The following is a 72,089-nucleotide window of genomic DNA, read 5'->3' as shown; positions in this document are numbered from 1 at the left end:
AGGAGAAGATAACTGGACTACAGGATGTTATGGGTGTTTAAAAAATAATTGAATAAGGCCTGGAAATGGACCAGAAACCATGGCAAATGACAAAGCACTGGTGCAATGTGGTAAGTATTTACCATTCGCCATTGGTAAACGAATTGCCCTTCTTTGGACCAACTGAATTTTCCAGGCGATTTACAAATGGGCTCATATGCCAGCTATTTCTGATCATTCACACCACCATCACAATAAATTAAAGTTATTTGTATTGATGTCTTCCTATGCCTTGCATGTCCAAACAATGTGGCTGAAACTGAAATGTGGAAGACCTTTATTTTCAGGTAGGTGTTGGTCTGACGCAGTATAAATATATTTTAAAAAATTGTCCAGTAGGACCTTAGAGATCAACTACGGTAAGTTTGTTTTTGGTATGAACTTTCATGTGCATGCACTCTTCTTCAGACGAAAGCTCATACCAAGAACAAACTTAGTTGGTCTCTAAGGTGCTACTGGACAATTTATTATTATTATTGTTGTTGTTGTTGTTGTTGTTTAGTCATTTAGTCGTGTCCGACTCTTCGTGACCCCATGGACGACAGCACGCCAGGCACTTCTGTCTTGCACTGCCTCCCGCAGTTTGGTCAAACTCATGTTCGTAGCCTCGAGAACACTGTCCAACCATCTTGTCCTCTGACGTCCCCTTCTCCTAGTGCCCTCAATCTTTCCCAACATCAGGGTCTTTTCCAAGGATTCTTCTCTTCTCATGAGGTGGCCAAAGTATTGGAGCCTCAGCTTCACGATCTGTCCTTCCAGGGAGCACTCAGGGCTGATTTCCTTAAGAATGGATAGGTTTGATCTTCTTGCAGTCCATGGGACTCTCAAGAGTCTCCTCCAGCACCACAATTCAAAAGCATCAATTCTTCGGCGATCAGCCTTCTTTATGGTCCAGCTCTCACTTCCATATTATTATTATTATTAGACCTTTATATTGTGAGGGGTTAGTGGTCTACAGCAATAGTTCCTCTCATGTCCAGACTTTTTCTATTTAAGGGGTCTAGGACCCTTTAATTAGCCAATTTCTTATACAGTGGTACCTCGGTTTAAGAACAGTCCAGCTTAAGAATGATTCGGTTTACAAACTCCACAAAACCAGAAATAGTGTCCCGGTTTGAGAACTTTACCTCAGTCTAAGAACAGAATCCGAACGGTGGAAGGGCACCAGCGGCGGGAGGCCTCATTAGGGAGAGCATGCCTTGGTTTAAGAACAGTTTCGGGTTAAGAACGGACTTTCGCAAAAGATTAAGTTCATAAACCGAGGTACCACTGTACAGTATTGTGTTTGGACACCTGCTGATAAAATGGCTAATGTGCTATCTCTTGTGTAGTCACGAGCAGCTCTTGGAAGTGCTTCAAGGTGAGCCACCTGTTAAAGGAGCACTGGTGTCTAATCCAATAGCCTCCAAGAAAGCTTATATTTATTTATTTCACAAAATTTAGACACCACTTGCTTATAAAAAGAACCTCAAAGCAGTTTACAAAAAGATAAAACAATAAAATAAAATAAAAATCCAATGCACAGCCTTAGTTCCTGGAAACTAAAGGGATTTAAGATGTCTGCATTTTGCTTTTGTTTTGCTCCTTGTTTAGCTTTCTCATCCCGTCTTTAAAATAAATTTGTTTTCAAAATATGGAAAGTAGCAGGGTCATCAAGAAGGCTGGTGACATTCCAAAGGCCTGAGTAAGCAAAAGGGGTTTACTTTGCCCCTAAATGAGGCCAAAATCGGTGACAGCAAAATATAATTCAAGAGGGAGTTCTGTATTGCAGCTACTGGCATAGTATCAATGGTTTGGGTTGTTAATGGGGAGCCATAGACAATATTGGGAGCCATAATTGCATAATGGCTAGCATGTTGGACTAGGACCTCGCATACCAGGATTTAAATCCTCTCTCAACCATGAAACTCACTAGGTGACTTTAGGCCAGTCACAACTCCTTCCTAACAGCTGCTAAATTATTGGTATAAATCATCAGGCAACAATGACAGAGTAATTAGGCCAGTTTATCCTGTTTATCTAAAGCAGGAGTGGGGGATCTTTTTCAGCTTGAAGATGTCACATCCCCACCAGTAGTGGGTGGGAGATCAAAGGAAAAGTGGGCAAATAAATGAGTATAATTTCACCTTTCTACAGTCTCTAAGAACACCCACACACCTGTATCCATCATTGTCAGTATTAGCATTCAAGGACCCATTCCAGCCAAGTCAGGATATGAAGCAAGACTAACTAGAGGTATGGCCTGTGCAAAGGGTGTGTGGCCTGTGAGGAGGTGTGTCCTGAGGAAAGACCCTAGCTCCAGAGAAAGAGGCTTGAAGTTCCCTAACAATGGAATATTAATATTTTTCCAGGAAATTTTAAAAGAATTTACACATTGGTTGTGTGTTTCTGTGTCTATTTTGATTCCTAACTTTCACCAGGTTGTTGACAATGCTTGGCCTCTTTACAGTGAGGAACAGTTTGAGAATCAATTTTTAAAAACCCGCTGCTATTTTGGTCTCTTGCAAGAAATGGAACCAAGGTGTATTATGGGATGGAATCCCAGGATTCAATGGGAACCCTTTTTATGGACCCTTTTTATGGTGGACTCTTGAAATATGTGGTGTACCACGGCTGGAATAATTTCCGTGATCCACTCAGTACAGCCCTGTTGCACTTCAAATGGAGACATTCCTTTGGCATTTTGTGCAGTGGCTGCAAGCCGGTCTCATGGCAGAGGAATTATCCCAGCCGTTGTGATCTAATGCCAAAGTCTTTGTAACAGAATTACTCACAGCCATACATTTGGGGTAGGGAGGTTGTAAGTGGGCACATAATAAGCTGGTTTGGATGTTCGCAGGAATTCATAAAATAAACAGCACCCTCGTGTAAGAAATGAGAACTTACACATTTCATCCGGTTGTGGTGACATTTGCCATAAGATAGATTAATTACAGGGTTCCCCCCTTTTCAATTTTGTACTAAGCAACCATTTGATGGAATACATAAGTATGTGCATACAAATATCTGACAGTTTCTTTGAGTCTTTGTTTGCTCAGCATAACAAAATTTATATACAGTAACGATGTGCAATCATGGGCTCATTTTAATGGAAAAGTATTCAGGACAGAAATTGTTGCTTGAATGTAAGGGATAGATCTCATGCACAGCAATGCACTGTGCACCCACGAGGAACTCCCTGCTGAACAGGTGTTTGGCACTGCTCTGCAAATGCTACTGATGTCCTAGATTCAACAAACCCTGAAAATACATCATGTGGACTTACATCAGGGGTAGCAACCTAAGGCCCGTGGGCCGGATGCGGCCCAATCGCCTTCTCAATCTGGCCCGCGGACGGTCCGGGAATCAGTATGTTTTTTACATGAGTAGAATGTGTCCTTTTATTTAAAATGCAGCTCTGGGTTAGGGACCCAGGTGGCGCTGTGGTTAAACCACTGAACCTAGGGCTTGCTGATCAGAAGGTCGGCGGTTCAAATCCCTGTGATGGGGTGAGCTCCCGTTGCTTGGTCCCAGCTCCTGCCAACCTAGCAGTTCGAAAGCACGTCAAAATGCAAGTAGATAAATAGGAACGGGAAGGTAAACGGCGTTTCCATGTGCTGCTCTGGTTTGCCAGAAGTGGCTTTGTCATGCTGGCCACATGACCTGGAGGCTATACGCCGGCTCCCTCAGCCAATAATGCGAGATGAGCATGCAACCCCAGAGTCAGTCATGACTGGACCTAATGGTCAGGGGTCCCTTTACCTTTACCTATCTCTGGGTTATTTGTGGGGCATAGAAATTCGTTCATTTCCCTCCCCCCCCGCCCAAATATAGTCCAGCCCACCACATGATTGTGGTGGAGTGTGGTGGAGTCTCCTTCTTTGGAGGTCTTTAAGCAGAGGCTTGACAGGCATATGTCAAGAATGCTTTGATGGTGTTTGCTGCTTGGCAGGGGGTTGGACTGGATGGCCCTTGTGGTCTCTTCCAACTCTATGATTCTATGATTCTATGATCTGAGGGATGGAGGACCAGCCCACGGCTGAAAAAGTTTGCTGACCGCTGACTTGCATTATCTGAGCTGACTGGGGATATAATCTGTTCAGCAAAGAGGTGAGATTGGAGGCAAATACTCCACCTATTGGTGCCTTCCAACAATGCCATGTAGCCCTTGGAAAGTTGCCTGTGAGCAGTGCTTTTTTTCTTTAAAAAAATATGTTCAGGGTTACTCTCATTTTCCTACTCATATTGAGACAATGCCCCTCAATGAGGCCAAACTTAGATTCACAAAATGTTTAGGGGTATGTGTACCCTTGCTTCCCCCCATAAAAAAGCACTGCCTGTGAGTATCTGTGGCCCTCAGGCCAGGGCCGGCCCAAGACATTTTTGTACCTCAGGAGAACCATATAATGGCACTCCACACACACACCGAGGATGAAGGGGTGAGTGGAAATCTACATCAGGAACATGGGGATGGGGAATCAAATCAACCTTACTTGACAGCTGAAGTGGGAAGCAAATACCGTCACAAGGAGAAAAGGGACCCACTCCATCATGCTGGATGGGTGCAGAGCCCAGGAAACCCCCGAGGGCAGCCCCCGCTATTTCCTCCCTAGGGGTGGAAATATCTTCCTTCCTAGTCACCAAGAAGCCCCTGTGGAGGTTGCATTGGGTGGGAGCTGCCAAGGAGGTAGCAGATCCATTCTCCGAGAAGGGCACAGCAGCAGGGGGTGTGTTGCTTGGAGACCAGATCTGCTGCCCCTGTGGATCCTGCTGCCTCACTTTGCTTCATGGGTGGGCCAGTCCTGACTCAGGTGGAAAAAGGTTCCCCACACCTGACCTAGCAGTTCAATCCAAGATTCTAGTATTATAAGGAAGGGATAAGCTCCTCATGCACACACCATCTAGGTATATGGCAGCAGCACTGTTGTCTAGAGTAAAGGCACAGCATTGCCCCAAACTACTGGCCAGTCCTGAGCACATAAGTGTATCTGGATCTGCTCCCATCACTAAAACTAAGACAAAAGCTGGTCTATATTAGGGTTGTTCACAGCTCTCCCAGATATGCCACATAGCCCCAGTCTGTGGCTCCCAGATCGGGCCGATCCACTCACAGGGGACAACCCACCCTAGACCCCAAAGCAATTTTGGAGCTGAGAAAACCCTCAGTTCAACCTATGGTTGGGTTGGGAAGACAGGAAAGGAATATGTATACTATGTCTTCTTCTCCCTAAACTCTAATCTGAGAGCAAGGCAGGTTCAGTCTTGTGGGATACTGCTCTGGTTTACAGTGCTGGGAAGCTGCTTGTGAAGAATGGAATCCTCTCACTTACCAGCTGGTAAGTGGGAGAATACGATCCATTCCTGTGCTTCACAAGTGGCTTTCCCTACACACAGTGAAGCTGTGATGGATTCCTCCTGCTTACCAGCTGGTAAGGAGGAGAATTCCATCTTGTGTGATACTGTTTCAGGGGGTGGGAAGATTGAAAGGCCTGAGGGGAAGCAGGAGAAAAGCACCCACCCATTCCTACCGTCTGCCATGAATATACCGTCTGCAGCTCCTCTTGATCATTGTTTCTTATTTTTCTTTCCTGCCCACGCCTGCTGCTGCGCTTTCCTATGCCCCACAACCCTGACAGACCCAGATCACTCTGGGTCATCCAACCCAACCTGCAGTGATCCAGGGCTATCTCAACTTGACTCAACCAACACATGGACTCCCTTGAATTAGCCTGATTAAGTTCAGGGCTCAGGACTTGGCTGCAATCCATTGCACATCCCTTCCATGTATACTAGAATGATGTGCCCATCAAAAACACAAGTGAGGACCTGGATCTAACTTGTGCCATTTTAATTAAACAATGTGGATACTGAATGACATGGGAGTCTCCGGACTGAGCCACTGATAAGTGTGTGTGTGTGTGTGTGTGTGTCTTCCCCCCACCCCCCACTCCCCATCACCCCTTTAATTCTTAAAGCTCCACTTCTAATTGTGTAACATTCTGATGAACCATGTCAGGCTGAAATCCAGGATTCAGAGGCATGTTCAATCAGTCCGAAGAATGCTCTGCTGTCTCGTTTATTTCCAAAATAATGATAGATGACAAGTTCGCAAGAAAGGATAGCCAAATCCCGGGGTCTGCAGAACAGATGACTGTTGCACAGGGAAATGCAGGGCTGCCGCAGAGTGATGATTGACGGCCAGGGTCAGAATGTGGAATGCATTTGTAGGACGCTGTCAAATCATAGGGAGCTGCTGACAGCTTATTCTACAGTTCACTTCCTTTGCGCACTGTTGAGATTTATGCTGCAGTTCTGGAGGTGCTAATTAAACTCTGCTTTGCAGATGACTCATTTGAATTGTGTGGCAAATTTATCTACCTGACTGTCTGTCTGTCATCTACCACTTTTACAATCAGTCTTTATTTAATAGCCCTGTAGGATTTAGTGCAGGGCTGTAACTTTTGTTGTTGTTTTTTTAAAAAAAAATATTATAATAGGGATTAAGGAGAAATCCTATTCCATATGCATTTAAAGGTGAATCTGTTAACTTCACACTTTACGAAGCAATCTGTGAACTGAAATACAACTTCTCTTTAAAGTTCTAACTTATCTGAATTTTTTTGGTGCTGTTTCTCTAACCAGTGTTTACAAATATGTATATATTCATAGTAAATTGCTGGTGAAATTTCATGAGGATTTTTTTATTAAAAAAAATCTGTAAATATCTACAAAATGTGGAGAAATGGATTACGACTGGATAAATGAGAAACCAGAAGAACTGAAATATTACAGCATATTATTTTTATAGTGGGCACAGAACCGATGGTAGAAAGAAAAAGGGCAGAAGCAGATACACAGCTAGTTTAAACAGGACTTAACTTTTCTGAGAGCAGTTTAAGGTCTCACCATAGCTGCCAAGTTTTCACTTTTCTCGCGAGGAAGCCTATTCAGCATAAGGGAAAATCCCTGTAAAAAAGGGATAACTTGGCAGCTATGGGTCTCACTGGAAGGACAGATCGTGAAGCTGAGGCTCCAATACTTTGGCCACCTCATGAGAAGAGAAGAATCCTTGGGAAAGACCCTGATGTTGGGAAAGATTGAGGGCACTAGGAGAAGGGGATGACAGAGGACGAGATGGTTGGACAGTGTTCTCGAAGCCACCAACATGAGTCTGACTAAACTGCGGGAGGCAGTGCAAGACAGGAGTGCCTGGTGTGCTACGGTCCATGGGGTCACGAAGAGTCAGACACGACTAAACAACAACAAAAACTTTTCTGAGAGCAGCTTAAGGTATACTTTAGCATCACAAAGGCAGGGGCCCTGGATCTGACAGCCTGACTGCTGACAGGAGCACCCAGCAGCATAAGTACTGGATAAATATTACTTACTTAAAGGTAAAGGTAAAGGGACCCCTGACCATTAGGTCCAGTCGTGACCGACTCTGGGGTTGCGGCGCTCATCTCACATTATTGGCCGAGGGAGCCGGCATATACCCGGTAGCTTCCAGGTCATGTGGCCAGCATGACAAAGCCACTTCTGGCAAACCAGAGCAGCACATGGAAACGCCGTTTACCTTCCCGCTGTAGCGGTTCCTATTTATCTACTTGCACTTTTACGTGCTTTCGAACTGCTAGGTTGGCAGGAGCTGGGACCAAGCAACGGGAGCTCACCCCGTCACAGGGATTCGAACCGCCGACCTTCTGATCAGCAAGCCCTAGGCTCAGTGGTTTAACCACAGCGCCACCTGGGTCTTACTTATCTGTAATTATGTCCTTCTTCCAAAAGTTGCCAGGGTGATAAACACACAAACAATGAAACCATCTAAAAACATCATTTTCCGATTGGGAAGATCTCTACTTAATAGACTTATTGGAAGAGGAAGGACTTCAGTAAGTGTTGAATAGACAACAGAGATGTTGCCTGTTTAACATTTAACAGGATGGAATTCCAGGTGGTAGGGGCCACAGCAGTAAAGGCCCAGTTCTTCTATTGTACAGAACAAGAGACTCTCTCCTGTAGAGCTCAGGACTGAGTGGACATAGAAGTGAGATGATATTGTAGGTACTGTATCATGTGGCTTCATATGATATAGGTTGTCATACACTAGATCCAGCAAATTGAACTTTGTCCAGTAGCTAATTGGCAGCCAGTGCAGACATGTGGGAAAGAAAGCTGAATAAGCAGAGCCAACAGATTATACCTTTCCTACAGCCACCAACCAGGAGGTGCTGAGCTGGCCTGTTAAGCCCTTGCGCCCCATGAAGGCATGCAGGGAGCATCCCTCGCCACTGGTTATGGTACGTACATATAGCCCAATTGCTCTGAAATGTCTAGCTATGGTGGATGCACCTAAACAAAATGTTATGAGCCACCCCAAATCCCTGCCGATTGTGAGATTCTAGGAGTTTTGACACTTAACCAGAATTTGTGTTTCCATTTGAAAAATGGGGCACAGTGGAAACTGTAGTGTCTTTAAGCTATATGGTTATTTCCACACATATGTGGAGTACTGAGGAGTACTCAGGCACTCAAGAGAACCCTCTACTATGGAGAGAGTTCAAAGCATTTACAGTCCATGAAGAGGCAGCTTCTGCCATAATCACAGCGTTAGAAAAAAAGCACTGACGCTAATGATTAGGAAAGAGCATCTCCCAGAGATAACATCATCATCCCTGCTTCGAAATAAATGGTGGTGCTGAATCTCTGACCTGTCCCTGCTCTACTAAAAGGTAAAGGGACCCCTGACCATTAGGTCCAGTCATGAGCGACTCTGGGGTTGCAGCGCTCATCTCGTGTTATTGGCTGAGGGAGCCGGCGTACAGCTTCCAGGTCATGTGGCCAGCATGACAAAGCCGCTTTTGGCGAACCAGAGCAGCACACAGAAACAGCGTTTACCTTCCCACTTGGAACGGTTCCTATTTATCTACTTGCACTTTGACATGCTTTTGAACTGCTAGGTTGGCAGGAGCTGGGCTGAGCAATGGGAGCTCACCCCATCGCAGGGATTCGAACTGCCGACCTTCTGATCAGCAAGCCCTAGGCTCTGTGGTTTAACCCACAGCGCCACCTGCTCTACTAGCTTAGACCAATTGGGTGGCGAAGAGGGTTCTCTCCTATGTCCTGACCTAGCTTACATCAGAAGGTGGTGGAACATACAGGAATATGCTACAAAGGTTAATACAAATCAATTCACAGAGGATAGATAAAGGCTATTCATCCTGATAGCCCATGGATGGAGAACATGTGGCCTTCCAGACTACAACTCCCAACATGGTTGACCTTTGCCCAATGGCCAGCCGCAGTGGGGCCCAACTGGGCATTTCTAATCAGGGCAATGACATAGGAACAGGAGGTGTTTAAAGCCTTGATTGAACATGCAGTCAGGGTGGGGGAGGGAAGGTATCACAGACAGGCTGTTCAACACCAGACTGCCTCCTCACATTTGATAACCCTGGATCATTCTGTGGGAACCTGATCCGACCCAGGACCATCCAGAGCTGCCTCAAACATGCTCTGGTTGAATCCTTGGTTGACCCAAATTTGTCAATTTGGTTCAGGATTTGGAATTTGGTCAAATCAGGTGCACAGCCCCAGGAAATAGCAAATAAAGGAGACCCGATTCTGATTGGAACCACAGGGGGAGCAGAGTCTTCACATTCCCTGATTTGGTTTAGTTCCCCCCACATGCTAGTTATTGGTTAAAATTGGAGGGGGAGCCATGCACTGGCAAGGCCAAATTTCTTGATAAAAAGTCACATTTCATTTGATACTGAAAAGCCAAATGTTCATGAGGAAGTGCATTGACCAAATATGAAAGGGGGGGGAGGAGTTTGATTGCAAAAGCAGTAAGAACAAATTTGCAGAAGACTGCCTCCAACACACACATGCTTTTATCTCCCAGGATGAAGATGAAACCAAGAGCAACAGACATTTTTCAACACTTTGCATCCTTACATGTTGACACTTAAGTGGAAAGAACATGCTGAGTCCCTCAGGAAGAGTCAGTTCAAGCAGGCATGGGACAAAGCTCTTTCCCCCCACAAATAGGCTCTTTTGTTTTTTTGGGTTGCTGTAAGTTGCAATATACACATATCTCATGCCAGATGATTCATAAACTGTGCAGGACCAATGGGAAACATATTGATCTTGGACTTTTGACCGGTTTCCAGTTTGTTAGAGAAAGGAGTCAGTGTTCTTAAGGACCTTTCTCCTCAGTATTGGCTGTTTTACAGGATGTCAGTTGAGTAACTGACTGGGACATCTCTGTTCATCAGCTGCAAATCATAATGAAAGGAAGGGCTGTAGCACAGCACATGTGTTTCATGCAGAAGGTCCTAGGTTCAATCCCCAGCATCTCCGGGTAGAGCTGCGGATGTTCATTGCTCAAAACCCTGGAGAGCTGCTGCCAGTCAGTGCCAACAGTACTGAACTAGATGGGCCAATCGTCTTAGTATAAGCCAGCTTCCTACATTGTTCCATCCTATGTACCATTATGAAAGCTGGCTATGTTTTGCTTTATGCGTTGTTTCAGGAAATACAAATTAGGCAGGTTTGCCTTTAAATACAAACAGAATTGAAATTCTCAACATCCCTGCTCTGCACACACGGATTTTGTTTTTTGTTTTTAGTAGCAGAACTGGGAGAGCACACAGTCCTTTCACATGCATAAGGTTTGTTTCAGCAGCCTAATTAGGAAACACCCCCCCCCAAGTATTTTGTTGCTGCTGTTGTTGTTAAACTGGGGACACCAACATGGCCTCCAGGGTGCCTACCAGTACCCCTGATAGCGACCATGAAAGGTCTCAGTAAATATTCCCTCAAAACTCCACAATGCACAAGAAACTGTTTGCTCTAGCTGCTCAGTCCCTGTTTGCACTGTCCTGGTCCTGCTACATTGAAGATGCCCCCTTAAACATTTCCATATTTAGATGCCAGGAGTGGCTAGCCACCCTCCCTACCATTCTGAACAGAGGAGAGATTCACTCTGTTAGTGTAGCAGTGGCTGATGCAGTTACCTTCTTAAATGAATGCTAATAGGAGGGGGTGGTTTACAAAAGAGAAACACACATGTTTGGTTGCCATTTTGCCTAACTACATTCCTCTACTTCTTAGTAGTCACATCCTCTGCTCATTTCTAAGCCAAGGAGTTGGTTTTGGTATAAATACAGGAGGGGTGGGGAACATTTCCATGTTGTGGCAAAAGCCACCAGGATAATTCACTTTTTGTGTATGGCCAGAGCTGGGCTTGCTTGATGCTAAATCAGGCTGTTGGGTTGTTTCTTTTAAATCTGGAATTGAAATTTGAAGTGATGCTTTTGTTTTCCATGTGTTCCTCTGGGCTTCCCACCTGCCTCCTCTGTCTTTATCCAAATAGTTTGGTTTTCAGGGGTGCCCGTTTGGAGGTCAGTGACCCACACTGAAGAAACACCATTTGTCTGTTTGTTGTTCCAGTAGCAAGAGGTACAGATAATATTTTCCCCCAAAGTAGATTAGAAAGTAAGGTGTCTTCTTTTCAAATGTCTTTTCTTTTTTGAATCTTGAAAAAAATAAGATGTTATTGAAACTCCTGGGGGAGACAAAGTTGGGGATGCCAACTTTTGTACTGGCCCTGCTCCTGTGGCTTAAACTGGTGTTGTCTCTTGAAAGTATTTTCACTAGACAGATTGCAGATTTAACTAGCAAAATAAAGGAGAACAGTTTTAGAAGTCTATCTGCATTGTCCAGCTCCTCATTCTCATTCTGTGATGCTGAGGCTACCAGATGCTGAGCTGTTTTCTTTGGATAACTCAAGCTGATCCCAAAGGCTGCAACCTGATGCTGCTGCCTTAGCCGCCCCTTCATCTGCTTCTTCTCCTCTTCTCCCCAGATTATATGTCACAAGGGCCATCCTCTGGCATGTACCATCCATTGCTTACACATGTTTGCCTTAACCTTTCAGGCTGTTAATTTGTTAGTAGATTTTCAGCAAATCTCACAGGGGCATAATTTGTCTCGATGGACCTCCAGTTTTAATATGTATTTCATTTAGGAGAACCACCCCCTTTATCCAACCCCCCTTTTTTCTTCCTGTAACTGATGAAGCCATTGGAATGTTGTCAGACTTGGTCCTACCTAGGAGGTCTTATCAATGGTTATTGCTTGCTTCACTTCAGAAGGCAGGGGGATTGGAGAATGGTCTTCCACCAGTGCTGCTGAATAATAGTGCTACTAATAGTAGTAGTGGTAGTAACAACAACAACAACAACAACATTTCCAATCCATCCAGGCTCATAGAACCCTATTATCTGGGAGCTCTTCACCCAGATATACAGTATAATGATTGATGCTCTGTAGCTAATCAGTGGTTAAAGAAAAATATTGTGCACCTGCTCAGAGGTCCAGTCCTCTATTTTCCTTCATATGTTTCAGGTTTAAGCCCTGAAATTCAAAACAAGGGCCAAACAAATGCAGGTGAGCTCCCTGGTACAAGTTATGGTACTTCATTTTTCAAATTTGCCACCGTCCTTTTTCTCCATTTGAGAAAGAGAAATTGCAGTAAGCTCACCAAGAGAACGGAAGTTGCTTGTTCAGACCGTTAAACCTCCCCCTTAAATAAATTCACACAATTTTTGGTTTGGTTTTTGGCAGAATTTAGGCCACAACTTTATTGATTACAGCAAGTGAGTGGTTGCATAGGCTCTGGTTTGACTGGCTCCCTGCACTGTGGCAGGTAGTGCTGACCCAGGGCTCTATCATAGGTCAGCCTAAGGTGAACACCTGGAATGGCGGAAAGCCGGGGACATGCTATGTCCACCACCCAAATGTCCCCCTGGACTCAGGCCTCTCAGGGGTGACCAAACCATTGAGTCCCTGGATTCCTTTAATGGAATACCCTTCACATAGGGATGGTGAGACCGTTCCCCCATCCCTATCACCTGAACCAGAGCCTATCTGCAACCTTAGACGTTGTGACAATTTGCTACGCAGCAGGCGAAACCCAAATGGCATCAGCCAAGTGTGGAAAATTCCTCCTGTGCCCCTGTCCCAACGACAGACGGCACACGACGGCATAGCAAGGTCAAGTGCACAAGCCCTAAATATAGGGAGAGGTGGGCAGGTGTTCCAGTGCACTGACCAATAGAGAAAGGTCAGGGTCACAGGCATTGGCATATATAGGTCCCTTGATCCATTTGGCTAGCGTCCCATTGGTCAGATTAAACCCAGCATCGAGGGACCTACCAATCGGCTGTTGTGGCTATCCAATCGTACCCACCCATACAAGGGTTTGGTTGCCAGGTCTCACAGCAACATGTGCTGTCTTTGAGGGAGGATTTTTCATTCAAAATGTATAAGTAGTTAGAGGCGTCGGTGAATTCCAACAAAAACTGGAATGGAAATTGCTGGTGTTCCCTTATTCACCCGATGTCTGGAGCAGGAATCAAACCAATGAATACAATGGACATTCAATGTTGTTGTTTTCAGTCCACAGACAACATGTAATTATTTGTGTCCCTCCCCCTGCCCCCAATTTGCATTGTGTTTCCTTTGTACTGAAATCAATGGTGTTGAATAAAGTAATGCTAATGGAATTCATTATGGAATTCATTATGCCAAATTATCCCACGGCAAGACAAATACTGTACCTTTTTATTTTGGTGGAAGACAAACTGCAGCAGAATGGAAACAGTGCTGCATGCAACAAACATGGGTCAGAAGAGAAATCCATGCTTTCTTACAAGCCAAAGGTAGCCTTGGGGGGGGGGGTTCTGCCATCAGCAGAACCAAATGATAAACTCTTCACATGACTGTACTACCTCAGGCTGTGAGTGATCCATTAACTAATTTGAGTGCTCCTAGAAAAACAACAAAACACCTCTTGCGCAGAAAGCTAGACTGAATTGCCCCCCCCCCCCGCTGACATGCTATTTTTCCATGTGGGACATTTTTTCAGAGGGAAGCATATGCAATCATTACCTGTAGTCTGAAATGGGACTGTTGGGTCCAGGAAAAATTATGCTACTGAACCTGTTGACTGCATAAACTAACCGTGTGGAGCAATAAATGAAGTGATCCAAATACTGTTGTACTTGGTTAGTTGTACAGTGGAACCTCGGTTTATGAACGCCTCGGTTTACGAATTTTTGGTTTACGAATGCTGCGGACCCATCTGGAACGGATTAATTCACTTTCCATTACTTTCAATGGGAAAGTTCGCTTCAGTTTATGAACGCTTCACTTTATGAACAGACTTCCGGAACCAATTACACCCATGCTTCGGGTTAAGTACGCTTCAGGTTGAGTACTCTGCGGACCCGCCTGGAACGGATTAATCCACTTTCCATTACTTTCAATGGGAAAGTTCGCTTCAGTTTATGAACGCTTCAGTTTATAAACAGACTTCCGGAACCAATTGTGTTCATAAACCGGGGTACCACTGTATGTCTTACTCAGTGGAGTAAATCTAAAATTTTGCTGGCTCGAGAATCCAGCAAAAGAAACATAATACTTGTTAGCATTCTTAACTGTTTCTTTAACTTGCAGTGGTTCATAATGTGCTCGTACTTGCTTCTAGCTCCTTAACCCCAATGTCTCTGAGCATTTTTTTTAAAGTCAATATCAATTTTCTTTTGACATGAACCACAGAGATGACCCTTTCCTCCCTTTAGGAACATAAAATACACACCGTGTCATTTCTCTGTGAGAGGGGGACTTAGCTGTGGAAACAGTCAAACAACTCCCCTCTCCCAAATAGGAAATGTGTTTCAGTATGGATTACTCTTTATAAAAATAAAACAGTCCCAAATTGAATCCAATTTTTCCACCTCCTCTTCCCACATGTTCAAAGGTTCCCTTAGCATGCAGCTGTTTCAAGCAGGCCCTCTAGAAGCTCTTTCTGTAAATCTTTCTGTTTATTCGCTAACTCTGTAGGGATTCTTAAGCCACCCAATTTTGCTTTGAGATATCCAGGTGGAACTCCCATCATCCAAAAAGGGGACTTATTTAACATCAGACAAAAGTGATAACAGAAGCATATGGTATGGACATTTAGGATTGGGCTTTGTTTTTTGCCAGCAACTCCTCAGTGTTTTATACTGATTAAAAAGAATAAGAGAAATCACTGACTAAGAACTCAAATCTTATCATTTCCTGTTCTTACTAGGCTGTACAATATATAATGGCAAAATATAGTAACGATTGTGAGCTCATTGCCTCTATGATTTCTGCAGCCATAATTTTTTTTCATCTCTGACAGGACTGGTTCCCCCCCCCCCTTTTACAATCATAACCTGATATATTTACTATTGCTGGTTGCATTGGCTGAATCAAGATGGCAGGTCGGACCTTTCAAAACTGCCATGATTTTAACCAAATGTTCCATGACAGTTCCTGAGTTCAAGGCACAATTATTTTGTCCTTTCTGAATGCCATTTTGAATCATTCTGGTGCACTCAGATTTTCAAAATCACACTGATTTCAACCACTGATTTCAAAACTTTCAAAAGCTAGTTTTTTAATTTATTTCTTAGGCATCCCTAGCAATGCTAGGTACAGGCCTGCCAGTCTGTTAATATACAGCAAAATGACCCTCTTTGGGAAGGGGGAGGGGGCTAAAAAAAGAAATAGAATTTCTTTCAACCACCCCACCAAACAAAAAAGTCTTCTCAGAAACTTCAGCATAATCTCTACAAATATCCCCTACCATAAACACAGTGTCCCTGCAACTCTGGAGAGCTTGAGCGGATGACCCATGTCCTCCTGTAATACTAATTTTACTGTAACTTGCATGAAATCTTTAATGAAGTTTTCAAATTTGCCAGGAAGATCAGGTGCATTTTATGTCCTCCTAACCCTTTCAGACCAACATTCATATGTCACTCTTTCAGTGGGTCCACATACCACCCTGCAGTGAACATACACACACACACACACCCGGAACTGATCCCAGAGACCCTGTAATTTTTTCTCTCTCTCTTTGGGGTTATTGATAGGATTCCTTAAGTTGTTAATGCCCCTTTTATTCTACTCTGTATTTTTTTTATTTTAAAAAATCTACTTTATTTTATTTTATTCCATTATACACATTTGTGTTTTATGTGCTTCTTATCTTGTTTTCTTGATGCTGTCCAATGACTGTAACAATGAAGATTTAAGCACAGTCTCTGCAAAATGCTCAGGATCATAAAAAAATATGGGGTTCCTGCGGACCCAGCCTAAAACAAACACGTTGCATGCGCCATGCCTTCCTCTGAGCAGCGCTTCAAATCAAATGAGCAAACATTCGCTCCTGTCGTCCTTCCCTCCTCCTCCTTTCCCCCTTTTCCTTTTCCATATGGCCTTTTCCTCCCTCAAGGCTTTTAGAACATCTTGAAGAGCAATTTGCGAGCACATGTCAGCAAGTCTTCTCCGTGCCATTGTGGTATTTCCTCACAAAAGTGGATTGATTGGCATGTGTCTGTTGAGGGAGAGGTATCCTGTTTCAAGGAAAATACATGTCAGGTGCACATGTTGGAAAAAGGGCACTCAGACGCTGGAAGAATTAACAACCTTAAATAATTCGATTTAGCTCAATTGATTGACTGGTGCAAACAAGCAAATGGAATGTTGAGTTGAGGTGATTAACTGTGATGGGGCCTGTCCTCCCCCGCCCTCCCCATCCCCAACTCAGTGAAAAAAAATACCAATGGCAAAACCGACGAATTAATATACTGCTTATAAACACACACACACACACACACACACACACAGGGTTGTCGGAGGAAGGAGGATTGTCAAAGAAGAGGAAGCAAATAGTCAACAAAGCAGAATAATCTACGCACGCAACATAGGACTCAATTACATTAAAAGCATTTTAAATGTGTTATAACTCTGTGACACCAGTTGGCACTGTAGAGTTCGATCCTTCAGCAACATGATTTCCCATTAGGAGCTTTACAATACATTTTCCTGAAATGGTTTGTTGTTTTTTAAATGTGTCGAGATCCAGCCATAGTGTGCTGGAATATACAATGCAAATGGAGGAACAGCAATGGGGTGGATGGAACATAGATTTTGTTTCCAAGGCTATCTGGGAATAGGGATGTAGGGGGCACCATTTTGCTCTGTGATTTTTTTTCATGCAGCACTGTTTCTGATCCGCTGCAGTTCTTCTGCCAAAAACCGATGTTACTTTTTCAGCTGTTCTGAAACTCTGTAATTTTGTAATTATGTAAATTACATTACAGCCTGTTATTCAATTATATATCATTCGCAGACTGAAAGCAACAGCAAAAGCTAATTCCGATCATATAGCTGGCTTCGTTTCTTTTCTGGACGTGGGGTGAACATTGGCATTTTCTGGTCCTATTTTTTCTCTCATCTGGATTCCCTAACATCCCTACCTGGGAAGAATGTAGGGTTGGCATTTGCCTTCCATTGCAGTTGTCTTTTTAAATGATTGTCCACTCCCAGCCTGGTTTGCACTTAAAAAAAAACACACCAAGAAAGGAGAGCAGGAGGGACCTTGAAGTTGCACAACCACAGTTGACACCTGGACAGCAGACTGAGGAGGCACAGGTAAGTCACCTGGTCACAGTCGCGTGTTGTCCCCCCGGCAAGCAATGGCTGGATGTATTTCTACTGAAATTATAATGTTTCTAAATTTGCATCTATATCCCTACTGGGTTGTATCCAATGTTATTCATAAAACAGGCCTATTGAAATTGATGGGTGTTACTACCTTAGGTACATTAATTTCAGTGGGTCTACTCTGAGTAGTACTTAGATGCAACCAGTTATTACGAACAGTATTAATTTTCCAGTCTCCAGAGGGGAGAACCCAAACCAATGGATTCAAATTACAAGAAGAGAGATTCCAACTAAGCATTAGGAAGAACTCTCTGATTGCAAGAGCTGTTCAACAGTTAAATTGACTACATTGGAAGGCGGTAGCCTCTCCTTTGTTGGAGGATTTTAAACAGAAGTTGGATGGCTATCTTTCAGAGATTCTTTAGCTGTGATTCCTGAATTGTGCGGGATTGTACTAGATGAACCTTGGGGTCCTTTCTACCTTTACAATTCCATGTTTCAAATTATTTATTACCTGCCCCTTACTATAAGGTCTCAGAACAGGTCATATAACATATAAACATACAGAGATACAAAATTAAAATACATTAAAACAATTGACAGTCAAAAGAATTGGGTGGCTCTCTGTAGCATATTGTGTCCAAGGCTAGGGTAAATTATCATATGCCAATGTTATACAAATCTATGTCCTCTTTCGTCCTTTTCCTTAGAAATGCATAATTGGCTCCCTACGGTAGATGAGCAAGACAGAAAATGGACCCTCCTCTGTTCAGCAAAGAGATATTTGTGTTGTGTATGTGAACAGAGCAACTATTCCGGTAACTGGAAAAAAACTCTGGATTGGGTTACCATAGTTCAGCTCGTTTGGATGGGACACCCTGTGTTTTTAAAGGAAGGCCTTAGCCTTGCATTATCTGTTTAATATGCTGCAAGCCATTTATGGCATAAACATTTCCAGTTCATTTTAACTTCATATCAGAGGAGAATAATAAAGACAGCCCACTTATTGGCTGCAGCTGTGGCTATGTGCGAAATGTAACCTACAGAATTAGACTGTCAAGCATCTGGAGCCAGGGAGTATTGTTTTCCATTCTAATCTTGCCCAAAAGTTGAATATAGGGTTTTATTTATTTTACCCCAAAAAAACCCCTTGAAATTAAATATATCTCACCTATAAAGATCAGCTTCTTAGTTTTATATGATGATGGATATATGTATTATACATTTATACAAAGATGACTGGGCTTTGCAAACTTACTGACTGAGCTCCCTCGATGGAACATTGACATTTGTTGCCATGCTTTCCAATTAGTCATTGCCCTGAAATTTAGTGCACACATAGCCAGAGATACTCAGATCATGAACACAGCTGAACACAGGACATTTGCACACTTCTTCCTGAAAATGGACATAACGGCTGTAGCTCAGTGGCACAACATCTGTCTTGCATTGCAGAAGGTCCCAGGTTCAATCCCCAGCCTCTCCATGTAGGGCTGGTAATTCCCCCTTGCATGGGCATAGCCAGGATTTTTATTGGGGGGGGGCAGGACTTTTGTTAGGGGGGCAGAACCGACGTGATTGGTCAGTTACAGTAGTTAAGCATTTCTATTGTTTTACTAGATCTGGGGGGCAGCTGCCCCCCTGGCTGCGCCCATGCCCCCTTAGGCAGCTTCTGCTGATCATTGTGGGCAAAGAATGGACGATTGTTCTGACTTGGTATAAACTAAAGCATCTTCCTATGTTCCGATACTCCTTTGCTTCTGTCATGCAGCAAGGAATGTCTATGTGTCCTTATTTGCAGCCCAGGTTCTGACGTGTAGTAAAGAACCCCAAGTAGGAAGAGCAAATAATTTATTATTTGTACCCCGCCCATCCAGCTGGGTCTCCCCAGCCACTCTGAGCGGCTTCCAGCAAAGATTAAAATACAATAAAATGTCACAAATTAAAAGCTTCCCTAAACAGGGCTGCCTTCAGATGTTTTCTAAATGTCAGGTAGTTGTTTATCTCTTTGACCTCTAGTGGGAGGGAGTTCCACAGGGCGGGCGCCACTACCGAGAAGGCCCTCTGCCTGGTTCTCTGTAGTTTTGCTTCTCGTAGTGAGGGAACCGCCAGAAGGCCCTTGGCGCTGGACCTCAGTGTCTGGGCTGAACAATGGGGGTGGAGACGCTCCTTCAGGTATACCGGACCGAGGCCATTTAGGGCTTTAAAGGTCAGCACCAACACTTTGAATTGTGCTCGGAAACGTACTGGGAGCCAATGTAGGTCTTCCAGGACTGGTGTTATATGGTCTTGGCGACCGCTCCCAGTCACCTGTCTAGCTGCCGCATTCTGGATTAGTTGTAGTTTCTGGGTCACCTTCAAAGGTAGCCCCATGTAGAGCGCATTGCAGTAGTCCAAGTGGGAGATAACTAGAGCATGCACCACTCTGGCGAGACAGTCCGCGGGCAGGTAGGGTCTCAGCCTGCATACCAGATGGAGCTGGTAGACAGCTGCCCTGGATACAGAACTGACCTGTGCCTCCATGGAGAGCTGTGAGTCTAAAATGACTCCCAGGCTGCGCATCTGGTCCTTCAGGGGCACAGTTACCCCATTCAGGACCAGAGAGTCCTCCACACCAGCCCACCCCCTGTCCCCCACGAACAGTACTTCTGTCTTGTCAGGATTCAGCCTCAATCCAGTAACCACCACCCATCCTCCAACTGCCTCCAGGCACTCACACAGGGCCTTCACCGCCTTCACTGGTTCCGATTTAAAAGAGAGGTAGAGCTGGGTATCATCCGCATATTGATGGACACCCAGCCCAAACCCCCTGATGATCTCTCCCAGCGGCTTCATGTAGATGTTAAAAATTAGACCAATTGCTTCTCAAGTTGCATTTAAATTAGTTTATGCACATTATCAAAACCTGCATCCTCTTTCTGGACAACATGCAGGTGCCAGCTCTAATACTGCAAGGTGGTACTGGGCCAGGCAGACACAATCATGCTCTTCCATATATATGCATTCTGATGGAAATCTGAACAGGGTGCATGTGTAGGCATGCTCCACCTTCTTGTTTCTGTGTATCAGATCTCTGCTAAAGGGAAGGGAGGGTGCCAAGTCATTTTTGCTAATGTGCAACCTTGGAATTAGTGGGTCCCTAGGAATGGCTATAAGGCAGGCATCCCCAAACTTTGGCCCTCCAGATGTTTTGGCCTACAACTCCCATGATCCCTAGCTAACAGGACCAGTGGTCAGGGATGATGGGAATTGTAGTCCAAAACATCTGGAGGGCCAAAGTTTGGGGATGCCTGCTATAGGGAGCTAGCAGAACACCTAATGGTTAAGCATGTCCATTCATTTCAATAGTATGACTAACTCAGCATATGACTAACATTGGATATAACTCAATGTTAGTTGTATCAACACTGAGAATAATATAGTGGTACCTCTGGTTATGAACGCTTCTGGTTACGAACACTTCAGGTTACGAGCTCTGCTAACCTGGAAGTGGCTGCTCCTGGTTGCAAACTTTGCCCCAGGATGTGAACAGAAATTGCGCACTGGAGGCGCGCGCACAGTAGGAGGCCCCATTAGCGAAAGCGCGCCTCAGAATAAGAACGGTTTCAGCTTAAGAACGAACCTCCGGAATGAATTAAGTTCGTAACCAGAGGTACCACTTAAAAAAAATAAAGATGTCCATCCACCTTGAGCAAGTAAGATACTCACTAACCTAAGCCACTGTGTGAAAACTCGCTGCAGTTTTACATAGGTAGTATTTTGTAAGCCTCCTGGGGGGGGGGGAAAGAACAGTACTTCCTCCCTGTAAATCCAGGCAGCAGGCATATGTTTCCCCAGATGTCAGTGAACTCCAGTTTCCATCAGTTCCAGCCATCATGGCCAGTTGTCAAAGATGATGAGAGTTGTCGGCTAGCAACCCCTGGAAAGCTATAGGTTCCCCATGCCTGCTTAAAATGAAATATACCAAAGAAAAGGGAAAAGATTTGCCTCAAATCCTGACTTCTTGGAGACTTGTCCAGGGTTCCTATAAACAACTGCTCCAGTCTACTATATTCTGATCAAAATATTCTGTTCTCGGTATATTGCAGGCAATGCATCATGCCATTGTGCAATCACTGGAGCGAATCATCAAAAATAGAAAGTAGAAGTACTCAAAGCAGCTTAATAAAGCCCAGATTGGCTCTGCCTCTTAGGAAATGTTTTAGAAAAACACATACAGGTGTATTTTGTACAGACAGGAACAGATAACTCAACGGTGAGGACAGGTGTCTATTGTTGGCATATGGCTGTCAAACTGTAAACCATTAGATTAAGCCAACCAGCTACAATTACTGGGAATGAATTAGGAGGAAATGCTTCCCTCTGACTACATGTATGAGGGTCCTTTGGGGGAGGGGGAAGTTAAAGCCAGCAATTATCTTGAAATCATTCTTTCATGCCTTTACCTGCCAAAGACATATCCACTTTCAAACTCTTCAAAAATGACGAGAGCCCCAAATGTATTTCCTGTGATTAGCAAATGAGCCATTATTTGCTAAAAAGTCTTCTGTCCGTCAGAGGAAAAATATTTCAAGGCAGTTTGTCCTTTGGGATGGTGCTAGCTCCCGTGGATTGCTTACAGAATGGATGCTAGCTTCTGTGATGTCAGTTGATCCCTTGTTTACTCAATTCAGGCTCTGTATAGGCATTGCTAACCCGGCAGGTTTATTGAATGGTGGTATATACAGCTCTCCGGCAGTGCTCCTTTCTCTTCTTAGGGTTGTCTTTCAGCCTTTTCAGCACTGTTGTCCCTACTTTGGAATGCCTTGTGGAAGGAGGCATGCCTGATGCTGACATTTAAAATTTGCTGGTGCCAGGTGCAATTCTTCCTGTTTTTCCTTAGAGGATGGACCTGTTGCCTCTATGGATCCTTCTGCCTGAGGCAGTCACCTCACCTTGCCTCATGGGTGGGCCAGCCCTGACTGCTTGGGGGATTCATTCCAGATTGCAGAGTGAACCAAATCATCACCCATCCCTATTATACAGGATGGTTAAGGACAGTCTATCTCTTCTCACTACCTCCAAGTGATCATGCTTACAATCTTGGTTTTTTGTTCTGCTTCTTTTTACTTGCACACAATTTTCCTCTTAGGCCTTTCTTCCTCCTGTCACCCTTCCTTAACTTTCTCTGCTGCTTATAAAGCCCAGGCACACACACGCTGTAGATGTGTGAAATGAGGCAGTGTTTGAGCTTTACATATGTAGTTAAACTAACCAAACACATTTTAGTATCCACTTCTTCTTTTCTTGCATATATTTGATATTACCTCCTACCTGAGGGTTGATTATGGCAGAGATGAAAAAAGGAACCAGAGAGAAAGAGGGAGAGGGAGAGGGAGATGAAAGAAACAATGGAATAAATAAATTATTTGCTCCAGGCTTTTGAGATGTTTATAGTAAAAATGGCAGAAATTGGCCTGAAGTCCTAAAAAATTCTAGATCTTCCAGGGAGGGGAGTCTTGTGTTCACTGCATTTAGCATGGAGAAATATTTTGGATCTCAAGTCTGTTTTATTCGCAAAGTTGACTTAAAGCAGATGGACCTGTCAAAGATCACTCACACAGGTGAGCCAAATTGAGCTGATTGGTTGCTAAGTGTTAACAGCTGTTTGGTTAGGCAGCCAAGGAAATTGTTGCAGAGATCACGGCCTGCTAAAAGATGAGATCTGAATCAAAACATTAGGGATAAAAACAGAACTTATCTGTGAAGTTATTCCATTGAAAAAGGCCTTCAGAGAAGGGAGGTGGGGCAATGTGACCCCCTCCAGATGTTGTGGAATCCAACTTCCATCATCCGCAGCCAGCAGGGCCAATGGTCTGGAATTATGAAACTGAAGTTGAAACATTTGTAGGGCACCCCATTGGCTATTCTTGCTTTTGAACATACATCTCTTGAGCAGGATAAGACGTGGATGCTTCTTCATCCGTTTCATTCTGTCTTCACGCCCTTTATATGTTGGAAGTGCAACTGCAGGGATCATTCAGTTTGTATCTTAGGTGTTAATTGTATTAGTGTTAAAGCCAAGAGGTGGGTGGGTAGAGAGATGTTGCTTTGCAACCAGGCAGGGTGGCATGGTCTCCATTGATGCAGGGCATTCTCTGATTGGCTATATAGTAATATATGACTCTTTCATGCACATTACTTGGCTAGAGGACTGCGTTGTGAAATCTGGAGAAATGTGAATTTCAAGGTTGGCTATGTTTCTGTCCTTGTATTGTTTAAATGCCAGTAAGGTAGGTTTGCTTTGGATGTGAACTGAGTCAAATTTTTCTCGCATTCTTAGTCTATGCTAAGCCTGGATCCAGACCAATGATTTGGAGCAGAGATGCGTGAGACTGGTTGCTATTAGGATCAAAATCACCTCTTCCCCAAGCAAAAAAGAAAGAAAAATGCTCATCAGGCTTTTGCCATGTGCCCATGTGGGTGATGCATAAAAACACTTTCTGCAAAAACAGTGAAATGTATATTGTTATGGGTAGTACCCAGCAAATGACTTCCAGCTGCACAACAAAACTTCCTTTTTTCCTCCTCTATCTGCTGCCTCATGCACCCCTTATATCTGTTCTGGGTTTTCTCCTAACCCTCTGGAGCAGATCTTGGAAGGGTACAGGGGTTTACAGAGAGAGGGGAGGGATTGGAAGTTCCCTTGCACAAATAGAAATTATTGCACTAACTGAACTACTTAATTGGATACCATCCCGTGTATTTGTTACTTTCAAATCAGTTCCCCTGTAATCCTGATTGGATACCTTTCTTCCCTTTCCACCGGTTTTCCCCCCTTCACTCTGTTCATTAACTTTTTAAAAGAAATTAATCATTATCTCCTGGTTAGTTTAAGGCATTTGTAGATTGAGATCCTTATTTAAAAATTAAAGCAAACATTTGCATTTAATTTAACTTGTAAAGTTTGAAAATTGTACTTTTTAAAACACACAAGCATACATATGCAAAATACCCATCACTAAACCTGAAATATTGATTCCCCTACATTTGAAAGGTGGAATTTTCTCCATGGTATTGGAGTCTGTTTTGAAAAAGTGAAAAGAAGAGAAATGGGTTGTGAGGCAGCTATAAAACACGAGATGTTTAGTAGAAAATCAGTTGTGTGATCCATGGTCCAGAAGCCAAGAAACCATGATGTCATTTCCAACATCTGTAAAAACTCTACAAGTCAGTATTGCTCCCCATAATATATGGATGGCTGAAATCCACTGTACCAACAGAACTCTATTTACTATGATCTAAGAAGCTCCATCTGAAACATTTTTGGTACATTTGCTTTTTTATGGATCTTCTCAATATTATTATTATATTATTATTATGTGCCGCCTTGGCTCAGCACCCTTTGTGGGGGACCCACCCTAAATCCAGCGCTGGTATACCTTTGACTTTGGTATGGCTGGCATGTAGCCTACTGCACAAGGGAAGACCTGTTTCTCTGCCCACATTCTGTCTCTGTTCCAGCCCATTTTTGCCTCTGGTCCTGCCTACTACTGGCATGTGGGCCCCAAGAAGGTTGCCCATGGGAGAATGTGGGACCTGGCCAAAAAAGGTTCCCCATGTCTGTATCAGTGGGTCTTAAAAAGTAAAGTAAAGTTTTTAAAAAAGTGCCTTTAAACAAGAAATATTTACATGCAGTGGAACGGATGAATGTAGGAAGGTGAATCTATGAAGCTGCTTTGTCCTCTCAGACCTTCGTTTCACCTTATACAGTATTTTCTAGTCTGCATGGAAATGGCTCCAAGTATCTTAGGCAGAAGTCTTCTACTTCACTTGCTACCTGATCCTATTACCTGGATATGCCAGAGAAGATATGTGGGATCTGCTGTTAGCAAAGTGACATAAATAACACAGATTCCAGAGAGAAAAGTTGTAATAGCATTTTACTAAGCATACCAAACAAAAGCAGTGCATGATTTGAGGAGAGAGTTTTGCCTTTCTTAGGTCAGGCATGCACACAGCAGGATGACATTTAACCAGTGAAAAACTCCCTCAGAACTACCCAGCAAATCAGAGTGTGTGCTACCTTATGTTGTTGTTTAGTCATTTAGTCGTGTCCGACTCTTCGTGACCCCATGGACCAGAGCGCGCCAGGCGCTCCTGTCTTCCACTGCCTCCCGCAGTTTGGTCAGGCTCATGTTGATAGCGTGCCACCTCATACCTACTTGCTAATCAATGCCTCCAACTGCCCCCCTCTTGGCTTTAACAGAATTAACCCTTAAGTTGGACACTGAATGATCCCTGCTGTGGCACTTCCAACAACATCTGCATTCAAATCACTGCTTGTGCTGCTTCTATTGCTATCCCTACCATTAGTCCCAAAATATGGCTTGCAAGCATATGAGGTCACCATTTGCTGTGATAAGCAGGTCTGGGTCTGGTCAATGCTTGGATTGGTGACTGCCTGGGAACCATGTGTAGAACACCTTGGGTCCTATTATGGAATAAAGGTGGGATATAAATGTAAGAAAAGGTTGCGTCTCTGTGTAGAATATCTCATATATCTTTCTATGTGTGTTATTGCTCAACCTGTCTTCATCACTCATTCCCAAAGAAGAGGTATCACCAGGTTCATGGTAACCTCAAGATGTGCAGAAGTATAAAAAAGTTAAGGGGTGGGGAGTACAGTTAATGTTGCTCTGCTTCTGCTATACTATAGCACACAAATAAAGTGGTACCTCTAGTTACGGACTAGATCCATTCCGGGGTGCCATTTGCACCCCAAAAAGTCTGTAACTAGAGTGCCGCTTCTGTGCATGTGGAGGCGCGATAGAGTGCTTCTGCTCATGTGTGAAACATGCAGAACGCTTCTGCGCATGTGCGCGGGGCGAAACATGGAAGCATACACTTCCGGGTTTGCAAGCCGAAAAGACGCAACATGAACCTAACGCAACACGAGGTATGACTGTACTCTCTCCCTTCCACCAGATGGCAATAATGCAATGATGTTGGAGAAGCGTCACAAAATAAATATTAAAGTGGACTGGTGTGTGGACAATCCAATATAAATCCACCACAAATGCACTGTTACTACATCAGCTGCATGTGGCACAATACACAATACAAAAAGAATCAAAACCCTAGGGTTCATCCACACTTAACATTGCTCTGCATTACTACCGGTATGCACAGGCCCACACTTTAAAGCTCCCTGTCCAAGGGCTGTATTATATATATATAATTTCCCCAGTACTTATTCCACATAAAACACTCTTTATAACTGAATTGGAGTCAACAGCAATCCATGGAAAACCTGAATTGCTGTTTGTTCCGATTCAGCAGTAAAGAGTGGGTTTTCGAAGGGGGAAGTGCTGGAACAAAAAGAAAAACCCAGTGCTCTGACAGAGGGCTTTAAAGCTTTAAAGGACCTGTGCCTACAAAGCTTGGGGCAAAAGTAAAATGTGGATGAGCCCCTAGTCTGGAGGGACCCTATGTCTATATGACAATGAAAGGAACAGATTGATATTGTATGTGCATGCATCTGCTTCCAATAATATCTGTTTACATATTAGTGTGCAGTACAAATTTGTAAACATGTACATTTGAAACTTTTGAAGGAAATGATACAAGCTTTTCTCCTTTATTGGAACAGCATGTTTGAAGTGGCTGAACCACACATGTAAATATCTTTAATACTGGACAGGTTTCAAACAGTATGCGTATACCTATCTGCCTGTTTCATATTGTCATCCAATCCAGGTTTGTTTATATAATTCCGATACAAATTATCATCTAATTGCAGACCAAACTCAAGGAATATATATATATATATATGAAGAAACACATATCAAAGCAACAACCCACCACCGTTTTCAAGCTGTGCCTTCAGTTTCTTTTAATTTTTTACCATAAACATGACTAAATTCTGGCAAAACCAGCTGGGGAACTGAACTTGGATACAAATGCGTTCTTTAATTTTGGCTCCTGGAGGATCAAAACGCAATACATTTCAAAGAGGTTGTAAAATCACCGTACTTCAAATACTGTCAAATCCATTCACCCATTTCTGTAAATGTAAGCAGACATAGCTGGGGGGTGGAGGGTGGAGGGTGGGGACTCCTGCATCGACTTCTCTCATGCAAAGATGGAATATTTATAATGGGTTAAGTTTTAAAGCAATTGCAAGTGTGAGGGTTCTGGAAATCTGTTGGAGTTGACCCAGCTGAAGCTGGGAGGGCGTGAGCAGAACACATGTAACCTCCTGAAATTTTATTTCTGCACATGCAACCCTTATGCACATATACTTCTGATGTTGCTGTAATCACAACATGCAAATGCAGAAACTGATTGTGGCCACAGGATTCAGTATCGTGCAAGCATTTTAAATTGGGCCCAGAAACTAACTGGCAGCCAGTGCAGTGGGGCAAGGGCTGGCATCTTCTGCTCAAACCATCTTCCTTTAAAGGGAGTATAACCCCACCAAGAGCAGGCAATTTCCCATCCATCCGGTCTACAGTACCACCCACTAATAGTGCCACAGTCTTATCTGGGTTCAGGGCAGTCTCGAGCAGGTCGCGCGCCCTGGTGCTGAGGGGCGGAGATCGCTCCGGCGCCCCCGCCCTTGCAGGGCATAGCATGGTTTCTGCGCAGCTTCGCCGCACGGCACCCGGCCTACCGGCCCGGCGCCCTGGCACACCGTGCCACCGGGGGTCTACCTTTGACCTATAAAGCCTTAAACGACTCAGGACTACAATACCTCAAGGGCCACCTCTCCCCATACGAACTGACCCTGACTCTGAGATCACCATCTGAGGCCCTTCTTTGTGTACCTCCTACATGAGAGGTCTGAAGGGTGGCAACATGAGAATGGGCCTTTTCTGTTGTGGCTCCCCACTTGCCAATCTGTCTAGGGTGTTGCCCTAGGTGTTGCCTAGGGTGTTGCCACTAGGAAGGTGGACAGGGACAAAGTCAGAAATAGTTGTCTTCTCCTACCATTGGCTTTGGCTCTACTTACTGTGGGCCTCCTTGCCTTTTACGCTGCCTGTGTCAATACCATCACTGGCAATCAGGGTTCTAAGTTAGGGGCAGGTAACCTCACCTGAATGCAGTCCTGCAGACTGGTATCTCTGGCCCTTAGATTTCTCCCTAAGCCACACCCCCTCACCCTAGACTTCTCACTGGTCCTGCTCTGTGTCTTCAGGTGATTATGCCTGGTTGAAATGTGCCCTTGGGCTGTGATAGTGCTTGCCTGGATGGAGTGGTGTAGAAATCTCTGATGGTATAGCCCAGGCACATCCAACTCCCAAGAGACAGCGATCTACTCCAAGTATTAAAAAACTGGCAGTGATCTACCCATTGTCATTGGAGGGAGGAGGAGCATGCGTGGGGTGGGTGTTTTTGGGTAGGATTGCCCAGAGTTGTTTAGCTTTGGGGGGGAGGAGGATTGGCCAGAGTTGTTGAGGTTTTTTTTTTAGGGGAAATGCCATAAAACGCTCACCTAAAAATCCACCGCTAAAGCCAACAGCAGTATCCCCAATCGCCAACAGCAGATGCCAAACGACCACCCACTTTATGCGATGGAGGGACAGAGCAAGGGGGGCAGGGGGTAGAGACATTCATTCCCCCCTTTTTTTAAATCCTGTGATTGATAAGGATCCCGCAATCGACCAGGATCACCAGGGGATTTATCGATCGCTGTTGACCAGTTGAACATGTCTGGTATAACCTATTATACAGGGCTCCACCCACTTCCTGTGCCCCACCCACCTTTAGCACACTCACCCCTGAAGTTGCACATGTGGGAATGTGGCCCTCGGGTAGAAAAAGCTTCCCCATCCCTGTTCTAAATCAAATAGGCAGTTCTAAATCATACTATAGCCCATTGAACTGTCGTCAGACCTAATTTAGCATTAATAGTTAGAATTGCAAACTTTAAAAATCTTAAATATTAGTAATGCACACTCAGAGATAAAATCATTATGGGAAGTGGCTCGCCAGCTTATTTCTGCATGTCAGAAAACCCTCCAAGTGACCCTATTTTCCAGGGACATCCCTAATTTAGAGAAGCCATCCCAGTTTCTGATTTGGTCCCAGACTGCCCCACTTTTCCTTAGGGTGTCCGTATTTTCATTGGAGAAATGTTGGAGGGTATGGAGTTATCCGACCCCCAAGCTGTTTGAAGGCAATCCTGTACAGAGATTTTTTAATAACATGTTTAATGTTTTATTATGTTTTTATATATGTTGGAAGCTGCCCAGAGTGGCTTGGGCAACCCAGTAAGATGTCTGGGGTATAAATAGTAAAATTATCATTGTGGAATGAGACATCCCTATTTCCATCACAGAAATGTTGTAGGGTATGTGTCAGGATGCTGTGAAAAGCTCTACCACCATTTTGACTTCCCACAATGTCCGAGAGCAGGCATCCCCAAACTGCGGCCCTCCAGATGTTTTGGCCTACAACTCCCATGATCCCTAGCTAACAGGACCAGTGGTCAGGGAAGATGGGAATTGTAGTCCAAAACATCTGGAGGGCCGAAGTTTGGGGATGCTTGTCCTAGAGCAACAGCACATCCAAATTTCAGCTTTATTTATTACCTTGATACATTTCCTCCAAAGTGATCAGGGTGGTGTACATGGTTCTCCTGCTCCTCATTTTATCTTCACAACAACCCTGTGGTGTAGGTTGGGTTGAGGGACTGCATGACTGGGGATTTGAACCGTCTGACACACTTAACCACTTTTAATCATGACGCCACGATGACATCAGGTGCTGGAGTCAGTTTGTTAATTCTCTAGTAAACGTTGGAACACCAGAGGTTTGCCCCACAGCACGTGGAAGTGGTGGGAGTTTTCGAAGGCTGTCATATGCTAATGACCTAGTTCAAATTAGGAATGGAAGAGAGATTTGGTTCAGTCTGACTAATTTGTACTTACCAAACCTGACTAATTTGTACTTACCAAAATCAGTATGTGAACCAAAATTCAGCTGTCCTTCAAAATTCAAACTTCTCTGAATATTGTGATGGAGTTCTCTAACTAAAACATGTGTACAAAGATATATCAGGGGATATATCTTCCCATATATATATGGAAATGTGTGTGTAAGAGGATATATATATATATATACATATATATATACACATATACATATACACTATATAATAAAGTGCAATTGTCTCTGCGTCCAGTCCCTGTGTCCGTGCTACTGCTCATGTGCCACACGGACACAGGGACTGGACGAAGAGACTGCACACGCCCGCGCTCTCCCCCCCTGCCTCCTCCAACTGCCGCTCCCGGCCGGACACGGCCTCACTGCAGGGCACGTCGGGGAAGCGAAGGTGGAGGCCGGCGGAGGTGAATGGGGGGAGGAAGGGCACCTTTGAGGAGCCCGGTCCAGCTCCCGAAGCCGCCGCCGTGGCCCCGGAGCCCGATGCCACCATCTTGGTCCTCCTCCGCCTCCTCCTCACAACCCTCCCTGGCCCGTGAGAAGTGCCGCCTCCAGCCAAGCCAGGCCAGGCCAGGGCGGGGAAGGAGCCTCTCCTCCCTGGCGTAGGTCCCGGGGTTCGGAGAAGTGCTGCGCAAGCGCTTCTCCGAACCCCGGGATGTCTCCTTCCTGTCGGCGGCTGGGGGAGAGGAACGAAGCAGGAGAAAGCAGCCCTTTCTCCTCCTTCGTTCCTGTCCCCCTGCCGTCGACAGCAAGGACAGGTCCCAGGGTTCGGAAAAGCGCTGCGCAAGCGTTTCTCCGAACCCCGGGATGTCTCCATCCTTTCGGTGGCTGGGGGAGAGTAACGAAGGAGGAGAAAGCAGCCGTTTCTCCTCCTTCATTCCTGTCCCCCTGCCGCCGACAGCAAGGACAGGTCCCGGGGTTCAGAGAAGCGCTGCACAAGCGCTTCTCCGAACCCCAGGACGTTCTAGTGCCCGTTTATTGAACGGGCTGAATTACACTAGTATATATATAATGCCCTATATTGGCTCTTTGAAAACATATGTATATTGGGCAAGATTGTGCATGTGTATATTATGAGAAATGCATGCTAAAACAACACTTTTATTCTTGGTATATAGCAGCATTTCTCAACCGCTGTTCCGCGGCACACTAGTGTGCCGCGAGATGCTGGCTGGTGTGCCGCGACGTGCGGCGACGAGAAGGGCGATTTTGCAGCTGCAAACTCCACCTCCCTGGGCGTCCCTTCTAGTTTCCACAGACCAATCAGCTTTCATTATTTCCATTTTCCCCATGCCTCACGTGACAGGATCATCCCAGAATCCTTTAGCCAAGATGGCAGCCCCCAGCAGCTAATAGTGCCGCACGTGTGTCTCTTTTTTGGAAAATCGAGCGGACTTCAAGTAGCTACTTTTAAAATATTCAATCTCCATCATTCAAAAGGTAGTTTGTTGCTAATTCACGGAGGCATGAAGACCAAATCGTCCTCTCACAAGTCCGAGAACACGCACAGGGTAAGATACGGGACGGCAGGGTCTGGTGGGGTGGATCAGAAACCCGGATCTTTTAAGAACTCGGCAGCGCTGACCCGCCGGAAAGCAATATTTGGCAAGTGTTTCTTACAGTCATAATTATAATATAGGGCGGCACAGAGTTAATTTTTTTAACTTTTTTTTTTAAAAAAAGTGTGCCTCGTGATTTTTTTCACGGAACAAGTGTGCCGTGGCCCAAAAAAGGTTGAGAAACACTGGTATATAGCTTTGTTCTTTTTTCAGTAGCATTTAGGAACTTTTATCACTGTTGTATGTGAGGGCTGCAATTAAGAGTGTTCACAGTTTGAACAGACTGCTCCTGCTCAAAGCAGTTAGAGCTGCTTGCTGTCACTGTTTAATGTCACATTATGTCTGCAATATCCTCCACCAGCTATGTATTCTGTAGCTGAATGTGCTTTTCTGTGTTAGGGGGTTGCACAGAGGGAGTTGCAAGGCTGTTAGTTTGTCTGACCATTTGCCCCCTTCTAAGCCTCTGAACAGAAACGCAGGTGGCACTGTGGATTAAATCACTGAGCCTAGGGCTTGCTGATCAGAAGGTTGGTGGTTTGAATCCCCGCAATGGGGTGAGCTCCCATTGCTCAGTCTCTGTTTCTGCCAACCTGGCAGTTCGAAAGCATGTCAAAGTGTAAGTAGATAAATAGGTACCGCTCCGACCGGAAGGTAAACAGTGTTTCTGTGCGCTGCTCTGGTTCGCCAGAAGTGGCTTAGTCATGCTGGCCACATGACCTGGAAGCTGTCTGTGGACAAACGCCGGCTCCCTCGGCCTATAGAGCGAGATGAGCGTCACAACCCCAGAGTCGTCCGCGACTGGACCTAACGATCAGGGGTCCCTTTACCTTTAAGTCTCTGAACAGGACATGGGTGGCTTGCTCATCGGAAGGGTGGCGGTTCGAATCCCTGCAATGGGATGAATTCCTGTTGTTCAGTCCCAGCTCCTGCCAACCTAGCATTTCGAAAGCACGTCAAAGTGCAAGTAGATAAATAGGTACCACTACAGTGGGAAGGTAAATGGTGGCCACATACCCCGAAAAAACTGTCTGCGGACAAACGTCTGCTCCCTCGGCCAGTAAAGTGATATGAGCACCAGGGGCGTACCCAGGATCAAAACTAGGGGGGGGACAAGCCATGGTCGTTCAGGGGCGGGGCCAAGGCACGGGAGTGGAGGGGCCACAAAGTGAGAGTGTGGGTGGGGCTACAGGGTCAGCGGGCCTGACGACACTGCGGCAGCGGCAGTCGCTAAATGAACCCTCTAAACTCTCTCACACGAAATTCCCCTGCTCTAAAGACACCGCTCCCATCCATTTACGGCCTAACCACCCCCCTGAAAAACCTTTTTGGGCCCCGCTTTCCCTCCTCCAGGTCCCCCCGAAGCCTTGCCAGTTCCCACCCTATATATCTGGGATGGGGAAGGGGCTCAGAGGTCTGCTAATCCTGGGGGGCCATCCCACCCCATGGCCTGGGAGGATACCGGGGACCCCCCAGCCAAGCTGAGACCCTCAAAGAAGAAGAAGAAGCTGCCACCGCCGCCTCCCCATCGTGAGGGAGCAAAAGATGGGAAAGGTGGGGTGGGGCAGCGCAGGGGAGTGAGCTCCCCCCAGCTGCGACCCTATGGTGGCGGCAGCAGCTCCCCCGCCCTCAACACCCCTCTCTCGGCAGGGGCAGCAAGGGAGAGCGGCTGGGGGGGGGGCGCATTGCAAAGAAGGAAATGCCCGGAGAGGGCAATGCACGCAGGGAGAGCGGAGAGCTGTGCTGCCCCCCAAGGCAGCTCCTTTCCTGTTGCCTGGGGTGGGGGGCGGTGAGGAAGGGTCGCTGCCGCTGGGCTACTCCTGCCACCGGCAATCTGGCGCAAACACCCCCACACAGCTCCTTGCAGCAGCCACGACCACTGCCTTCAGGCGCCGCCCCCTGCTCCTCCTTTGCGGGCTTCTGCTGCTTCTGCCCGCCGAGGCTGAACTGGCTGCTGTCGGTGCACTTCCTCTCCCGGACCAGGAGGAGTCTCAGTAGCAACTCCTAACTCGGGGGGGGGGGAGGTGGGAGGTGCGGGGGGGAAAGGGGGTGATTCCCAGCCTGCGGCGCCGATGATCGCAGTGCAGCCTACCGGGAGGCAGAGCACGGCAGCGGCTGAAACCAATGCAGGGAGCCGTGGCTCCTTCGCTTGCCAGCCCAGCAGAACTCTTAGGTAGGAGAGGTTGCCGTCCGGCAGGGCTTTCCATTGGGAGGCACGAAGACTTTAGTGGGCAGGAATTGGTGCAAATTTAGGCAGGGCGGGCTGAGAGGAGGAGCCGCCGCCGAGGAGCCGCGGCACCAGCAGCGTTTCCTCCCCCCCTCCCCTCCCGTGTCAACAAGCGGGGCACCTGCACCGGGTATTTGCTTCCCTAGTCGGGCCCACGGTTTGGCCTTCTGGGGGGGCAGCTGCCCCCCCCTGCCCCATGCTGCCCCATGATGAGCACTGCAACCCCAGAGTCGTTCGCAACTGGACTTAACTGTCAGGGGTCCTTTACCTTTAAGCCTTTGAACATACTGGTAATTGGTTCTTTGTTGTGATCATCTGAGGGCAATCATTTATTGCTCCGTGAAAGTCTGCTTGATTGCATAACTTACCTGGAGATACTGAATGACTTTTGATTGTCATTTTCTGCATCTGTTCAAGTAGCACCCAAGGTAATCACCCCATCAACCCACACCTTAATCTCCCAGGGCTGGCAATATGGAAAGGGAAGCCAATTCTACAGCTGGAAGAATTTGGGTGGGTGTATATGGCAAAGATTTGGGAGCTGAAGGGGGGGGGAAGCTGGTAGAATAGGTAAATTTCCCACAAATGTATTGATGCCCACCAGCTTGGTGGTGTTAAAAGAGGACTAGACAAATTCATGGAGGACAATGCTATCAATGTCTGCAAGTCATGATGGCTATGTTTTTCATCTACTGCTGAAGGCAGTATGACTCTGAATACGAGTAACAGAATCACAAATGAGGAGAGAACTTTCCACAGGCATCTGATTGGCCACTGTGAGAACTGGACTGGATGGGCAACTGGGTTGACCAAGCAGGGCTCTTCTTGCATTCTCAAATATTAGCTCCATTTGACATGAGAAATTCTGGGAGTGGACTTGAGCCATTGGCTTAAAAGAAAATTCAGCCCTCCGGTTCATTTAGATCACTCCCTTCCAGTCTGTAGTCTGGCACATGGGGAGCTCTGGCTCAGATCCTCCCTCAGTGATGAAGCTCTAGGAGTAACTTAATTCACATGGAACGGTGTTCTGCTCTTCTTATACAAATGGTGAGATATAATGTATGTGGCTTAGTTTACTTCTTTATTCTTTTAGGGAGGGGGGTCCCTTTACTCGTTTCTGTCAGCTCTAATTTTCTGGATTAAAAAACAAAAAACCTACAAGCATTCCCTGCAGAGGCAAGATCTACCTCCTGTCAGCCTCACACTGTTTGCTAGAGACAGATGGAAGGAAGGAAATAAGAAGCTGAAGGAGTCTGGAAAAGTTGCTATAAGGCAGAGATGGAACGTTGAATGTGGCCCTCTGTGCCTCTTTAAGTGATCCTTGGGACTTCTGAAGCCACACCTTTTCCCAAGGCACTCTTTTTATAGGTCCTGTTCCATGCCTGACTGCAATGTGTCCTTGAACTGTGATAATGCCTGGAGAAAGGATGGAAAGAGGTATAGGGGTTGGGTTATATGTAGAAATGTCTGGCTTTTGCATGGCTGAAATGTAGCCTACTGTACAAAACAGTGAGTCGTGCCAGTTGCCCCTCTGGACCCACCCCACTACTGGCACGTGGACCTCTAAAGGTTACCTGTGGGGGAATCTGGCCCTTGGGCTTGAGAATACCTGCAATGGATTAGGACCAACATTAAGAATGTGATTGGCCTTGCATGCCTGCTTTAAAAAATAAAATAAAATAAAAAATAAGCAGTAGCTGTGGGAAGATCCAGACTACAGTGTGGAAGGAAATTGGGTTTAACCATTTGCCCTTGTCACAGTCTTGATCTGGACAGCACACCTACAGCTTCTGTTCGCTCCTGGAGGGAAACTGAGGAACAAGCCAGACCATTGGTCTATGTAGCTCAGTAGTCTATCTGCTCTCCAGAGTTTCAGACAGGAATCTGCCTTAGCCCTGCTTGAAGATGTCAAGCCTTTTAAAATGTGAACAAGGCTGTATTAACACCACTGGAGGCCCTGAGCATTGAAAAGATTATGGTGCCCCACCATTTGTAATCCGAAATGAAAACAATACTAAACTATAAAACAAAACAAAACAGATTTATTGCAACGCACAACAGGATCTGATTTCCTGGCATTATTTCTATCTACATTTGTAAGAATGCCCCCAGGTTCAGGTGGGGATAAGTAATAAAAAGAGAACCAAAATAAAAATGGAGGGGGGGTTAAAATGTTGGAATTTGATGGGTCTGCTTTTTTGTGTGTGCCTCTGCTGTTTTGGTGCCCTGAGCACACGTTGGCAACACAGCACTGAAGGAAAAGCGTGTGTACAACCACTAAGTACTTTCCCTCCACCACCAATGCCCCAGTAAATATCTGCCATGCTCAGAGTGGGAGACTGAGTCCAGAATGGGACTCTGGATACCTGCCCCAAAGTCCTGTCCTGACAGCACCACTGCCACTCCCACAAATACTATTCAGTGAACCAAACTAAAGGCACATAAAAGGACCAATCACATGCTTCATGTCATGTCTAGTTTGTCCCTCTGTTCTCCGGGTGGCCAATTTGTGTTTGGGCTGGAGCAATTCAGACCACAGATGTGAGCCAGCAGGACTGAAACCTCCACCCAGAATATCTCCCTCCATGTATTAGATGGAAGTGTCAAGAGAAGGGTCCCAGGCCCTTCAAGTGTCCCTATTTTCCAGGGACGTCCCTGATTTAGAGAAGCCATCCCAGTTTCTGGTTTGATCCCAGAATGTCCAGCTTTTCCTTAGGACATCCCTATTTCCATCGGAGAAATGTTGGAGGGTATGGGGTTCCTACCTAGATTTTTCCCTAACATGCTAATTTTTTATGTGCAGGGCACTTTTTAGAACATATATAAAGAGAAGCAAATAATGCAACAGCCTCTATCTGCAACCTGAACTGGTACAACCCAGACTCAGATTAACCACCTGGAAATAGGCCTATGACACTGAACATGGAAAAGGTTAATAAACAGTTAATACCAGTAGTGATTGGAGGCAGGGGGGGAGATTGAATGGGACAATAGTCTAAGTGCTTTGCTCAGAGAACTGGAAGAGGGAGTTGGGGACAGGAAGCATTGAGACATCAGTCCTTTAAAAGATCCATGATATCATTTTGAGTATGCCAAGATATTCTCAAAATAACTCTGAGGAATGAGAAAGGCACAGAGTCTGGTGAAAATAACCTTCGGATCACTTTACACTTCAGTAATCTCATGGATGCTAAAATTTTGCTGGAAAGTGCTTTTAAAAAAATAAAAATAAAAGAAAGAAAGTCCAACCTACATTTTACCCAAATTCTTAAAATGACTGAGTAAATTAGCAATCTCAGCTTCCCCCCTATTTCAGTATCTTTCATGTTTTGCGTAGTTATTATGAAGACAGATGGTCCCTTGAGAAAATCAGTGAGGCGGCTTGGGTAGAGCTCGGCCACAATTTCTCAAAATACTTGTTTTCCGAGGGGAGAGCAAAATTCTCAGTGGTTGTTGTTTTTTTTACCCTTGAGCCTTCCCCCACAAAAGGAGGGTCATTTTGTCAAATATTCACCAAATAGTGTCCAACCACCACCACCACCACCCCCGCTGTAGCCGCCACCTTCCCAGAGATACAGCAGAAGCTACTTCCCATCTTCAGCGAATGATCCTGCATCTCTGTTTCTGAGGCACAGCGGAAGACACTATATAGTGTCCAGGCAGCCAGGACTGAAGCTCTGCTATTGATACACTGCCAGTAATAACTGTGAGCCACCCTCCCGCAACCAACAGTTGACGGATTTTGCCCTTCCAGTAAATATTTAGCAAACTCCACTCCCTAAAAAACAACAATCATGCAGAATTTTGCTGCCATAGAGAATCTCAGGATGCCAAAGTTTTGCGCTCAACTCATCCAATTATGGTCCACTCCCTGGTCCACTGCCAACAATCCATCAGCTTTTGCTGATGAGCCAAAGCCGGAAGCTCTGCAGAGTTTGACATGTCACTGCTTCTGCGATGTTAAAGGAGTCCCATTAGAGGCAGTGGTTAATTGCAGAAGGCCAGGGAGAGTGGTTGCACCTGCTCTCTCTGAGAGGGGATGGAACACCGTCGTTCGCTTTGAAATGTCCTGTTGTGTTCATCAGCCTGGATGGCATCGAGAAGTTATAGCCGTAGAAACCATATGGAGGATGTAAGGCACAATTAAGGGCTTCCTGGGTAATGGGACTTGATGGGAAAATGTTTCCAGATGCATGCAAGCCATACAGCATATGCCCGGCAGAACTGGGCCCTTGGGGGCTTGCTCCATTTAAGTCTTCTGCTTTGCCACTTTTGACGTTGGTTATGCTCAGAGAAGACAGTGCAGGCATCTCCACCATGAAGTGAGGCAAAAGGGGTGGGCTGGAAGCATTTCCCAGTTTAGGATGGCTTGGGAATATCAGCGATGGCTGTCTTAAAAGGCTGGTAGGGCAAATCTTGTAGCAGACGGGGAGGCCAAAGTGGTGGAGGTAAGATTCCGGGCATGACATTCTGAGGTTGCTTGCTGACAGGTGGAGTGTAGGAGGAGAGCAAGAGGGGGACAGAAGAGAGCTGAGAGGAGATGGTGTTCCCCCGGGGGGTGTCACAGGGGAAGACCCAGGACTTCCACCTACAGTAAAGCAAGGAAAATTGTGTGATTAAAATATTTCAAAAAGAGAGAGAGATTTCCCTTTCTCTCTCTGGTTCCTCCCAGATTGTTGCTGTTTGGAGGTGGGGTTCGATCACATACTAGAAAATGCATCATGCAATAATAGAGACTTAGGAAGGTTCTGCACAACAATCCTGCATCTCCCAAAAAGTCAGACTTATCCCAAAAACCAAAAGTGATGGGAAATTGTTCTGAGAAGTGCGGGATAACACTTGCTTTGATGCAATGTCATCTAACCTCTCCAGAAACAACTAGAATGAATGTTCTTTAAAAAGGGGGGGGGAAGCAATGGGCATAATTTATTCTCCATGCAAACAAATCAGAATGAATGCTCAATAAACAAGCCATCTTGCAGCGTGCTCTGTCTTTTTCTGTGTCTCTTTCTCAAATGCTCAGGATATCCAGTGGCAGCAACTTCTGGGGCTACTACTAGGAATGTCCAGTTCTATACTCTATGCCCCAAAATATAGCCCTGGTGCTTTACAGGTGCTTCATGTCTTAAACCACCAGGGCTATAGTTTGGGGCATTTCCGTAGACCAGCCTTGGGAAACCTCAGACCTGAAGGCTGAAGGTGGCCCTCTGTATCTGTCCCTCAGGACTCTCTCCAGATCATGCTCTCCACTCTCCTTGGGTGCTTTTGTCTGGATGAAATGTTCTCTTGAATTGGGACAGTGCCTCTTAGGGTTCCTATAGTCCCACTGCATTCTCCCAGGCAGGGGTGCCAACTTGAATAAAATATGGGGGGGGGCAGGTAAGCCACATAATCGATCAAATGACATAGTGCATACACATGATTTGAATGGCAATGCCCATCAACTTTGGGGCCCCCAGCTCCCTCAAATATCTTACTGGGGGGCAAAGAGCCCTAGGAGTTGGCTCCTATGCCCCTAGGGAAAACTTCTATTTAGTGCTCAATTGGAGCATGCAACAATTTTCTGGGTTGACATTTGCTCCAAATTAGCACTAAAGAGTGCGTTTTCCCTGAGAAAGGAGCAGGGCAAGGAGGAAGCACATATCAAACAAAAAACCACTTGGACCCATGCTTTCTAGGTACGGGTCAAGTGGAAGTGTGAGTGAGCCATAACTTGCCTGGTTGGAGGATAAAAAGGATTGTGGGGGGGTAGAAATCTCTCCATTTTGTGTGTTTGGAAAGTGGCCTACTGAATCAATTACTCTCATCTGTTGCTCCATGCACTTTTGCTTTTGGCCCTGTCCACCACTGAAACATGGACCCTGGAAAGTTGTCCATGACTGAATGTGGTTGTTGGGCTTAAAAAGGTTCTCTACTTCTGCTCTAGGATTTAAAGAGATCCCAAGTATTGGATGACTCCACCCAGGTTGGCCATTGACTTCCCTCAACAGGAAGAGCTAAAGGGACTTCCTGTTCAAACACAAAGTTTGCCTGAGCAATTGTTTTTTCCTCTGTCTTTTCTCCTAACCTGCTGGCTCCATACCCATCAACTGCCCCAGAAAAACTGGGCATCCCATTTTCTCCCACAAGAGCATGGCTGTCATTTTGGTAGCCTTGCTCTGTCATGATTTTGGGCCGAGATCTCACCTGGGGGTTGGGGGGTTGGGTCTGTGTTTGGTCTCCAAAGGTATGAAAACTATTAGCCTAACTGAAATGATGGTGTGGCTGAAATTGTAACACTATTTGACAGAATGATAGAAATTCAACTAAGAATTATTTTCTGCAGTTGGTTCGTGGTACCAGTTTTTGAGGGAGGGAGGAGGTGAGTGCCATAATAAGTTCTCTGGCTGTCCTTGTGCTGTCCCTCTCTCCACACACACACACACACACACACACACACACACACACACACATTATGCCATTTCCACACTCTTTTGGAGAGAGTTTAAAGTGGAATGAATGTTCCTTGCAATCAAGCATGTGTAATTATCTCACCAGAATGTAAAGCTGGGTATTTATCCAGGCTGCAAGCTTTGAGCAATTTAATTGATGGATTAATGAGCAAAATCTTAAAAGGGGGCAAATCCCCCTTTGATTAATCAGTTGGGCTCAGAAGAAGCCAAAGACCTAGGATTCTCAAAGGACAAGCTGCCCGCAGGCCCCAAAGATGCAACAGCTCCGTCTTTGCTAGGCTGATGAAAAGGAACTGTTAAAATAGCATATCCTCCTTCTACTTGGCATCCAAAATCAACAAATGTCTTAGCTTTCTAAATGAAATTATTGCAGAATTATTCAGAATGAAAAGAAGGACCCCAGGCAACTGAAACTCACTGGAACTATGTAGCAGCATAGTAGCTAAAGCCCCATGGAACAGAGTGAGACAGGACCTGCCTTATTATGGGTGAAGCTACCCTTGCGCCTGGTGTGAAGGCGCCAGCTGTTGAAAAATGCTGTAGCTAGAGTCTAGCTGCTAGACTGTTGGTGGACATAGACTACTGCCAACACATAACTCTGGTTCCTAAAAGCTCGCATTGGCTGCCCGTATGTTACCAAGCCAAGTTCAAGGTTCTTGTATTAACTTACAAGGCCCTGAACAACTGGGGTCCACAATATCTTTAGGACTACCTGCTCCCTTATTTCCCTGCTCAATCAATGAGATCCCCTTTGGTGTTCCCCACTGGCCCCCAGATGGACAGCTCCTAACTACCAGAAGATGTTAAATCAGTGGAGCGGGTCCAAGCTTGTGGAACTCCCTCCCTAATTAAAGTTAGAAAGGCACCCTCTTTTCTGAACTCTAGGTGCATGATGAAGTCCCCCTTATTCTAGCAGGCATTTTAAGTTAGAGTTTCTGCTTGGTTCTATGATGATTTATTTGGTTTTGTTTCATTCCTTGTAAGGTTTATTTTTATGTACACCACATACAAATTCTAATGATGAAGCAATATGTAAATATCATAAATAAATACATTTCCAGTGGCAGATACTGTTGGGGGGTGGGAAAGGGTTGCAGCAGTAAAGGTTGGTCCACTTGGGAAAATGAGGCACTGCCCCACCAACCTCAGACTATCCCCAATAACCAGTGTAGTGTGGATTCAGTGAATAGTAGGGCAAATGGGAGAAAATTAGAATTACTTGGCTCTGCCTCCACTTACTATTGGACTCCCTGGCTTCCACCTTGCCAGTTCCACTGGGCACCAGACACCACTAAGTGGCTTCTGCCACTACTCTATTACCCTTCCTGAACCCCTCTGCTGGAAATTAGAGTTCTTTTTGCAACAACTGCCACACACAACATAGGACCATTGGTCCATCTGCTTCCCCAGGCACTCCATCTGAGACCTTCTGCATGCAAGGCTATGACATTTCCCTAAATGAGCCTGCTTTCCTTAGGGGCATTGAATGAAGCTCCCTGTTGTCAGGGTTGAAATGAGATTCAGCTACCAGTTCAGTCAGCTTCTGTGCATAGGTAGTGGGAACACTATCTCATCCTTTGCCTCAGGCATCAAAATACCTTGGGCTGGCTCTGCAGTGAGGCTGACCCCTCTGTAAACAGGCCTGCACAAGGTTGAGCAATGAACCAGAAAGCCCTTCAATTCAACTCTTGCCTCTATCATGGATACATTTGGTGGCCTTAGACAAGTAACTCCCAGTCAGTCCCTCATGAGGATAATCAGGCAGCTGTTGGGGGGGGGTGTCTTAGTGTTCTAATGAGACCCATCACACTGACCTATCTCCATTCATTCCAGAGTGGGCAAGGGCTGGGGACTGCCATTGTGTTTTCCCCAGTGCCCTAGACCAGGCATGTCCAACTTTCAAGAGACTGAGATCTACTCCCACTATTTAAAAAACTGGCAGTGATCTACCAAAGTTGTTGAGCTATTTTTAGGAAGCCAGAGTTGTTGAGCTCCCCCCCCCATTTTTAGGGGGGCGCAAGATCCACTGCGATCTACCATGATCTACCGGTACCATGATCGACCAGAAGATCGTGAACTACCTGTTGGACATCCCTGCCCTAGACCATTGGTTCTTCTTGTTTCCCAGGCATGGAACTAGATTCTCTACCTCCAATCTATGGTCTTTCCAAAGGAAATCTGCTTCTTCTTAAAACAGTTTAAAAGGAAAACTCCCTCTGTTCTGCTCTGGGTTCAGGCTTAGCTATGCTTAGAGTAGACCTGATGGGGCTCAAGTCAGCCCAGCTCAGCATTATATTGTTGTGAGACATGGTATTGGTCAACGTGGAAGGTCCCTTTATCAAAAGCATTTCATGAGCATGCTGACATACAGCATTAACAGAAATATAGGAAACTGCCTTATACCAAGACACATCACCAATCCATCTTTCTCAGTATTGTCTGTACTACCTGGGCCTGGCAGTACATCTCCAGGGTCTCATACAGGAGACTTTCCCAGCCCCCTCTCAAGAAAACAGGGAGTGAAACATGGACCCTAATCCTAACCTTCCCTGGGGCAGGGAAATGGCGTTTTAAATAATTTTAATTCTCTAGCCCAGAAAGTTAAAAGCCAAATTTGCATGGCCTGTTAACAAGCTGATAATCAAATGCCTGGCCTTTAGCTTGGAATCAGCCTGATCCCCTCCCTTTCTTTCCTTTTCCTTCTGTGATGGAACCCCTATTTGGGGACTTCCCTGGCTTTTTTCTGGCCCATATAGGACCAGACTGGATAGTTGGCCTTGGTAAAGATTTGATGTTTTCTCCCCCCAAACAGTTTTTGATCTGGGCTTCCACTGAAATGAGGCTGCATTTTAAGTTGTATTTTAATCCTGTTTTTAAGTTGTATTTTAATCAATTGTTTTTATACCTTATGTTAGCCGCCCTGACCCTGGTATTGGCCGGGGAGGGCGGGGTATAAATAAATTGTTGTTGTTGTTGTTTGTTGTTGTTGTCGTCGTCTTTACTGAAAATTAGCTTCCTTGCTATCCCAGTATTCAGGTTGCCAAAGCCTCCAAGGAACTGACTGCACTGAAGATGTTGAAAAGCATGCCACTGTTGCTTAAAGTTCAGCATAATGATCTCAGAACCAATGGAGAATTCTGTACTTACCCTGACTTTCTGCACCAAAAGACTTAAAATCCAGGGTAAGTGATGGTCTCCACGGATATGATTCCAGAAGTCCATCCAATACTCCTCTACAAAGCAAACCACAGACATCAGCCTAGCACTTGCATGGGAATATGTTCTGAAGGCTGGTTCAGATATTGACAAGTGGGGTACTGTTTAGCAGAGTCACAGCCATATAGGAAATGGCAAAATATCCCTGCATCACACTTTCTTTCTTGCCCATGATCCTAAGAGACCAAGGCATACAAAATAGGATATTGTTGAGATTATCAGTGTGTCAACCTACCAATGACTATATACCAAAAGTTGATTTACACACACACACACACAGAAAATGAAGGCCTCAATTCTGATAGGGGCAATCCACATGCAAGTTTCCACACTAGGAATGCACTCCTTCTCATCAAAGGGGAGTACAAGCGGCTCAGTCGCACCGGGTGTGGAGATTCTGGGGCATCGCAGAAGGCGCTGCAACTATGAAGTTCAATGGAAGGTGAGTGATTGGCGGAGGGCACATTGGATTTTGTGCAGGGTGCCACAGTGAGAAGCCTCTGCATCCAGCAAGTTTGTAGACAGGAAGCAAGACAGTTTTATTGCACTAAACAAACAGATGTAGTGACATATAGCAAAAAAATAGTCTGCAAATAATCTAATTTGGCCCTCAAGAGGTAGGGGGGTTGTTTTTGGAAGGTGGGTGTCTCAGAAGCTCTAGTGAGCATGCAGTACTTCCTGGGTGGCTCTTGAGATTCTGGCAAAAATATATCCTATTATGCACATGAAAGTAGTAAAGGTAAAGGGACCATCATGCTTTTCTATTGGTGGTAATTTTTCTTCAATCACCTGAGAGCTTAGGTTGAAAGGGTTAAAAAGGTAAAGGGACCCCTGACCATTAGGTCCAGTCGTGACCGACTCTGGAGTTGCAGTGTTCATCTCACCTTATTGGCTGAGGGAGCCATGTACAGCTTCCAGGTCATGTGTATGTGACACATGAATCAGATTACAACCGATTAATCTTTCTTTCTTTGTTTAATTGCTTAGCTTAAAATGTGCTCCAGTTTGTTAACTTAAGGAAAGCCTTGCAGCTGGATCAGACCAAAGGACATCTGCCCCAGCTTTCTGTTCTGACAATGGCCAACCAGATGCCCGTTGTGGGAAGCCCCCAAACAAGACGCAAGAGTAACATTCTCTCCACTTGTGGTTCTCAGCAACTGGTATTCAGAGGCATAGTTTTGAATATTAGAAATGAAATATTGTGTAAACTGCGAGTAATAATGACCACTTTAAAATAGGAGTCTCTCCTCCCTTTCTCCCACATTGGGTGCTTCCTGCAACACCCATGGGGGCATCAGAAAACAAGGCGAGGGGTTGGACAGAGGGGGTTTGTAACTATTGTTTTTACCATGTGCAAATATTACTTCATACGTGTTTATGCAGCTTAATAGCAAAGCAGACTCTAAGTATTTTAGAAAAATAAGAGATGAAACTGGAAAACTGCAATATTATGTACCGTAATAGAAAACTACAAGGCAAAAGCATATACTACTCCATTGGTTAACCGATTATTACACTGAAACTCATACTATCAATTAGTTAGGATAGCCTTCATGGATCGGGTCCTCTCAAGATGTTTTGAACCACAGCTCCTCCCACCAGCATTTTCTGGGGCTGATGGGAGTTGTAGTCAAAACATTTGGTGATCACTAAGCTACCAAGGCCAGACTATGATGCCTTTAACTAGTGGACAGCCCAGCAAATAAATGGTAATAATTTACCTGTTTCTTCCAGGATCTCTAAACCCTTTAGCAAAGGGATTCCGGTCAATCTTCAGTTTTGTTATCTGTGGACATTTCACAGCAAAACAACAAAGAAAGAATTGTTGGAGTGTTGTAAGTAACTCAACACCAGAATGGCAAAAACCTAGTTGGACAGAATGTCATTCATTTGCAGGAGAAACTTGATTCCATTCACACTTAAAGGCAAATCTATGAAATCTGCACTTTCTGAAACAATATGAAAACCTAACTACAGTCATCCCTCAAAATGCACATTTACCTGAATTTTGTGTTGCAGTTCTCCAAACAAAGTTTTTTAAAATGCATATACTAGGGGAAAGTGCATAAAAATAAATGTAGTAGTGAAAAACACATTAAAAATACATTATATTAAGGGAAATTGCTTGCAAAAATGTGTACAAAACAGCATGCAAAAATATGTTTGCTGGGAGAAAGTCACACTAAAATTCTGGTTGATTATTCTTTTTTTAAAAAAAATGCAGATTGCTGCAGAAATGCGGAGAAATGAATTTAATATTGGATAATTGAAAAATGGACAGAACAAAAGCAACAGATCCTTCCATCCCTACTCATATGTGCTCAATGTTAGAGCAGGTTTCTAAGAAATTATCACAATTCCCCTACATAGATATAAACATGAGATTTTCGTGGTCACTAGAGTCCATTCTGTGAGTTTTGTGGAGCACTTTCCTCAGTAGGGGGTTTTAGGTATACATGAGTGTAGGGAGAGGTTTATAAATGGTGAGAACTTGGGAGGCCATTGTTCTTCTGCTCATTGAGTTTGTTCCACTCCTCTTGAGTCCCAGTTTAACTAAAAATCATTTGTTGGGTTAGAATGTGTTGGATTTGCTACACCTTTGAAGTCATTCCTTGATTGATTGATTGATTGATTGATTGATTGGAATTCATATACTGCTAATATCTTTTAACCTCTAGGTAGTTCACATAAAATAAAATATGCATTTAAATTATCAATTAAAAGTCAGATGTAAAGTCAGATATGCATTTAAATTACCAATAAAAAGGTGATATGTTATCTAGTTTAGAGGGTGCAGGCCAAGGCTATGCGTGCTAGGGATAGGTGAATGTATCAATTTCAGTTTCTCTCAATTTCTCACTTTTCCAGTGTTAAATTCAGTTCTCCACCTTTCCACATCAGCTTGTATTTCTTAAAAATGAAACTCCATTGGGATTTTAGTGTGATTTTGTCCTAATACACACATTTTAGCATGCAAGTTTTCTTAATGTACACATTTTTACAGAGCAGCTTTCAATAATATAATGCATTATTTGTGTGGGTTTTTTTAATGCACCAGTCCCACTTCAGGGGGGAAAAGAAACTACCTTAATTTGCACAATTCCAAATTCTGAAGAGAAATGAATGGAAGTACCATTTTGGAAGCATATCTTAAGTAACTTGCCTGCTGGTTTTGATAGGCTGTGACAGTGGTGAATTCAGTTTCTTTAAATGAGAAGGTCTGAACGCCTGCTGCTGGCAGTGACTGGATCTGGGACAGATCAAACCGGGAATCCTGGACAATGACATGGACTCTTGGCTTGTATTTGTGCATGGACTGCAAAATAATCTGTAAGAGAAGACAGGCAAATGTCTTTAAAAACCTCAGGTCTAGGGACCCAGTGGTACTATATCTGGCTCTTGGGACACTCCCACCCCTATTCTGTGCCCTCCCTGAGTGCTTTTGCTTGACTGGAATGTGTCTTTGAACTGTGATAGTGCATGGGTGGGTGGGTGAAAGGGTGCATGGAAGCCTCTGGCTTTTGCATGGCTGAAATGTAGGCAATTGCACAGAGGTAAGAATCACATCCATTGCTCCACCCACTTTTGCCCCTGGCCATGCCTACCACTGGCATGTAGCTCCCAGAAATGGAGATGTGGCCCTTGGAATGAAAACGTTTTCCCATCTCTGGTTTATAGCGTCAGTACTGATCCAGGTTCTAGGGGAGGTGACCTTGACAACAGGGGTGGTAAGTAGCTCCATCATTTGATCTTTTTGCCCTTATGTGACCAGAGCAGGACGAGAGGGACAGGTATTACAGCACAAAGGGGCTCCAGTTATGCATTTTCTCCTATGTGGTCCTTGCATCACTGTGGCGACTTCATGGTAGAGGAACTCATACACTTCACAGAGACACAACTTTCTCTCCCTCCCTCGAGAATTTCTTAAATCCCAGTCTGCAAAGCATGTGGGGCTATGACTCTGAATGTAATAATGCTGAAAGCTAGATGGACTAGCAACTGCCTAATTGATTGTGGGTTTTGTTTTAATTGGCATGAGCTCCCCTAGAAATTTTGGTACAATGAAGAGTGCCATATACAATGGTTTCAAATAAGCACACACATAAGGAAGTTTTAGGGTAGCCCTAAATGTTATTTCTTGTTCCAACAAGAAAACTCTGTCCATCCCTCCCTTCTTCTCCCGTTATAGCAGTGCACCCTCCAATCCACACCTACATGCCCTTTGTCGTCCATCTCATTGTTGGTCAGTTTCACTCGATCAAAGCTGATGATCTGCCTCATCCAGGTCTCTCCAGAGCAAGGGGAATCTGGGTGGATGTAAAGTCGGGGTGTGATGCAGGAATGGTCTGTGTTTCCAGCCACCATCCACTGGGAACTGTGGTAGACATACCTTCATAGGGGACAGAGGTCACGAGGTTAGGAATCAGCAGAACAATCTGTTGCAGAACCCACATTAAGTCCTGTACTTGGCTTCTCAACCACACATCATAAGCACATTAGATGCACCTTCCGGATCAGAACAATGGCCTGTAGGAAACCCATAAACATTCTGGAGCACACACCCCAAAAAAGTGTTATGCCCACTTTCTGGGTTATGCAGAGTTCACATGATTGGCATCTCATCTTAAGGGACCCTGTCAAGAGCCCTTAAAAATGGAATGCTGACGACATTCCTTCACCTCTCACTACCCATTCAAAAGGCTACCTTTTTATTACATTTGCCACTTCTTTAAACTGTTTTTTTTTTTTTTGGTAGCCTAGGATTCTTTTTCTGGTGTAAAGAGAGACCAAGAAGCTCAATGAAAAAAACACTAAGAACTTCACCTGATGCTACCCTCCAATATCAGTTATTAGCAGCAGATCAACTCTGAGTTGATCTCTATTAAATACTAAATCCTATAGTTACAGTTTCCTCCCGGATCTTTGTATTCTGGGGTCCTGTGAAATGTGCACGGAGTTTGGGGGCATTGCCTGTGCCTCATTATAAATTCAGGGCTCCTTCAAAGGGATTCCAAGGAAACTAAACTAACCAGGTGTGCAGTATCCCCAGTTTCTTAAGCCTCTATTTCCTTGCTGGACACTCAGCGGGACCGTAACTGGCTCGCGCTCGTTAGGTCTCAGCCTTCTGCCCCGCCCCCCCCTTCCGCCCTATACTCTTACCCCTGCTTTGCCCACAAAGAGATTACGGTTCTATTTAGGATTCAACGCTTGCAAAATCGCTTACTGAAATTCACTCACGTCAGTTAGGAGGACAAGGACGGGTATCTGAACCCTGAGTATATTTCTCTCTGCAGCGGACATCTCATTTTTTATTTTTTATTTCACCTTTAGAACACCGACAGAAGGACCATATGCATGCACTCAGAAGTAAGGCCCAATGAGCTCTATGGAGCGTACTCCCAGGCAAGGGTGTAGGCCTATTAGCATCGCAGTGTTAATAATCCTATTCTTTTGTTTTAGGTAGTAACTCCTACTGAACTCAGGGGACTTTCCTATGTATAGGGTTGCGCTGCGAAAGCAACGACAGAGCAAAAACGCGCCACATATTTAAAGCACGGGTTCGCAAAGAATCCTGGGAACCGCAGCTTTCCTCTCACAGAACTACACTTTCCAGCCTGCTTTTCATATGTGCTGAATATACTAAATATGCGGGGCGGATCTTCCCAAAAGGAACACCGAAACTGGCATTATTATTATTATTAAAGTATCTCTGATTTCCGTGAGCGATTTAAACACCATATCCCGCATTGAAACCTTTGGGACGTAACACACTCACTGCTGCATTAGCTCAAGACTCCTGCTGCTGCCTTTGAGCGAAAGGCAGCCCCGGATCTCAACGTGCCAAATTATTGTCGAAGGCAAGGCTCCCTGAGGTCCTGTGAACTGTTTGGGGAAGGGCTGTAGCTCAGCGGCAGAACGTCTCTTTTGCCCCGGCATCTCCTCCTGGTAGGGCTGGGAATACTTCCCTGAAACCCGGGCGCGCAGGCAACAATCCTGCTCAGTATGGCAATTTCCCGTGTTCCTAAGAGGTACTGTGCTGTAGAAACCAATGTGCACATCGTCTCCCAGACCAGCGGTGGAAGGAAGAGCACGGGATGAAAGTAAACTGGAGTGTGGGGTACACAACTTCTCTCTGACTGTGGCATATAGAATCTCACGCCAGGGGACGCGGGCCCGCCGTGTGTGTACGTATACTTCTTTACGCAGATCTGAAGTGTGTAGCGCATAGTTAACCTGCGGAACCCCCTCCCTCAGGAGGCACTGGCAGTGATGGCCACCAAGTGACTTTTTTTCTATCTTTTTCTTTTTTTTAAATGGTTTAGATAATTTCATGGAGGACAAGGCTGCTAGCCTCGATGGTTTTGTTCTACCTCCACGATCAGGAGCGGTATGTATCGGAATACCATTTGCTTGGAACTGCTGCTGTTCTCAGGTCCTGCTTGCAGGCTTCCCAAAGCCCCTGAAAACAGGATGCTAGCCTAGATGGGCTATAGACCTGAACCAGCAGGCTTGTCTTACCGTATTATGGAGCCTGAAGGAGTTTGCTTAGGCTGCAGTGTTGACCGCACCTACATGGAAGTAAGCCCCACTGAATTCAGTAGGGCTTACTTTTGTGCAGACAGAGGACTGCGCTTTAAGAACTCGCATTTAGAACTGACTTGGATCTTAGCTTTCTGTCAGCAAAGGAAGAGCCCTGCCTACAATCTGTTTTTGATTGCTGTTTTTCAGGCGGATTTAAAATCAGTTGGAATTAATGGGGGAAATATCTCTTTGGGCCCAGATACTTCAGAGTATTCGGGAAGTCGTAAATTCGTGCAAACAGCGAGCTATTGATATATTTTGCCAATGGGTCAGAAAAGCTTAAAAAAGAGGAATCGGTTTACGATTAGCCTACTCCCCATAACTCCAGCACTGAGTGATTTGGGGAGACGCGGTTATTTCCTAGAAGGAGGGGGCGGGGAGGGGCGGAATCCTGCTGAATATGAGAAAATAGGCATAAGAGCGGACTACGGTTTCTCATGTAAGTTGATGGTCATATTATGAATTTGGGAAGGGAGCGGGGGAAGTATTTGAAGAGAATAGGGAATCCTGCATGATGTGCATCTGCTTGCTTTAAAATGGCTTTCAGGCCTACTGGGGTGGAGGGACATGTAGGAAGGAACCATCCTGTAACTGGCAGTTGAAGCTGGGAAAAGATGCAATGTGAGGTGATGCTACCATTTGCGTATCCCTTTCTGTGCTGGTTGGGAGCTGAAGGCTCTGACACAAGCAGGAGGCAAGTCGTCATCACCTCCTGCTGAAGTCATCCGCGAATCAGAGCGTGCACGTGTGAACTGACCCTACATCTTGCTTAGCTTCCAAAGGAGAACGGTCTCGCGTTTTACCTGTATCTTTTCGAATCGACCGGCACCACGTCTATGGCGATGTAATATTGCTTCATCGAATCCAGACCTTTCACTTTGATTCTGACCGACGGAAACATTCTCCTGCGAGAAGCGTAAGAAGAGCAATAGGTTTCATTTGGCATCTAGTTCCTTGGTTCTTTTCTTATCCCGCTCTGTCTCCACTGCTCAAGGCTCATCGCGCAACTGTCCTCAGCCATACCTGAAAGGGATACCTGCCGCTTTATGAGCCCAGGAAGTCTCAGGCCGCCGAGCCTCTTAGCCGCCGCCAGCGTTTCACGCCGCCAGCCTGAGCGCATTCCCTGTGACATTTGCAGGAGCACTGGAGTTTAAGGGACACACCGTTCCCTTTGCATTGCAAGGCTTACAGCCGATGGGACTTGCAAGAAATGGGCATGATCCTGTGCGCGCTGACTTGGGAGTAAGCCCCGTTGAACTCAATGGAAATTACTTTCGAGTAAACATGAACAGGTTCCGGCTGAGTTTCCCTCTTTTGCTGCTCCCGCTAGTATTATCACCCCTATTCCCAGTCACATCAGAAGGGGGGAAATGATCTACTTTCAGATGTAGTAGAATCAAAGAATTGTAGGATTGGAAGGGACCCCAATGGTCATCTAGTCCAACCCGCTGCAGTGCAGGAATCTTGTTCACCAACCACAAACCTTTTGGTTAACAGCACTGACACATTGCGCCACAGAGACCTGGTAGAAACCGGCGTGGAAGTAATAGTTTGAACCCTTCCTAATAGTAATAACATAAATAGCTGTGGTGTTACGCAAAATACTACTAGAAGTAGTAAATTGCTGGTTTCTGTCATAATGAATAAGCCCGATTAAAAGAGTTTAGTATTTTGTTTCGTTTTCCAAAAGCTTTCTAAATCCGTGAATGCGTGTGAAGTCATTCAGGCACCATTATCAATGCTAAACCTTAAACATGCTTCGTGGGGGAAAGGATCCCAACCACAGCAGCGGTCCCCCCCCCTTCCTCCAACAGATTGTCAATAGGACCAGACTGTTAGTTTACCAAGCCTTGGGCTGCGCCGGAAAGGAAGGAAGGAAAGTCTCAGAAGGACCAAAGACCAAGGGAAGGAGAGAGTGGGGATGCAAGAGAATGTCGATGTGCTAGCTCCGTAGAAAGGTTTACTGTACCAGAAAAACAAGTTTCCAGCCCAGCAGTGAGGAACAGAGAGCCAGCAATGGTGTAGGGGTAAGAATGTTGGACCAGGACTTATCAGGGTTTAAATCCTCACTCAGACATGAAGCTCCCTGGGTGACCTTGGGCCAGTCACCATCTTTCAGCTTAACCTACATCACAGGGTTGTTGTGAGGATGAAATAAAGAAAAGTTAGGATGTGAATGTAACCGTCAATAAACATGTCAGATGTTCCTGAACTATACAACTCTCACTGCATCTGACTGTTTGTCATGGCGGCTGGGGAGACATGAATTTAAGAAACACCTGGAGGGCCACAGGTTCCCTATCCTCCTCTAGCCCCCTAACAAATGTGTCTGCAATCCTATACTTGAGGTGTGTTCACATTACCATTTTAGAAGGCCGTGAAGTTGTTACAGTAACATACACACACCCCTTTCAATGGTCTTTCTCCTCTCTCCCTGTTCACATCAGTAGGGCTTCATAGTGTCACATTCGTTTTGTTTGTGTACACACTACAGGATGGGGGGTGTATTTACCCTGTGCTAGAGATAAATTAGGAAAGGCTTGAATGCTCCAACCCATATGAATCTGGTTTAAGGGAAAACGCATCAAAAAACCAGCTGTGCTTAAAAAAAAACAACCTGCAGGAAACATGTGCATTTTTTTTATAATGGCCTGTGTGAACATGGCACAGAAATCTGGGTAAAAACCCAAAACAGTGAGTGCACAGTAATTGAGAGTGTGAACACAGCCTTAGTTAGCTAGGAGTGCATCCCGTGCATTCAATAGGGCTGTTATCTGAGTAGATTTGTATAGAATTCCAGTGCACCTCTGCCTTTAAGGCACCACAGAACTCCTTACCCCATGGACCTGGCTTTCCAATGCAGTGCTGAGGTCAAGGGTAGGAGGAGAAAGGCATGGATGGTTTCCCACATTTTGAAATAAGTGAAGTAAAACATATTGCCCACTGCATAGCAATTTTCTGAAGACCATTCCGTCTGCACCTGCTATTCAGGGCAGAACCTTTTATTGCCCTAGACTTCAGGGGTAGCTAACATGGTGCCCTCCAGATGCTACTGGACTTCAACTTGACCATAGGCGCCATGCTGGCTGAGGCTGATGGGAATTCTAATCCAACAACATCTGGGGGCACTACAATGTCTTCCCATTGTTTTAATAATCTTGCAAGGGATGTTGCATGAGGTGGGAAATGTATACATTCTGACTTGGCCAGGAATTTTTACTGCACTCTGACTTCTCACAACTCTTATCTGTTGAAGATGAGGCTGTCAATGGCTACTAGCCATGATGCCCATGTTCTACTATACTGTCTGAAGCAGTAGCCTCTGAATACCAGTTGCTGATAATCACAAGCAGGGAGAACTCTGTTGCACACAGGTGCTACTTGCAGGTTTCCCAAAGCTTGAGATCGGACTGGGCCCTTCATATTTTCTTATGACCTTCATAAACTAATCTCTCTTCCTCCCTCTCTCTGCAAAGAACTGCAAACAGCAACTGGGTGCACAAAGTTAGCAAAAGCATTTAAAGCCATGCATTTCATCCATCTAGCTACTGAGTGCCAAAAACGCTAGGATCTTGAGATTTGGAATTCCACAGCACACATCCTCAGGCATGGATGTTCAAAAACATATTTTTAAAAGCATCTTCCTTCCTTCCTTCAATGACACCTTACTGGTGACATGGTCAGCCTTCTCTCTAGGAAGGCTTATCAGAAATGTGTTGTGTCGCTTTCTGACCTTATAGTAGAGGGCAGGTAAGAAATCAAATAAATCAAGTACTCAGAAGTAAGTCCTGCTTGGCTTAAAGGGCTTACTCCTAAGTAACCATGGACCGGATTCTAGGCAGATCAAATTCATGCACAGGTTTCCTCCAGTAGTTAAAAGAAAGGACACCTACTTAGGAATAGGTTGCCTTGAAATGCCTTGACATCAAACGAAGGATGTTTAGGATCCTGATGTTAGCTCCTTCTTAGTGACATGTCACCCAATTGTACTAACTCAGTGGCAGAGCACATGCTTTAATTTTTGGTATCTGCATTTAGAACCGGGGAAGATTATCTTTCTAAAGCCCCGGAGAGCTGCTGCTAGTCGATGTAGACAAACTGACAGTGTGAGGCAGCTTCTTCTGTTCCTTTACGGCTTCACTTGGAAGTAAGTCTCACCGAGTTCTTACTCCCATGTAAAGTACATCAAATTGCAGCCTCAAGCTTTGCCTTAACACCTCGGCCTTGGTGATAGTGACTCGTCATCCTCTAATTAATGGAGCTCCGGTTTGGGAATCGAATATATTTAATGGAGAAAAGAACCTGCAGAAGGATATTATAGTCATTTCTCTTGATCAGCGAAGGATGAACTTGAGAGAGGCGGTGGTAAGAGAAAGAATATCGTGGCAAGACATTGTCTTTTTATCGATTCAGTGTTGCAGTTAACGTAATTTTAGACTCTGGGTTCAATGGTTTACAGCCCTCCCCGCATTTAAGGAAGGGAATACAGTATATTTTACTTCCTTTTCACCAAAACCTGCTAAGTTGGCCCTGCAGCGCTTGCGAGCCGGGGACTTGAATAACCTTTTATGTAAAATTATCTTAGAAAATCGCTACTGCATTGTCGGTGCGGGAGACTAGTGATAGGTTTTACGCATATCACAAAATCACCATAGTAAAGTCCTCGGCCACCGAATTGGCTCATCAGTTTTCTATCTCTCACTCTCCCAAATCACGATCTTACCAGGATAACCGTTATTAAGGAGGAGGTTTTCGTTACAGAATTTATTCCAGGTCCTGAAGAGAGGGGAGCCTGCAGTATAGATGGACAGGAGCAAACGATAAACATATCTGCCTGTGCTTTCCCCATCCCCCGTACTGCAAATATTTGGTTTGAAATCAGGAAAACAAATTATCTTAACTCTAAGCGTTAGGGGTGCGCGTGTGCTTGTGCGTGTGTGTGTGAAGGAATTACCCTCCAAGATTACAAGGAGCTTCGGTTCAGGATTGAGCAAGGACAAGCACACACCCGCGCCTCTAGAGAACTGGAGCAGGCAAAGTAATTGTTAGGGTAGATGGAACAACGGTTCTGAATTGTGATTTATGTAAGGCACTTTCAGACTTTCCTGTATCCCTTCGCCTTAGCATGGACGGAAATTCTGCCTCAGATATTGAGGTGCTGAGTTTAAAAAAACGTAACCTCTGGCAAGAAAGGTCCCTTGATTTCCCCGTTTCGTTTTCGTTGGAAATAAAAGGGGGAGGGGGAGGATAGCGACGCCTCTCCCTGAGTTGTGGGGAGAACAGTCTCCGTTGTTAAAATAAGCTTCCCCCACCCTCTTGAACATAGTGTGGCTTACTTCTGAGTAAGCATGTCATTTGTGCATAGTATGAGCACGATCCACCCCGACCAAAGCACTCTCAAGATCAATCAGTTACTTTCCAGGAGAGAGTTGAGCAAGCGCTGAATTATTCGGCGTTGAAACCGGTGGGACTTGGAAAGTGTCCCTCAGAAACAGGATATTAATAAGAATGAATGAAAGGTCGAATGTACCAGAAACCACCCGTGTTTGTTAAAAGAAAGAAAAAGGCCTTACAGTACAATCCTATACATGTATACTCTGAAGTAAATTCGACTCAGCGCAGTGGGGCTTACCTTTCTCCCAGGTAAGAGGGTATAGGACAGCAGCCTTAGTAATTTACTTGATCGAACCCACAATTCCGTGAGCGCACAGACTTCGGACCATGCTTTCCTGTGTAGCCTAACTACGTGCTACCGCGAATGTAACGTGTGAACTCAGCCGGGAGAAAACGCTGGTTTATTGGGAAGGGTAGAGCAATCCTGTGCATTTTTAGCACAGCAGCTGACACACCGGCAGGCACAGTCGCTAACACGTTACTGGAGATTTAGAGTGCTATCTGAGGGCAGATCGCGCGCAGCACACGCATACACACAAAAACAAAAAACAAAAAAAAAGGAGAGAGAGAGAGAGACATGAAACCAGATGCCCTACCTGCCAGCTTTGGTGATAATCATTTCAGTGCCGATTTCGTGAAACCTCTTCCACAATTCCGAACCTTGCAGGTCCACTTGGATCGCTCCGACCCCTTCTCTGGTTTCCTCCGGGAGGGAGCCCGCCGTTTCTCCCTTAGATTTCTTTTCTGGGAGGAAATAAATGCAAGCGGGGTACGGGGACAGAACTACAGCGAGTGCCCGCGGTTTGGACATGCCATTGGGTGGCTCGGATCGGAATTCATGCGGAAGCTGCAGGGATGAGTTGCGAGAGTCATTGAGAGCCATTCGTTTTTAGGAAGTGCTCTCAAATATCCACTGGAAGTCATGGAAGGATTTTCTAGGCAGAGTCTTTGTAAGCGCCGATAATTCCTATCGACTGCTGGGAGGAAAATCAGATGGCACTCGAACCTGCTCCATCCACACTATGGATTTAAAGTAGTTTACCAGCAGCACCCAGGAATCTTGGGAACGGTAGTTTGTTAAGCATCCTTAACAAGCTACAGCTTCCATGAGTCTTTGGGGGAAACAGAGTGCTTTTAATATGCTTTAAACAGATAGTGTGGATATTTTTTTTTTAAAAAAAGAAACGATTCAAACAATTGCACGCACGCACACATATGACTTATTTTAGCTCGTTCCTAGAGAAATTTTGGGGAAATAAGAGCTCGCAAGTAAATGTGTGGAAGACGAGAGTGTAAATCCGGGGTGAGCAACTCTCGGTCCCTGCAGGTGCTATTGGACCGCCACCTTCCATCTGCTCCAGTCAGTCTGGTCAATGGTCAGGAATGATGGTAGTTACATAAATAACTCATTAAATAACGATGGGGAGGGGATTTCCTGTCTTCCGCCGCCTCTGAAGCAATTACTTGGCATTCAATTGAGCGCTAGGTGTAGTTTTTCACTGCAATTGGCCTCTCTAAATTTCATTTGAATTGCACGAGTTTAGAGGTTATGCCCGGAACAGAACACAGATCACCCACAGGCCCCAGATTAATCGCTTTGTTCTTCCCTAGGTGTAAAACGAGGCTTTGCTCCATTCCCTTTTGTAGAACTGGGAGCACGGCTGAGCCCTATTCACATTTAAGAATCTTAAATTAAAAACTTACAGTTCAGCACTTGGATTTGGAAAAGTACACCCTCGGCGCGCGTCCGCCTTCATTGTACAAAGTCCCTGGTTATTTTACCCTTCGCTTATTCAACACAGTCCTAACTTTTTTATTCGGGGCAAGCGTTATTGAAAAGAGAAGAGGCAAGTTTTAGGGTGACGCCGGGCAAATGAGGAAATAAAATAAAGAATATGTTCCCCTGCCATGCTTTTCTTAAGGTTGTACCAGGGAACAAACCCTATCAGACACAGAGGGAGACTCAGCTGAACCGCGAAATCCTAACTCAAAAGTCAATTATTTTGGATTAAATGGGAGTTTGCTCTCGGGGAAGCTGGGGCAGGAAATTAGGACTGAACCCTTTCAGGCTACAATTCTAAACGCGCTGACCGACTTCCGAATAATGTACTGTATAGCTTTGGACTGCACGATTCGGCGGCTGCCGGACTATCACTGCAGTGAGAAGAAAGGAGAGAGAAGAGCGACTTTACCTGGCGCCTGGTTTTTCCCGAAAACTGTCTTCTCGGCTGCTTTCTCAGCAGAGCGCTCCTCTTCTTCCAAATCCAGAAGTTTGCGCTTCCCCGAGTTGCCCACTAAAACGTCCACGGAGAAAGCGTGCGCCCTGGAGCTCAAAGCCATGATCCCCGTTCCAAATGTGGAGTCTCTTTCTTCTTTTAGAGAATAAAATAAAGAAAGATAAGGAGGGAAGCCTTCCTTCTTTGCTTCCTCTACTCCCACTTCAACGACTCCCCCCTCTTCAAAGCCGAAAAGAAACTTCAGCCCAGCTCAGAAGGGCTTGTGCCTTGTGGCCCGATCAACCCCCTTCCAACGCTTTGCGCAGCATCCTAGAGAGTGAGGAAATATATCCAGCTTCCCAGCTCCATCCAGGATTCCTAATGGCTCTCCGAGGGAGCGACTAGCAGAAAGAAGACGACATTTCCACCCCTACTTTTTTAAAAAGGTGGTGGTAGTGGGGGAGAGAACAGAGCTGCCTTCTTTGGCAAATCCCAGGGACAGAGAAGCAAGACTGACAAGGGTCAGAAAAGGAGAGGGAACGTGAAGTCAGCTGAACCTGGATCAAGCCAACAGACTCCACTGTTTGTGTTAGGCACTGTTGGAAGTGCTTAAGAGAGAGGATGAGGGAGAGGGAGAGGGGGAAGGGGGTGCGGGGGAGAAAAATGGGGAAGGGGAGGGGATGGCCATTGGGGTTGAGGAAAACTCGCCCCTCCTTACCGGGATGAATGTCGGAGACTCTGTTCTCCTTTCCGTCGGCAAACTTAGAAGGAAGTTCGACATATATTGCTTGCTGGGTGCCAATTTGCCAGGCAAAGCGCAGAAGCGAGTAGCAATAGGAGGCGTCTTTCTGGGACGTCCCTTTTGCAATCCCCGTCTAGATCTAGCGAGTTGTCTCCTGCCAAGTCTTCGCTCCACTGGGCGGGCGTGGGAGGGATAAGGAATTCATGAGGACTAGAAGCAAGGTTTCAAAGAGTTTGCTTCCGGATCTTTCCATCGAAACAAACATGCCTGCCTTCATCTCCTTCTCCTTCTCCTTCTCCTTCTCCTTCTCCTTCTCCTTCTCCTTCTTCTTCTTCTTCTTCTTCTTCTTCTTCTTCTTCTTCTTCTTCTTCTTCTTCTTCTTCTTCTTCTTCTTCTTCTTCTTCTTCTTCTTCTTCTTCTTCTTCTTCTTCTTCTCGTTTAATTATGTTACGAAAACAGCAACAACAAAATAAAATAAAATAAAATAACTAGCAACAACTAAGCTGTCGCTATCCTAGCCGCTGCAAGCCTATGAGTCTTTACTTTCAAGTAAGTGGCAGCGAATTTAATGGAATCTAATTCTGAGTAAACATCGACAGGATCGGGCTGCATGTTGAATTCTGCGCGCTCGGGGTCAAATCTTCCGCTGAAGCCTTTTATGGGGAAGGAAGTTCTGTTGAAATCTCCCCACATCCACTGCCCAGTAAAAGTGTTTATTGTAAGCAATACATTGATTTCAAGTTATTCTTCCATGCAGGCTTATTTAATAAAATGGCTTCTCTTGAAGTTGTTTAAAAATGCTCCAAAGAGGCGACTAGTTCTGTCGGAACTGAGGGTGGGGAACGGCGTCTCTTTGATGATGCTGATCCCCGAGTTTCATTCAGCGCTTTACAACAGCAACGCCTGTAACCGAAATGGGCTGGTCCCTGCCGCGAGGCGCTTGCAATCGAAGCGCACCATCTGGCCATCTAGGTGCGGTGAAATGGCCGTGGATTCCAATGGAAAACAGCTAAGCACGTCCTTATGCAATGAGACTTAAATGACAAGTGTTTTTAACTTTGGCTGGATGGTGCTCTAAATTCCCACCGAGAAGGGACAGCAATAGGGGAACAGTAAGGGATGGTTAAATCATAGCATTCATTGATCGTTGACATTTCAACACATTGGCTTCCATTTAGGAGTACAAAAAGCATTTACGCAGGCCGCTTAAATCCCTGTCCTTTGGTTTCAATTCCTCTCTACTTAAACAGTGGGGAATGGCCGGGCAGGCAGACGAGTTGGCGGGGTGGGGGTGGGGTTCATTTCTTCAGATCCTTGTTTCAGGCTTAAAACGGCTTGGTGGTTCCCATTTGACGTTCAGAATCCAGGATGTGATATTTCCTCATTTTGATTTTAAAGCCACTCCAGGAACAATCGCGTTGCTGCAGAACCACCCAGAAAAATTACTGCCTGGAACCGATTAGGCGAAGGAGGGACTCCATTCAATGGAAATAAATCGCGCTGGGCTTGCTAATTTCAGTTGCCTTCTCAAAGTCTTTGCGTTTGTCCAAATATCAGAGCAATAGCATGTTTACCTGGAGGCAATTCCCTCCGAGTTCCATGGGGCCGAGAAATATGGGCTGTATTCAGCTAAATTTTACGGATTTAATGGACCGTACGGTAGTCCTGCCTATTAGTTTCAATAAATCTGCTCTGAATATGACCAACGCTGGGCACAACCCTGGATTCAACTCAGAGTGGCCTCCTTGAAATTAGTGAACAGGACTAAATTAGGTAGATTAGTTTCAATCTAGCCAAAGTTCAAAACACTTTCCATTTCTGCTTGATTGCATTGGGGCGTTCTTAGCTCCTCTTGGAATCAATGACAATGTCAACGCGCTTCGCTAGCCGGATTGTGCCCTTCGACTCAAAGATGTTACTCGCGTTGTTCTTGTAAAGCGTTTTATAAACCTATGTTTATGCAGATCTAAATTTAAATATCTAAATATACAGTATACCGGCCTATACCACCCTTCATAACATCCCAGAGCAGTTTACAACACAAATTTTAAACCAGCAAATTGCCCCGCGCAAGAATAACTGGTACACAAACAAAAACGTGTGTTTAAAAAACGTGTATAAGAGGTGGACACAGCTCAAAAAGGTCATCTCCTGGTCACTCCCCTAAGCCCTACTCTGGTGACTTATTAGTATATGCACGTTTACCTGAGGAAGTAACCCCCTGTTGAACCGAGTGGAATTTACTTCTGAGTAAACATACATTGCCAGCGCTACCAAACTCGTCCCAAATACAGTAAGGGCAGGAATGAATCAAACTAATATGTTGCAGATGTCCCGGTTATAATATTAAACACTCTATTACTGCATTTATAATAATAGTCTATTGTAATCATAAATATTTTTATTGGTGTAAGTAAAATACACACTGGTATTAATTATTACGGCACGATTTTAGAATGACATCCTGAGCAGGGTTATTTCCATGTGTGTGGATTTTTATTTTATTTTTAAAAACTAAAAAAGTGCTATTTTGGCTGCAGTCCTATTTCCACTTACATGGAAGTAACCTTCACTTACTAACATATTATTATTATTCCCTGTCCACCTGGCTAGGTTTACCAGCCACTCTCGGCGGCTCCCAGCAGAACCATTAGCCCTATACCGAGGATTGCACTGTTTTTTAAAAAATGGGGAGGAGGCTTATGCTACTACAGTTCCACATAGTTCCGAACGGGAAGCAGTTGTGCATTGATTTAGCCTTACTTAATCATTGTGTACACAGTCCATTCATTCTTCAGGATAGTGAAGTAATGTGCATTTGTAATTTACATACTGTGCATATCTTAATGCACAGGATGCTTTAAGGATGCTCCTTGCCTGCTACATATATTCTTTCACACTAATTCAGCTAATTTTTAAAACAAACAAACAAACAAACAACTCCACTGCAAAGATAACTCTATTTACAATATCTCTCCTCTCCCTCCCTAGCCCCACCCTCAGACCTGGGACAGTCACAAGCTAGGAAGGGAAACATTAAAAGGTGGTGAATAGGCAACTATTTATTTTACCATATGGTGTGGGTAAGATGAGCACCACTTAGACTTCTTATTTTGTCCCCCAAATGCCTTGGTCCAGCCTTTTCTAGATCAGAGAACTACTCCCCCCCCCCCACAGCATGACTTTTAGTGAAGAAGGCATGTTGGTCTCTAACATGTGCTACTTGTTGGCATATTGCTAATGGTTAAGAAAGTAATGGGGAAATTAAATTTTAAATCAATGAGATTTCCACCAGAGATGTGAAAAAATGCTTTTCACTGCAAACCTCTGCTTGTTTGCTCAGAAGTAAGCCTTGCTGTATAAAATGGAGCTTTGGAAGTATATTTTGTATCCTTATTATCCACCAGGTTGGTTTTTTTTGGGGGGGGGGATAATTTATCACCACAGTCCTAACCAAGAAGAATTACTTCTGTATTTGGAGTAAGGCTTCTCCTAAACCTGAGTGTTGCACTCTAGCTAGTGTGGAGGACACTCAGCTCTTTCTTCCACACTAAATGTGAAGAGAGCAGATAGAGAATATATTTTCTCCCTCTGTCATAATAACCCAAAGATGTTGGAAGATTCAAAACAGGCAAAAGAAAGCACCTTTTCAGATGGTACATCGTTAAACTGTATTTCGTTCCTATAAAATGTAGTCATGGCCACCAATCTGGATGGCTTTAAAAGAGGATTAGACACATTTCCAGGGAATAACTGCTTCCAGGGACTGCTAGTCGCTATGGCTGTGTGTTGCTTCCACTGCTGCAGGCAAGGCTAGTTGCTGTTCTCACAGGTGTGAGGAGTTTTGTTGCACTTTGGTTCTGCTTGAAAGGTTTCCCATGGGCAGTTGCCCATGTTAGTAGCCTAGATGGGCCTTTGGCCTGATCCAGCAGCAATCCTCCAATGTTCTTATGTTCCTAACCAAGACTTTCTAACTAACCAGATCACTATACATACAGTTCATTAGTAATAATGATGCACAGAGGGCCAATAACACTTCTAATGTAGAACATATGAACTGTGCAGATGCATAGCTGCAATGTTATTCCATCACAGAGCCCCCAAAATTTTAAAAAAACTGGATTCCTCTACAGTCAGAAAGCATACCAGCAATTGTTCCTGGCACAAATAATGCAATAATCAAATGAGGCTTACATCTGAGTAGATAACATGTAGGGTTGCACTGATAGGATACAAGTCTACATTCTCAGCCAAAGGAAATAGAAAACAAAAGAAAACAAAAGACTGGCAGTTCAACCCTATACACATGAACTCAGAAATAAATGCTATTTAATTCAGTGGTGCTTATTCCTGGGGTTTAAGATTGCAGCTTAAGGTTGATTCCTAGCTCAGTCAGGCTCATTGAAATAAAATCATTTATTTATTTATATACAACTTAATACCATAATAGTTCATATGCGTGTGTATGTGTGTAGCATATTCATTAAAATAACTAACATGCACAGTGGGTCTACTTTGAGTATGATTCCATTCCTCTTGAAGAAGAGGAGGAGAACGGGGTTTGGTTGTTGGGGGTCGGTTGCCTTTGATGGGAAAACGGGTTTGTTAGGAGGGTTTTATTATTATTATTACGATTTTCATTTATGGGCTATCGACAAGCACCTGGCTCACATATGCATGCAGCGCATCTCTGCGTTGCTCAGCATTTCGTCAGTATTAGCTGGCTGTGTGACTCCATTACAAAGCGCAGCGTTCCAGGCGATAAGAAAAGCAGTGTCCCCGGCCTTTGATCTACCGGTAGAGGCTGGTCCACGTAGACGAAATCACTAGAAATTATTTCTCGAGGGCGCAGCAACAGGCAGCTAGAGAGATCGGATCAAAACCTTGCAGTTCACTCCTCCCAAAGTCTCCCGGACCGGACAGCTCCCTATATTAACGCCTTAAATAATCTTTGGGCAAGGGCCTAGCTCAGTGGCAGAGTCACTATTTTCCGCGCAGAAGGTCCCGGCATCTCCAGACAGGGCTGTGAATACCCGCTGTCTGAAAACCATACAGAGCTGCTGCCAGTCAGTGTCGGCAAAACTGAGTTATATGGACCAATGGACTGACTCACTGAATTACAGCTTTCTTTGTTAGTGTTTTGGGTTCGGTTGTTCATTTCCTGCGAAGCTTTGAAAGAAAGAATGAAAGGGCTCTTAAACCTCAGGTTGTGCACCCCTGGTTTCTCCCTCCAACTGGAAAATCGCAAGCGTTGCAAGTGACCCCTGGCTGATAAACTGGCAAGGGCAGGAGACAGCCGATTATCAAACTCCCTCCAGGGTAGGAAAGCGAAAGCCACGCTGACTTGTAGTGGGCAAGTTGTCTCGTAATTGACAAAAATCTCATGTCAATTACGAGGCGGAGAAAGCGCGCGCCTTTCTCGGCTTCGCTTTCCGAGAGAAGAGAAGGGCCGGGGGGGGGGGGGGGAGAGAGACTAAGACATCCGATCTCCACCTGTTTGTTCGCACTGAAGGAGGCCTGTCAGTAAAATGTCAACAGGCCGAAGTAGGGCGGGATCATCCGCAGGTTTTGCAGAAAGAGACGGGCAGGAGCCCTCCCGCCGCCTCCAAAGCATCCAACATGCTGGGATTGGTTTCCAAACAAGGATTTCCTCTCTTATCTCGACTCAGCTAGAGCCTAGCTGGGAAGCAGATGCATAAATAGATAGATCTATATCTATCTATATCTAGCTCACGGGATAGTGCGGAAAGGGTAGGAATATACAATTTCAGCTGTGAAGGGGTGGCAGTGGTGATGCTCCCTCTATCCTATCAAGGCAGCATGTGATCTGGTTCTGTCGATTTTCCTATCCCTTAATCCCTCCCCAATCCCTCTTTGCCGTTGTTTTCAAACCGATTTCTAGAGTGTTTAGGTTTTGCACCTGCACTCATTCCGCAATTCTGGGTGTTCAGCAATACTCTTTTCATACAATTACAAGAACTCGTGCAGCATTAACTACTCAGCCTTCGGGTTGTTCAAAGACACATCCCGCGAACACAGTATCCCAGCAAATCTTTTCAGCGACCCTGAATTGTAGATGAAAATTGTATTCCCGTGCGCGACAGTTAAGGGGGGCTAGCTAGCCATTTCGTTAAAAAAAAACACCCACTGAGGCAAGATTCGAACTAGGGATTTCAGCATGTTAGAGCGCAATGCATGTTTACCATCTATCGACGAATGAATATAATGCGCGCATACACAATAGTCACTTGTAGTGCAATTTTCACGTTTAGATTGCAGGGATGTTTGTGTTTTTGTTCTAAAAAAAAGGTGTGGCATTTATTTTTCCAGGCCATAAAGTTTCGCACACCTCCGGCCCGATACTATGCATATATTCCCTAGATATAAGCCCCTCTCGATACAATGCGTCTTACTCTCTAGTAAGCTTGTGGAGTATTTAAAGTCTCACTTGAACACAACGAAAAGGGGCCGAGGGTAGGAGAAACGAAACAAGTGAAGGAAATATTTGAATTCCTCTAGCCGCCGCGATTCGACATGACATTTCTTGGAGGTGGGAGGGAACACAGGGAAGAAACTTGCTCGTTCTTTCCCTAATTGCACACAAGTAATTTAAGATTGCATATTTACATCGTGATAACTTCATGGTGGAAGGCGACTAAGGAAATGAATAAAAGAGACAGCAGAGCAGTATCAATATTCATCCGGGATTTGCTACTGAATGGTGTCTGTCCTTCCTTCTATGCTATATTTACATATCTAAGATCCAGTCCTGCTGGATCAGAGCCCACGACCTAGTCCAGCATCCTGTTCTCACAGCGGCCAACCAATGCCCGGGGAAAAATTGTAAGGAGGACCTGGGGTGCAATAGCGCTCTCCCCTGTGCAATACCAAGTAAATGGACATAATCTGCGAGTGGACTTCCTTAGTTTCAACTCTGCGTCGTATGAGGAAATACTTTCCGCTTCATTGAATGCCCCTGAGTTCTAATGTTATTGATTACTTATTATATGCATAAGCCTCCCTTTAACCATAACGGATCCAAGGAATTTACAATTTTTTAAAAATGTATTCAGTCCGAATATTCAAAACCAGGTCGTTTTGCTCGTTGCTCAGAGACAAACCCTAGTCTTTCATAGTGTCCGCTCAGCAAGGAGCTGCAGCCCCAGCAAGGCTTAGCGGTTGTGTGATACACCTGCTTCTGCTTGTTATAGGAGCTGACCTACCCAATTCTACCTTTTGTCCCGTCCAAGTCTCTGGAAACCGCCTCTGAGCAAAAGCGAGGTATTCTGTTCCAAACCTTTATCCCCACGCTCCAATTCGATTCAACGGCTGCGGTTTAAAGAACCCTGGCTCTCATCACACCGAGCCAAAGGGAATTATTTCTATCCTCCACAAAGTTTCACAAAAGGTAGCGCTCACAATTAAAGTACAGTAGAGACAGTAAGACTTTAGAAAGCCTTTGCAAAGAAAGACTGGAAGTATGTACATTTCCACTGAAAACCTCAGAGCATTCCTTGATCCTTTATGTCTTTCTCTGAGAACAGGCAAGGCTGTCTGTACAAAACCAGGCGATCATGAGGAAACTGAAGTTAAACCGGAGTGCATGGTAGCGGGTTTGGAGGCAGAGGCGAATTTGGAACTGTTCGGGAGGAAAAGGAACATTCGATTTTAGAACGTTCCAGGATCTTTCAAGCAAATCCAGAGGGGCGTTCGCTGTTTATCCAGTCTGAAAGAATTCGCTCTCCGCTTGGCAGTGATGTTCTTTCCTGCCCAGAAATCGCTAATCATCCACTAGGTCTTTCTTTTATTTCAGTAAAGTCAGCCTCAAAGTTTTGATCGTGAATATTACATTTGGGAGCCAGCGATTTACATTCAGTGCGTAAGTAGGGACTCAAGTATCACTGCTGCTCATTGAAATGAACATCTACCGCCAAGCAGAACTGAAAAAAGAATATCCGACTCGAACGGGATAAATATTCTCAACCAAAACACACACACACACACACACACACACACACACACACACACAACACGCACTTTGCAAAACCCAGCTTGCAAAAATCCTCTTATCTGATTAAAGAAACCACTTAAAACTCCTATAATTGATCAGGCAATTAAATTTGCATAAATTTGCATGTGTGTAAAATAACATCCCTGGATCAAAAAGCATACCTCTTGTTTTAGATTATAAAGGTAAAGGTAAAGGGGCCCCTGACCATCAGGTCCAGTTGTGTCCGACTCTGGGGTTGCGGCGCTCATCTTGCTCTATAGGCCGAGGGAGCCCGCATTTGTCCACAGACAGCTTCCGGATCATGTGGCCAGCATGACCAAGCTGCTTCTGGCGAACCAGAGCAGCGCATGGAAACGCCCTTTACCTTCCCGCCGGAGCGGTCCCTATTTATCTACTTGCACTTCGATGTGCTTTCGAACTTGTAGGTGGGCAGGAGCTGGGACCGAGCAACAGGAGCTCACCCCGTTGCAGGGATTCAACCTTCTGATCAGCAAGCCCTAGGCTCAGTGGTTTAACCACAGCGCCACCTGGGTCCCCTATCTAAAAAGCATAAATTTAGAAGAGGGAGTTCTTCTGGTGTGATAAGGAAGAGAGAACATTAGCACTGTTTACAATTTCTATAAGTGTTTTGCATTAGTTTCCATTTGTTCACTTTTACCTGAGAGTAAGTCTTAGGACCTATATATGAGTAGATTTGCATATGTTTGCACAATCACAAGAAGCATTGCTTAATAGATAAAATGAAGTTTAAATATATTCATCTAATTAAATAAACCATTAAGATTAAAAACTACTACTACTACTAATAATAATAATAATGAAACAGGCAATACATTTATTAGGCCAATCAAAATGCCACAAAATAGTGTACATGTTTTTGAGTTCTCCAGAACTATTGAGCAGGCTAGATAGTACCAACAACAAAAAAGAAGAAGGGGATAGGTGGCCAGTGCCCATTTAGACTGGTAGAGCAGAAGGCAGGGAAACCAACAGTAGTTGGAAGCAGAGCCAATGACAAGCAGAGCCACCCCCTAACTGCCAGTAAGAAAGGAGATAGGCAAATGTAGGTTGGCTAATGGCAGTTGGCTTGGTGGGGCAGTGCCCCATCCTCCACTAGGTGAGGGGAAAGGAAAAGGTTGGCTGAGGGTGAAGCCATGTGCATTGGCCTCAAGATGGAATGCAAGAGGAGGTAGCAGACATTCAAATGTGACTATGTTAGGTGCTATGCAGGCTTCAGGTTGCACCAAAATCTCTTGGGGGGGGGGAGGAACAAACAAGGGTTCATCTTCTGGAAGACCAAAGGGGAACTGAAGTTCAATTTTTGTTGGGCTCCAGGGAGAGTCTTAGAAGCCTTCTCAAGCTACTAAAAATTAAGGCTGCATGCCACTGTACTTATTAAAGCAACCCACATTTTCACCCAGAAAAAATAAAAACAACAAATTATGTGACTGAAATTAATAATTAAAGAAATGGATCTATTGGATTCCCTTGGCCTTTCTGGCTATGAGTTAGGCAGTGGCTACAATCCAGGGGTGGAAGGTGGTAGTATGAAGACAGTAGGATTAAATTCTCAGGGAGGCAAGCTCTGTTTTGCAGTATGCTTGCAACAGTACAGGAAAGTGACTTTGATTTGAAAAAAGTAAGTAATTTTAGAGGAGAAACATAGATGTCCAAGTTTCACGGGAGTAGCCAGGTGCATTTTTGGTGGGTGTTGTGGAGATCTTTTGTGCTGAGTCTTTTTGTGCTTGCCCCTTCCTTCTTTATTACCTAAAAAAAAAAAGTTGTTATTATATTTTACTCTGCTTGCAATTATCCATATGTCCCACCTGAGGGACGTACACATGATGGTAACATGAGAATGGCCTTTTCACCAGTGACCCCCTGTCTGTGGAATGCTCATCCTAGGGAGACATGCCTGGTGCCATTTTGTCAGTCTATAGCAGGCATCCCCAAACTGTGGCCCTCCAGATGTTTTGGCCTACAACTCCCATGATCCCTAGCTAACAGGACCAGTGGTCAGGGATGATGGGAATTGTAGTCCAAAACATCTGGAGGGCCAAAGTTTGGGGATGCCTGGTCTATAGGCTCCAAGCTAACAGCTCCCCCGCCCCCCCCGTAATAAATAGGGTTGCAAGTGCAGGAGCACAAATACACACACTGTGGCTCCAATTAAGAGGGGACATCTGGTTGACAGTGACTCATCCTGGGTTGATGACCTGGGGACTACTTTCTACCCTGGATTTGGTCCTGAGTAAGTTTAAGGTGGAAGAGTGGGAAGGAGATCTGGTGTTTTAAGTTTTCTAGTTTACAATTTGTTGGAAGTTTGGGTGCAACCCACCTTGCAGAAGAGGAGCCAGCATAGGGTTAAGGCCGATAGAGTGAAGGACATCCACATTCGCAGACTATCCTTGTACCTTTAACCTATCAGTTTACTTCTCTATCTCTTTGTTGTTTAGGCTGATATATACTGCATTAGTTACAGGTAGGTAGCCGTGTTGGTCTGAGTTGAAGCAAAATAAAAAAATTCATTCAGTTGCGCCTTAAAGACCAACTAAGTTTTTATTTTGGTATGAGCTTTCGTGTGCATGCACACTTATTCAGATACGAAAGCTCATACCCAAATAAAAACTTAGTTGGTCTTTAAGGTGCTACTGAAGGAATTTTTTTAATATACTGCATTAGATTACATGCTGTTTACAGCTTCTTCTTCCTTCTCACACTTTTCTCTCAGATCTCAAGATGAGATGGCTGCCTTGTTCTTCTCTAGGCTAGTTACTTAGGCTAGAAATGAAAACTTTTCCATTCAAGCTTTTTTTTTTTAAAAAAAAAAAGTGCTACAAACAACTTTATTTTTTTCTTACCTACAAGCATCTCTCTCTCTGTGTGACTGCAACAAGTAAATTCTACTCTCTAACAAAGACTCAAAATCTTTTTTTTTTTTTAAAACATAATTTTTATTGATTTTACAAATTACAAAAGATGGTACATACATATACACCTTTTCCACCTTCTTCCCACCCCCCTCCATGGGTCCTCCCCTGCCACAGAAGTATCCCACGCAGGTGAACAGTCAGAAGTGGTCCATTTTATGATTGGGTTTCTGTCCTCCTCCCCCTCCCCTGCCCCCGAAGCCCCCCCCTGCCACCAGGGAGCTCCAGTGAACCAGGGCAGTACGCAGGAGTTCATCCATCCAACCATCTATTGTCATACCAAAAAAAAAGAAAATACAAAAAGAGAAAAAGAGAAAAAAGAGAAGAAAAAAAAAAGACAAAAAGGAAAAAAGACAAAAAAAAAATTTCATCATAATTGTTAAATTCATAATTGTTAAACCATATTTTGTGGGCTTCCCCACCCTCCCCCCTTCCCCGGTTTTCCTCCCTTATTTATCATCTTCAACAGTTTCATAGTTCATATTTTATAACATACACCTTTATATCTTATACCACTTTTAAACTAACTATTATCATTTTCGCCTATTGTCCACTCACTGAGAAATCAAACTCCCATTTTTTCTTCCCGTGCCTAATTTTTACCCCTCTATAGGCCTCCATATTTTCACCTTTTTCCAGAATCAATTCACTTTTTAAACCTATAATTATTCCCAAACTAACCTTACCCCCCCCCGAGTACTGGCTCCACCCCACCAATCCAGCAAGTTCCATAGTCAGCAGTCCAGTTATAGTCCTATTAACCCATCCTTACAATCACAACTTCACTTTCCCTTCACCCCACCCCCTGTTTACAGTCTTTTGCCATCCAGGCCTCCATATCAGACCCCTGAGCTTCTTCTCTTCTCTGCTTAATTTTTCCTTCTTCCCTGTGGTCATTCTGGAGTTCCAGTAAGTCCAATCGTGCCCCCCTCGAAGGGGAGGCACTCCATCCAACTTTTTGTAGAGTAAAATCATCATTTTTTTCGTGATGGGCTTCATTTTGTGTTAAGTCATCACAGTCCTCATCATTGTCATTCTCACATTCATCTTCTTCAGTTTCAAAAGCTTCATCTTCTAAGAAATCATATTCTGCCATCATCATCTGGAATTGTTTCTGTAACACTTGCCGTTGTGTCTCCTCTTGACATAGTTCTATTCTTGCTTCCCACATTAAGGTCAAAACAGTCCGCTGAAACTCAGGCGGGTACCTTTTTGTTGACATAGTTCAGTCCTGTCAAGGTCAAAACTTGTCACATGGGGTGGAATATAATCGCAGTCTATTTTCTCGACTCCATTTTAACAAGCTGGCTGCATTCTTAAAAATAAAGTTCGAACTCACATTTCAAAAGTATATAAACCAAAAAAGAATTTCCAAAAAGTCCAGAGATAAAGATAGAAATAGAATTTAACTATAAATCCTGATCAACTCACTGGATTGTCTGGGCTGCCGGCTCCCGAGGAACAGAAAGGTCTTTCTTAGTCTTAACTTCTTTCTGCAGGGCAATCACAACCACAGTCTCTCTCCCCTTTTACCCTGCATTTAGGGGAGATTCTCTTTGATGCCTTTGAGGAATCCTTTTAAGTTGAAATCTTCTGTTTACGGCTTCGGGTTTCTGTTTACTGAAAGACTCAAAATCTTAAAGGCTGCTCACTCTCCACACCAAAAGGATTTCAATAGGTAATTAACCCTGCTATCCCATTAAAAGGGACCCAGGTGGCGCTGTGGTTAAACCACTGAGCCTAGGGCTTGCTGATCAGAAGATCGGCGGTTCACAACTCAGATATGAAAGAGCTAATAGCATTGATGGAAAGAATGGAAAAGAACCTAGGTGACAAGATAGCAAGTCTAGATGGGAATATAAAAATAATGGATGGGAAAATGGAAATGATGGGATCTAAAATTGAGAAAAACTCAAATTTAATTATAGAACTTTCAGAACAAGTTAATCAACAAACTAAAAAGTATAAGGAGCTAGAGACATCATTCCAAGAAATCCAAACTAAATCACAGAAACAGGATGAGATAGTGAAAAAAGTTCAACAGGAACAAAGAGAGCTGAAAAGGCTTCAGGAAAAACACAAAGAAGAAGTAAGTGAGTTAAAGAAAATTCAAGAAGGAATTTATGATTCCATGGCAGTGCTGGAAATGAAGCAAAAAGAGATGATTCTCCGCGTGAAAGGAGTGAAAGAATCACAGGATGAGGAAATAGCAACCAAATTGACTAAAGAGCTGGCAGCCTGGTTGGGGGTGGAGGAGGATGACCTGACTCTCGA

General features: G+C 44.8%; 1 protein-coding gene across 1 annotated transcript; it reads right to left on the bottom strand.

Annotated features, from left to right (window-relative positions):
- Positions 1-38,246: 38,246 nt before the first annotated feature.
- TBX22 (T-box transcription factor 22) lies at positions 38,247-58,256 on the bottom strand. Its single transcript, XM_035133817.1, has 8 exons — positions 58,109-58,256; positions 56,513-56,660; positions 51,326-51,427; positions 48,156-48,330; positions 47,104-47,268; positions 45,662-45,726; positions 43,872-43,957; positions 38,247-38,860 (listed from the first exon to the last, which is right to left on the bottom strand). Exons 1-8 carry the CDS (start codon positions 58,254-58,256, stop codon positions 38,247-38,249), a joined length of 1,503 nt encoding a protein of 500 aa, XP_034989708.1.
- Positions 58,257-72,089: the final 13,833 nt, after the last annotated feature.

This window comes from Zootoca vivipara, chromosome Z, assembly GCF_963506605.1.
Source record: "Zootoca vivipara chromosome Z, rZooViv1.1, whole genome shotgun sequence".
Taxonomy (NCBI): domain Eukaryota; kingdom Metazoa; phylum Chordata; class Lepidosauria; order Squamata; family Lacertidae; genus Zootoca; species Zootoca vivipara.
The sequence above is the reverse complement of the archived record's forward strand: the minus strand, read 5'-3'. Positions and strand labels throughout refer to the sequence as shown.

Coding starts and splice junctions, on each gene's coding strand:
- TBX22 (XM_035133817.1), bottom strand. CDS start 58,256: ATGGCTTTGAGCTCCAGGGCGCACGCTTTCTCCGTGGACGTTTTAGTG. Junction 45,727..47,103: donor CAGCCTATCAAAACCAGCAG/GCAAGTTACTTA, acceptor AAATGTCCACAG/ATAACAAAACTGAAGATTGA. Junction 43,958..45,661: donor AGAGATCCTGGAAGAAACAG/GTAAATTATTAC, acceptor TTTGCTTTGTAG/AGGAGTATTGGATGGACTTC.